Source organism: Musa acuminata, chromosome BXJ3-1 (assembly GCF_036884655.1).
Source record: "Musa acuminata AAA Group cultivar baxijiao chromosome BXJ3-1, Cavendish_Baxijiao_AAA, whole genome shotgun sequence".
NCBI lineage: Eukaryota > Viridiplantae > Streptophyta > Magnoliopsida > Zingiberales > Musaceae > Musa > Musa acuminata.
The window spans coordinates 35,942,567-36,014,655 of NC_088349.1; the positions used below are offsets into that span (position 1 = coordinate 35,942,567).

Genomic DNA, 72,089 nt, shown 5'->3' on the forward strand with positions numbered 1-72,089 from the left:
GGCTAAGAATCCCATCAAATAAGATGTTAGGTTTTTTACTCGTGCAAGCTCTCATCATAACCTAAGTTTGTCTTTCTCTTAGTGGCCCCAAAAGGTAGTTCTAAAGAGGAATCCTCTGTGACTAAATATTATCTTATTAATATTAATTCAAATTAGTTAATTAATCATAATTAGAAGAGATCAATTTCAGATTTTTTATATAAATATTATTGATAAGGGAGATTGCCAAATGAAACATCCGACGAATCGATTGTATAAGTGATGAACAAGTACTAGATGGTTTGATACATATCCTCACGATTGAATAATAATCGAATATAACAAAACTATCTTATTAGTCTTTTAGATTATCTTAAAAAATACAAGTCTACATTCACATCTCTCAAATCCTTTTAAGTTTACTAATTTAAGCATTAGAGTAGCTTTTCTCAAGTACACTATCAATATAATTTTTACGAACCTCTTGTCTATCCAACATCTCTCGTAACAAGTTTAGACATAGGATCTAGATTGAATCCGAACCTTTGATATATAAAATAATTAAAACCTAAACATCGTATCTCTTCGATGTAAGATTTGTGATAAGTTTGAATGCTAGATTCAAGTTGAATCCGAACCCCCTAATTCATGCAACAATTAAAATTTAAATCTTATTTCTCTCGAGTATTAAACTTTGTGACAAGTTCAAAAGCCGATTAATAATATATGAAACAAACATTATATATATATATTAATATTAATATTTATGGATTCTAGTTGAATATCAATCATATATGGAACAAATAATAATTAAGAAAGTATGTATTTATGAAGAATCTTTACATTTTCACAAACATATATATTATAATATTAGTGCAAGAAAAATGTATAAGATGGAAGAGATATCTGGAAAGCAAGTGCCTTGTTTGGCATTAATTAAACCCTGTACGTGAGGCAAAAGCGTGTTAACGGTCAATGGTGGGGAACAATGATGCGTATTAATAAAGCAAAGCCGCACTCTTTGTCTTTAAGCGTCTGCAAACCATTTCTAGGAGAAGACGATGTTTGGTCAGAGTCCAACAACTACACTGAGGAGAGTAATCAAAGTTTCCACTTAGGTTACAAATTAGTGTACATTAGAAAAGGAAACAAAATATATATGGGAACCCTTCGGCTGCTTCTCTGTTTTGAGTTGAGATCTTACGCTTCGACCATGAACATGAGATTGATTGTATGAAAGAGGAAATCGGAAAGAGAAAAACAATAAAGATATATATCGAGATCGAATAAGCATCTAATTAGAGGAATAATTTCTCTCACATCGATTGTTACGTCTTTGCTAAATTTGTCTCACGTCACTGTTGGGAGAAATAAAGGAACAAACTTTGTATACAAAGAAATAGAGGAATAAATTTTATATACCAATAAATATAAATAAATCAGGAATTAAATAAAATTATAATAAAATAAAATATCAAAATTTACGTGAAAAGGAGGATAAAAACTACGATGCAAACCAGAGAAATCCACTATAAGAATAATGAATATATAAATTTTAAAATCTTTTGTTCAAAACCAAAACAACAATCACAAAAGAATAACCAAAATACAAGGATTATGTTGATCGAGAATAATCTCTGTGTTATCCTTGTCTTTTTTTATTTTCTTTTCTCTTATTTTTCTATCATTTTTTCTCTCTTTTGAATCATATTACTATTATTCTGCTCCTTTTTCATAACTACCACATCACCTTTATTAGATATAGGTTTCAGTTAATAAGGAAAGTATGATATGGACTATTAAAACTTACTATGAGCTTAACCAATCAGTTATCTAACCAACCGTCACCGATTGACCTTACAAGAGATAACATCATGCATTAATTGTAAACTTAACATATATATATATATATATATATATATATATATATATATATATATATATATATATATATATATATATATATATATATATATATATATATATATATATATATATATATATATATATATATATATATATATATTGACGTTTCTGAAACGTCAAGTTGTGGACATCATCTTTTTGGGCGGAATAATTCTCATAGTAATGTAACATATCATTTTTATATCCATAATAATATCTCTTCTACTAATCATATAAAACCACTACGTAAACAAGGTATATATATTAAACCCAAGAGAATCAACCCTATCTGACACACAATATACTTACCAGATTTAAATGTCATTTCACATGTTGAACCATAGGTTTGCCATACAAGAGAATAATTCTCATGTGATTAAAACAAATCATCTTTGTACTCATAAATAATACATTTTCCTACTCGACATATGAAATAACTATGTAATTAAGGTATATACTATACCTGACGGAATTAATCGCACTGTATGTATGACAAATATTCTTAGTCGGTTTAAACGACATCTCATGTGTTACGTGAGGGAAACAATTCACTCAAGGGAACAATTCTCACAAAATAATAACACATTACCTATGTAAGCATAGTGCTCATGAAAATTCAATCCACTTTAATAAATATTCTTTTTAATTTCCTTAGTAAGGCTATTATCGAGTACAATTTATATTATCCCATTAGACTTTGTAAACATCCAATTTTTTGCCGATCCAAATGTTGAGCTGATAGCCTATGAATTCAGCTCGTAGTGAATTTTAATTACCCATGATCCATTTTAGCTTTAAATTATTTAACCTAAAACCCTAACCCTTTTAACTTAGTGGTCGTGAGAAAGAGAGAAACAGTAGTAATAGAAAAGGACAGAAAAATAAAAAAATAAAAGAGAATAAGAAAAAGACAATGCATAGAGAGTTCTCAATTATCCATACAGTGTTTTCATCTCACTGTAATTATTTGAGGAGATTTTAGATATTATACACAGTGACATAATCCTTCTATCTTAGTTTTTCTCTTGTGATTATTATTTGGGTTTTGGGTAAGAGACTTTGATATTTATACATTCATTATTTTTATAGTAGATTTTCTCTAGCTTACCCCATAATTTTGTTGTCAGGAAAAGAGTCGGCACTAAGAGGGAGGGGGAGGGGGGGGGGGTTGAATTAGTGCAGTGATAAAAATATCGGTTTTAAAAATTCTTTCGTACATTAAAAACTGATTTCAGAAACTTGAAAGCGTATGCGAGTGTAAGGGTAGTAAAAGCACAGTAAAGAGGAGAGGTAGTTTGCTATAAGAGTAAAATATTTAAAGGAAATATAAACCAGATTTTTATAGTGGTTCGATCATCATGACCTACATCCACTTCGCTGATTTCTCTTTCGTCGAGGGCATCGGCATCCACTATCGGTCTTCCTTCAATAGGCAAAGACCAACCACCTTTTACCGGGTTTAGGAGATAACCCTTATACCCCCACTTACTCCTCTCTCAAACTATTCTAATACTTACAACCTTTGAGAGGAGTTCACACAAGATCGTAGCAACGTTTCTTTCTATTTTTACTCTAAGTCTTGTGTATGTTAACCAGGAATGAGAGAGATTTTTATAGATTTCAAGTTGATTCAAACTTGGAGCCTAAAAACATCTCATCCCGGGTTTCCTAGGTCTGTGTTGGGCGGTACCACCATTAGTGTTAGTCTGACACTAACACTGCACTAGGCGGTACCACCGCCTAGTCTAGTGGTACCATCGCCTGGCACCCTGCCAGGGGCGGTACCACTGCCCAAACTAGTGGTACCACTGCCTGACATAGTCTCGAAGACTGTGCCATGACAGTGCTATCTCTTGGATCACTATTTAGGCCTTTCATTGGGCCCAACACAGTCCGTACATGGGCCCAACTGACCCATAATTGGGTTGGCCCAAATCCAATCTCACTTATGTGTTAACTACGAAATCTAAGACATACTTAAGTTAAACAAGTCCCTAGGTCTTGGTTTCTTCCGGCGAGCTTCCAGCGATCTTCCGGCGAACTTCCGACGATCTCTCGGCAATGTTCCAATGGACTTTCGGCAAGCTCCTAGACTTTACGATGATCTTCTTGGTGAGTTTCGATTAGCTTCTTCTAGCAAGCTTTTGGACTTCTCGGCTAGTTCCTACAGAACTTCCAATGAATATCTGGACTTCCAACGAACTCTTGAACTCCCAAAGAAATTGAGTTATTGACTTTGGGACTTCATTTTGCATTATGCCTTGCTATCGTAGTTAATCTTGTATATATAAAACACACTTCGATCTAGACAATTAATACTAAGCATGAATCATGTTGTCCGACATGTCATTGGTTCATCGATGCTTCATCTGATTCTTTGGCGCATCATCCTCTCTTGCAGCCTATTGCCTAATCGGTCAGTTGACTCCGCAACTCCGATATCCTTGGCTCAATATCCGCTCTTTTGACCCGATGCCCGAATCCATGGCCCGAAGCCTTCTGTCGATATGTCGACCGATCTTCCGGCCCGACGTCCAATCATCTGACATGTTTTCTTTCAGCCCAACATGATTCTTCCTGCTTTAATTGTCTCATCCTGATCGAAGCATCCTGCATCACTAAAAACGCAGATCAAATCATAAACACTTATCAATTGGTTTCATCATCAAAATACGAGATTCAACATTTATCCTTCACTTTAGAGATTTTTCATGTAAATCTTGGTGTTCTATTTGATTGTAATTTTTATTTAATTTGTATTTTTTCATATACAAAGTTTTTTTAGACAGTAGTTTTGTTTTGTTTATCCGATCACCAAAGACTTATTATTTTATTTTTGGAATCCATGATCAGATACACGAATCTAGGATAAGAGAATTATTGAAAACTTTAAATTCAGATTATATAATATCCAGCAATTGAAGCTACGTACGTTCCACCAACAGTTATGAACCTTTTTAAAACACTAAATCATCATTTAGAATTCCAATACGTGGCACGGAAGGAAATAATTGATTACATTGAATCCAATAACGTAAGCAATACTAACATGTATCATATCATATGGCAACTCATAAAATGTCCTTACCAAAATTCAAAATTAAAATAAACTATTTTTTTTAAACTATAAAAGAATAATTTAAAAAATTCTACCGAATTGAACTCATATCTACTGATGTAGATTAGCATGGGTCCCAAAAGACTTAGACCGCATAGATTAGGTTAGGGTGTATAGGTCTGTATTGTTGTGATTAACATTCAATCATTTCTTATTCGAGAACTACGTCTATGTGCTTTGCTTAGGTATGCAAATGAGAATTAGGTGGTAGATGAGTAGACACCACATGCCAACACATTGCACCATGAGCATCCAATGTCGGTGTCCACATCAGATGCTAGTGAACCGCCATGGGAGCTCAAACCCACAAGCGTGTGGTGATCGGGCTGAGTTACACCCATATGATCGGACCCATAAGTATGTGGGGGTCGAATTGAGCACCGCTTGTCCGAGATACTCATTTAGCATCTTCATATGTTGAGAGCGACAGATGCGTCGGACACGCTGTCGCTCCTCCGCTCAGGTCACCGATCGTTTCCTTTTCCATCGATAGTTTCCAGAGATAGATATTCTAACTCTTGCTTAATCCAATCGTTTAAACTCAAACACTAGAAGCGTCATAGTCAATAATAATGAAAAATCTAGGACAATATTGTATAGAAAAAAAATATTATTTAGGAAGATCATATATCTCTGAAAATCTATAGAGCTATGGGAAAGGTTGAAGGAAGTCAACTGTTCTCCTCTTTAGTGATAATCCATGGACGCTCCTCAAATCGCTATATAATCATTCTCCACGCACACCACATGATCAAGAAGGGGCTGACCCTTCTTATTCTCCATATGCCCTAAGTAGGGGTTGTCGGCTGAGGATGAGAGGGAGAGAGAGGAGAATAGGAGGTGCTAGTCAAAAGGGATCTAGTCTATGACCCATTGGTTCTCTCATATAGAGGCCCCTTATCAACTTAACCATAATTGATCATGCCCTATTATATGCTGGATCTCCATCCAACTATCCAAGCCTTTTAAATTAATAGATCTCAACCCAACAATCTCTTATTGGCTCTTATTAGATTTTATCCACAAGATCCAATAATTCAGGGGCTTATTGGATATCAAAATAAGATAGAGACTCCAACGAATATCTCATATTTAAACCTCTACTAGTCACAATACCTACAATATGTATGTGACCCTTTATGCCCAATATCGTGCTAGCCGTGATGTCACGGACAAACTTCGAAACAGAATGTTTGATGTAATGCTTTTATATGTTAGTGTCTTTTGGTATGTTCATGCTTTGTACAATATATAGAGGGACAGCTGAAAGCTTAATAGTCCCATTTTAGTTAGGTTGGTGGCTGCTTTAGGCTTGTAAATAAAGGTGTGTCATGTGGACACTTGTGAGAGATTTTCGATCTGTAATGGACCATTTTGACCCATTGTTGTGCAACTGTTCAGAGCTTGTAAAGTCTGTTTGTAATTTGCATTGTCTATAAAGTGTTTTTGGAGATGTTTGCTTGTGGATCCCGAGTGAGGCGTTTTCTCTATCTTGTTCTCTCTTTGGTGGGTCCTAAGGGACCATGGGAGGCTTCGGGGAGGCTGACCTTTGCGGATGGACACGTAAGGGTGCCACACGACTTAGGTAAAATCAGTTAAGGCAGTGATAGATGGTATCAGAATGGGACAAGCACTCATAGAAACACTTAGCATGCAAATGTGGGGGACCTAGCGGGGCTGCGTTGAGGGCAGTCAGCACACGCGCAATCGTTTGGGGGAAAACAGAAATGAAGATGTAGGGAAAAGAGTCGCTCGGAGGAGCGGGCATCTGAGATTGGCATTCAGAGGAATGGCCAACCCTTCGCGCAAGAGGCACCATGAGAACAGACAAGCTTGGAAGAATGCGGAGCGCACAAAGGTTGAGATGACTGAGTTTGAGCTACGGCTCAACGTTGACAACTATACTTGATGGTGCTCAAGGCAAGCGAGGCGCTTGATAAAGGATGAAACCATCCAATGTGGAATGAGTTGCTCAGCGACCGAAAGAGTTGTGCAAAGCTCGTAGAGGTGAGGGGAATTGCTAACTCAAAGAATTCGGTACTCATGCATGGGCTTGTATGCGGACGATGGAATGTTCACGGCCATCCCAAGGCGACCGAAACTCGGCGCCATAGAGCATTGAAACTTTCTCTTCGGCATGTGAAGGATACGTCCGTAGGAAGCTGAAGTGTGCAATGATTTCAGCATGTTGCTAGGCCTTGAGTGGTGCAGTAGGGGCTATATTGACATGGAGTCATAATTTAGTAAGTGTGTTTGTAGGAGGCAGAACAATGCACAGTTTGTTCAGCAGATCAGAGTAGTCCAAGGGGATGGTGGTATCCGAAACAAAGAGAGATGTTGCTCCAACGGGACAGTTATCCAAGAGGGATAAGTCCCGGCTCTCTAGAGGGAGAATCATGTGGGACAGACCTCACAAGTTGAGGAGGAGTACCTTAACAAACAACAACTCCATGAAGCTCAATAGACTGAGCAAGCGGCAAGGAGTCATCGCATGATCTCACTCGAGAGAATGCATTAGTCCCTTGTCAAACCCTAATGGGTCCTCCCCTAGTGGGTATTGGATCTACATCCAATAAGACAAGGGCTCCGTCGGATATCTCATATTAGAACCTCTACTCATCGCAATACCTACCATATGTATGTGACCCTCTAGGCCCAATATCGAGCTGGCCGTGAGTCATACCTATCAGAACTCCTTCTAACTCAGTGAATTATTATCTTTGTAATAATTCACTCGACTCATCGACTACGGACGTACTAGGCCACTACGCCGTAGTCCCCAAACGATACAGGAGAATCCAATCCATTGGACCTGTCTGTCCTCAGTTACCGTGTACCTATAGTCCCTCATCCATCTAATATCCTAGAGACCGTATATCGAGCATGGTGTTGTCAGACCCATACGGTTTCTACTCGAGTCTCGCTCTAATCGGATTCTCCCGGAGAACTCTTTCTCTCTTAACCCGAATGACCCTGGCTAGGTATTTGTCTGAGCAAGAATACATGGATATTCCTCTCATGACGCCGAGAGTAGATGATCCTCTATCGACACTCAATAGCCCTCGTAAGGTCGACTACCACTCTCAATAACCAGTTGTACTAGATCTGGGACAGCAAAACCTATAAGTCTGGTATCAAAGAGTGAAGCACTCATACAGGACATCCTTGGTATCTCAAGTCTAAGGACCAGATACACTACTAAGACTACAGAATCGCTGTCTGACAATAAGGCATCATCAACCATCCAGCATTCCGTAAGCGGATCAATCGGTGAACTCATTCTCCAATGAGCACCTGTACTATATCCCTAGTGTCCCTACACGAGCAGCTATGAGACCAACTGCATCCATCATATGGATGGGTATACAACACACCAGTCTGTCCGGTTATCACGATGTCCCTATCGAGTAACCTATGACCGGGATTATTTAGGATCTGCGTTTAAAGGTGAATCGATCTCATTATCGTGATCTCATCACGATCCGATTCCCATTGTACAAATCCAAGGACATCACAATATATATATATATATGCATATATGCAATAGTTATAAAGTGATATATGCCAAAATATAATAAGCAAAAAGATTCTGTATCAAGTCACACATGTCATCACTCACGTGATTGGCTTGTTGGGCACCTATGACTAGCAATTCATTCTGATGGAGCGGACTCATCTTGTATGGTGCCAAAGACGAAGGGAGCTTCTGGGCACATGCACCTTATCTCGGAGGAGCATTTGATGGAAGAACTAAGGCGACTCAATTTGCGGAGGCGAAGTTGGGTTCAGAAGGCCTTAGCACGGGGCGAGAGGATGCAGAGGCGGGTACTCTTGAAAAATATGCCATAGTGTTGCCATTCAAGTTGTCATGAAGGAAGCGGTGCGCAGCGAAGATTGTGCTGGTAGGGGTAGAGGCCTAGGATCTAAATAATGGTGCACTAATTGCAGCGAAGTCGGGGGACTTCGGGACCTACTAGGCGACGGACTGTCTTAGAGCGATGCTTCATCTAGGTGTGACCCAAGAGTGGGTGGATGAAGGTCGATTGCCAAAGGAGCGAACAAAATCGAAGGTGGAAGAGACCCTGCGATGTATTGGCAGAGGCCACACATGAAGGGTTCACAATTCGAGTTCATCCCACAAGGATCAGAATGCAATAGAGATGTCACCAAGAGGTGGCATAGTGCAGCGGATCATGCTGGAACAGTTCATGGTAATGCGATACACACGACATAGTCCTGTGAGGGACTAGATTATACAGAGATATGATCGGGAGTTATTGGAAGCTCAACTTCAGTGAACAACATGACGGCAAGAAGGGCTATGGATTCAAGGAGTGAAGGCCATGGTACCGCAGAGGCGGGTCTTCCATACGTGCATCGAATTTTGCATCGGATGAAAGCCTTGGTCATCAGCATATGGGGGCTGTGTTCCACCAATGAAAAAAGTTCAAATGCAAGTACCATTGAGTCCCAGGGGAGGGACTTGATCATGCAGAGGTATGATCGAAGCAGTTGGAGAGTTGGACTGTTCCAGAGCCCATATTCGCTTAAGGGAGCCCAACAAGTCAGAGGACAAGGTCGAGTAAGTGAACGTTGCTACCAAGGAAGCTAAGGAGAACAGAATCGGTGCAAACCCTACAATGTGATGGCAGAGGCCATGCATGAGAGTTGCAGTCTGTCTTTCCATCGACCAAAGGGATCTGCTTGGAGAACACCGACGTGTTGAAGCAGGGGTCGAAAGGGGCGAGGAAGCGACGATGAGTATAGAGGGACTTAGCTACCCAAAATCAAGCATCAGTTAGAATAGAGGTGGATACGAAGGAGTGCCACAGAGGCATATCTACTGATTGTGAAGAAAAGGGATGCAGATGCGAGGTGACGGATAGTAGTTCCATGGGCATGGCAGCGCCATGGTATCGCAGAGGCGGGACTTCCATGAAAGTCATTGATCCCTTGCTCTCATGGAGGGAGAGCGCTTGGTCGTGAAAGGGGCCAAGGAGGTGGAGCATGCAGAGGCAAACTCCAAGTACCGAGACAAGGCTGAAGGGAAGAGGCCAAGGAACTTCGTAAGACCGGTGTCAACGAGCTTCTCATCAAGATAGCCAAAAGTGAAGGACTTCGGGTCAGGCAAGAGTGTATGGCCAAGGAATGAAGCAGGCAGTACGCGGTGTTGTACCTTTGCTACTCAGTGGAGTAGGCAGGAGGGTTGATGGAGAAGACGGTACAATCCCAAAGGCGACCAAACTTATGAGAGAATTACTCCAAGTTGGGGTGAAAACTTCTTGCATTCCAGAAGTTCGATGGCATTGATAAGGTAGATCACAGTAGCTAACTCAACGCAAGGAGTGCAAACACTTCAAGTGCTTCAGAAGTGAGCAAAGAGCAGGCGAAGGCTAGTAACCAACTCGATGCATGGAGTACAACCTCGATGAGGTGGGCAAAGTCAAGTAACCTTTGCCTTCTCAACCCTTAAGAGAATGGGTGAAACCGAGTACCCCAATTCTCTTATCTATCCAACAAAAGAGCTCTGCACAAGTTCAAAGACCCTTCGAAGATAATGGAAGACAATAGTTGTCAAATCCTCACCAACGATGATCAGTGCTACTGAGAGTAGATTGTCCATTTCATTTCCCAATGAATTGCCAATCGAAAGCGGAAATGACGCGAACCTACTTGGAAGTGACAACTAAGTGAAAGAAGAGTCAATGGGCAAATTTTATGGAGGAAGGACCCAAAACTTCAGAAGTTTGCAAGACGATGCTCGTTAAAGCTCCAACAAGCATCCACCCAATTCAAGCAGCATGAGCATTTGAGAGACTGGGGCATAGTAAGGATGGTCTTTTCCTTCATCTAGAGGATCCGTAGGAACCAACAGGGATCAATACAACTCAGCTAACCCCACACTAGAGTCAGAGTCATTGGCGAGTTGAAGCAGCATGGCAGATCAAAGGTTCGACTACTCAAAAACAGTAGTTGGGAGCCAAGAGGTGCATTGCAGTTGGAGTAAAAAATTGAAGACTCAACAAAGGCGAGGAGTTGCAGTGTTGACAAAGGCTTTGATGAGAACGTCGAATGAATAAGTGAGGGAGAATATCACGGACAAACTTCGAAATAGGATGTTTGATGTAATGCTTATGTATGTCCGTGTCTTTTGGTATGTTCATGCTTTGTACAGTATATAGAGGGACAGCCGAAGGCTTAATAGTCCCATTTTAGTTGGGTTGGTGGCTACTTTAGGCTTGTAAATAAAGGTTGTATCATGTAGACACTTGTGAGAGATTTTCGATCTATAATGGACCATTTTGACCCTTTGTTGTGTAACTGTTCAGAGCTTGTAAAGTTTGTTTGTAATTTGCTTTGTCTATGAAGTGTTTTCGGAGATGTTTGCTTATGGATCCCGAGTGAGGCGTTTTCTCTATCTCGTTCTCTCTTTTGTGGGTCCTAAGGGACCATAAGAGGCTTCGGGGAGGCTGACCTTTGCGGACGAACACGCAAGGGTGCCGCACGACTTAGGCAAAACCAGCTAAGGCCGTGATAGTGAGCCATATATATTAAAATTTTTTTAACTCAATGAACTATTATATTCATAATAATTCACTCGACTCATCGACTACGGACGTACTAGGCCACCATGTCACAGTCCCCAAACGATATAGGAGAATCTAATTCATTGGATCTGTCTCTCCTCAATTACTATATATCTATAGTTCCTCATCCATCTAAAATCTCAAAGACCGTATACCGAGCATGATGATGTCAGGCCCATACGGAATATGCTTGAGTCTCACTCTAATCGAATTCTCTCGGAGAACTCTTTCTCTCTCAATCCGAATAATACTCGTTAGGGATTTGCTTGAGCAAGAACATATAGGATATTTCTCTTATGATACTGAGAGTGGATGATCCTCTATTGACACTCAATAGCCCCCGTAAGGTTGTTTGTAACTCTCGATAACCAGCTATGCTAAATCTAGAACTTCTAGACCTATAAGTCTGGTATCAAAGAGTAGAGTACTTATACATGACATCCTTAGTGTCTCAAGTCTAAGGACTAGATACACAACCAAGATGACAAAATCGCTGTTTGACAATGAGGTATCATCAACCATCTAATATTCCGTGAGCAGATCGATCAATGAACTCATTCTCTAATGAGCACCTGCACTATATCCCTAGTGTCCCTACACGAGTAATTATTTTTAGCTTCATTTGAATTCAAACCCAAGGATTTGAATTTTTGACTCCATTTTTAAAGTCATTTGGGGTCGCTAACCTCACATATGCTTGCTTAGTAGAGCAACAAAAGCTTATGATTTTAAGTATATAAACTCTCTTAAAGCATTGAGTCTCTTCCTCCTTAAGTTTAGAAGTCATTCTAAGGGAGGTGTGAGGTCTTGTTGTAAAAGAGAGGTATAAAGATTCACTCCTAAGCCTATGAAAAGGAGAAAAGAGTTGTAACAAGGGCAATTAATCTTCACTTATTGAAAAAACGATTGATAGTGAAAGCCAATGACTTCGAGGGAAGAGAAATCGAGACTGGACATAGGTTGGGATGATTGAACCACTATAAATCTAGTTTGCATTTCTCTTTATGCTTTTCCTTACTATTACTAACTGATTTAATTACTCACATTCTAAGTTAAAAAGCATTTCCGATATGTATTTTTTGATCAAATTTTTAAATCGAAACTTTATTTCGAAAGTACTAATTCACCCCCATAGTGTCTTTACGATCCTAACAATTTGTATCAGAGCCTGGTTCTCTCAATTGGTTTAATACTCAAGAGAGATTAAATGACTTTTTCTAGCAATCAGGAGGGTCACTCTTTCACTCGTCCTCTTATGTTTAATGGAACAGACTATATGTATTAGAAAACATGAATACATACTTTCTTGCTTTCTATATATTTTGATCTATAGACCGTTGTTGAGTTTAGTTTTCAAAAATCCTCTAAACCAATGAATGAATGAAATAATTTAAAAATAAAATATTTTCTTAAAATGCTAAAACTATGAATATTTTATTTTATACTTTAGACAAAAATAAGTTTAATTATATTTCTATATGTGAAACTACACATGATATTTGACATACACTTGAAGTTACTGAAGGCACAAATAAAGTAAAAGAATATAAAATTAATCTTTTGGTATATAGTTATAAATTATTTAGAATGAAACCATTATTCTCATGTACACTCATTTTATGAATATTGTCAATGGTTTGAAAGTTCTTAGTAAATGTTATACTAATCTTGAATTGGTTAATAAAATTTTAAGATATTTTTAAAAAAGTTAGGATCAAAAGAGAACTACAATTCAAGAAGCAAAGGACTTAAACAACTTTCCTCTTGAAGAACTCATAGGATCATTAATGACTTATGAAATGACTTGCAAGGCACATGACGAACACAAAGAATACCTTTTAAAGAATAGAAAGGATGTTACACTTAGAACCAAAGAAGACCACTCGAGTAATGGCTCAAGTGATAATAATGACATAGCACTCTTTACAAGAAAATTTAAAAAGTTCATGAAAAGAAACAAAACAAATTCCGTAAGACATGAATCTAAACATAAAAATAAATTTAAAAAGGATATAATTATTTATTATAAATAAAAAAGGCCAGGGTACTTCAAAAATGAGTGTCCACAAATGAAGAAGAAGTTGCTAGTACAAAAGAAGAAGAAAACATTCAAGATAACTTGGGATGAATAAGTGCATGAGAAGACGAAGAGTAATCCAATGAAGATAAACAAGCAAACTATGCATTGATGGCTTTTAGTGATGAGGTATGTGATTTAACTTAAACTTCTTTTATCTTATGAAATTTCTTGATTTATTTCATGATTTATACGATGAACTTAAAATAATTAGTAATAAATATAAATCACTAAAAAAAGATAATTTATCTTTCTCTAGTGAATTTGATAAATTAAAAAATAAGTATGATAATTGTTTATTAACATCTTGAGTCAGACTCATTCAAAAAGGAAAATATGTTATTACAATAAATATTAAAATTGTTTTAATATTTTTTAATATTAATTGTAATAACATATTTTTTGTTTTTTATAATAACATATTTATTGTAATAACATATTTTTAATATTTAGTGTATTTTTAATATTTATTAATATTTTATGTTTCAAGTCTAAAGACTAAGTACATCATTGGGATGACTGAATCATTGTATAACAATAATTGTATCATCAACCATCCAGCATTTCGTGAGCGGATTAATCATTGAACTTATTCTCCAATGAGCACTTGCATTGTAGTCCTAGTATCCCCACACGAGCAGCTATGAGACCAGCCACCTTCATCATATAGACGAGTATATAACACACTAGTTTGTCTAGTTATCTCGATATCTCTCTCGAATAACCTATGACTAAGATTATTTAGGATTTGTGTTTAAAGGTGAATCGGTCTCATTATCGTAATCTCATCACGATTTGATTTCCAATGCATAGATCCATGGACATCATAATATATTTATGCAACAAGCAATATAAAGTAAGAAAATACTATAATAATAATAAACAAAAAGAGTGCATGTTATATCACATATACCATCACTCACGTGATCGGCTTGTAGGGCACCTATAACTAGCAATCCATAATAAAATGAAGTTGTTGAGAGAAAAAAAATAAGAGTTTACACGAGATGATAAGAAGCATATTTAATGAACATAGTCTATCCAAATATTTTTAGGCCGAAGCCATTAACACAACATGAACAAGGTTCTCATAAGACCACTATTGTCTAAAACTCCTTATGAATTATGGAACAATAAAAGATTCAACATTTCATATTTAAAGTTATAGGTTGTAAATGTTTTATTTTGAATAAAAAGATACCTTAGAAAATTTTGATGCAAAATCCGAAGAATGCATTTTTCTTGGATATTCCTCTGTTTCTAAAGCTTATTGAGTTTTCAATAAAAGAACTTTAGTTATTGAAGAGTCTATCCATATTAAAAATTTAATGAGTCTCCCGAATTTAAGAAAAATATTTTTTATGATAATTTTAAATTTGATATATTGAATTTGAATGAGAATTCTCCTCTCTAAAACAACTTGGATACATCTACTTTCAAATAATCCTTACCAAAGGAATAGAAGTATATAAATGAACATTCTAAGGAGTTAATCATTAGAGATACATATATTCAAAATCGTTCTTCATTTAAAATTTTTTGTACAAATATTACTTTTTTGTCTCAAATTGAACCTGAATGCATTGATAATATTCTCAAAGATGACTCATGGGTTTTCGTAATATATGAAGAATTAAATCAATTTAAAAGAAATTAGGTTTGGATACTTGTTCCTAGACCTAGTGATCATCTTGTGTTTGACACTAAATGAATCTTTAGGAATAAAGAAGATGAACAAGATATCGTGACTTAAAACAAGGCTAGATTAGTGGCCAAATGTTTCAACTAAGAAGAAGGTATAGACTATGAAGAAACCTTCGCTCATGTGACTAGACTTGAAGCCATAAGGATATTTCTTGCCTATGCAGATTTTAAAAAATTTTAATTATTTCAAACAAATGAAAAAAATATTTTTCTTAATAGTTTTATTTTCGAAGAAGTTTATGTTGAGCAACCACTTGAATTTGAAAACGTTTTTTTTTCAAACCATGTTTATAAGTTATTTAAAGCTCTTTATGGGTTGAAGCAAGACCCAAGGGCTTGATATGAGATGCTTAGTTCTTTTCTTATTCAAAATAATTTTTTGAAAAACAAGATCGATACTATATTATTTATTAAATATTTTAAAAATAATTTTTTTATTATTCAAATTTATGTTGATGATATTAATTTTTGTTCTATAAATGAATCTTTATATGAATCATTTGATAAAAGTATAAGCCAAGAATTTGAAATGAGTTTAATGATTGAATTGATATTTTTCTTAAGATTACACGTTAAACAATTAAGTGATGAAACTTTTATTAGTCAAACTAAGTATACTTTGGATCTACTAAAACGGTTTCACTTGGATAGTGCTAAGGCCATTAACACACCTATGAACATTTATACAAATTAGACATTGATAGTGAAAGAGAATACTTTGATCAAAAGACTTATAGAGATATGATAGATAACTTACTATATCTTACTGCAAGTAGACTTGGTTTAATATTTAGTGTTGGGCTTTCAATCCAATTCCAAATAATCTCACTTTGAAACAGTAAAAAGAATTTTTAGATACTTAAAAAGAATATCATCTTTAGGATTATGATATCTAAAATATAAAAATTTTGATTTGGTTGCATATGCTAATGTTGACTTTGTAGGATACAAAATAGATAGAAAAAGTACCTCTAGAGAATGTCAGTTTCTAGGTCATGTACTTGTTTCTTGATTTTCTAAGAAATAAAATTCTGTTGTATTATATACAGTCAAGGCTAAATATACAGTAGTAGCAGGTGCATGTTATGCACAAGTAATTTAGATGAAAAATACTTTAAAAGATTATGGACTATGCCTATAAAATATCCATATAAAATGTGATAATACTAGTGTAATTTGTTTAATAAAGAACCCTATTTAACACTCTAAGACTAAATATATTAATATTAGATATTATTTTATTATAGATCATATTAATGATCATGATATATCTTTAGATTTAATTGACATAAAACATCAATTAGCAGATATTTTTATTAAACTATTGATTGAGGAGCAATTCGATTTTATTTAAAGAGAATTAGGCATGTTGAATCATTCAAATGCATGAATTCTTCTCATATGAATCATTATCTTGATTTCTCACTGTTTATTTATTTACAACGTGAGATTTATTTCATATGACTCATTTGTATTCATGACTTATATATCCCATCATGACTTGTATATCTTTCAAGATTGAAATATTGATGTAAATGAATAGAAATAGCATAATGAATCCATAATATCGTAGTAGCTTGCATATTTCCTTTTTTTTTTTTTTTGTTGATGACAAAGGGGAAAAAGTTGACAATACTCTTTGATGATATGAAAAAAAAATTTATGATGTAAACTTATGATGATGGTGTTTTTATTTTGTGTAATGACTATTTTGACATGTTAACTAAAATGGTGCAAGTTACTATGATTTATGATTGTTTCGATTTGAATTCAAAATCTAACATTAAAAGATTATCATTCTTTTTTTAACATTCTTGATATATCTTAAAACTTGTATAACTTGATTGCACAAGTAATTTTTTTTGAACAGTTTTTAACATTCTTGACATGTCTTAAGGGGAAGAGACTCCAAATGAGTCTGTAAAACCCTTTTTCTTGAACTGACAAGAAATAGTGTCTGATTGAACTACTAAATTCATAACACAGGTTTTAATTGCTTGGCGTTTCCAAAATAATCAGATTTTTTTTATTGTTTTCATTAAATAATCTATTTGACCCTCTTCCTCTTGGATTGTTTGGATCCCATCATAAGTAGTGGCTCGAATAATGAGGAGTGGAACACTAGAAAGCAAACTAAATGCCTTTGGACCAATGCACTGCCAGCTTCTATCACTAATTTCATAGCCACAATCCTCATATTGGGAACATTTCTAACGTGGACATTGCGGACAACCTTTCTCTTAGCCAATATGTTGATGGATAGTCTCATTCTCTTTATCAAGTCCAAAAGCCTAAATATCTGAAATTCAAAACTAAAAATTTTATTTATCCCACGTAGCACTAAGATGTACTCCAAACATTTAGAATATATCATAGAGGAGTTAATCTTTATGTGATCAACCTACCTGAGGAAGGACTGCTTTGTTGTTGCTGTTGCTTGCTCTTGGGTGCTCAATGGATGGTGCATTTCTCATCACATACTGGTAACTATATTGAAATCATCAGTAAAATTAAAGTTAGACTTGCTCCCTGGAACGTCGTGCACCTTCCCAATATTATTAGGAGATAAATACATATATTAAGAGTACTCTTTCAGCTGCTCTAATCCATGTTATCGATAGGTATGGCTGAAGCTTCATTTGGACAGGAGAATGAAGTGTTTGCAGCATCTGCTCTTGTAAGTTAGGACTAGGAAGGTCTGTCTTCAAGGGGTTTTCACATCATTGACATCAACACAGGAGCGGAAATGGTTCAGCTGAGTTAGGAGAAACAAAACTACTACTCATGAAACATCTAACCTTCTATTAGACATCTAAATCTTCAAATTGTGTATCTTAAATGTTATTATAGAAGATGACTTCCTTTGTTTTAAATAACTCTCTATCTTTTTGCTGTTTATCTGAATGCCTTACTGCTTTTAATTGGACATTGTGATTGTTGGATCAATTAAAATCAAATTATCTTTAACTAATATATCTAACAAAATAATATGTGAGAAAAAAATTAACATTTTTGGCTTCTGTGTAGGCATTGATTTGATTGGGAATACGACTATAAAGGAGAACAACATTTCTGATACCAGCAAAGGAGAAAGAAAAAAAAAAATATCAAAACTTTATTTTATCTTTTTTTTTTTTTTGCATGTAGAGAAATGATATAAATAGGGTTAGAGAGACTTTTTTTTTTTTTCTAAGGAATCAATATTCCCAAAGACTCAATCATTAAAATGAGTATAATAAAAGATAAACTATAAAATAGAAATTTATGTTTCTTCTTTTCTTGATGTGATGACCAACACTGTTTACAATCACAAAGGAGCTTATTAACGTTTACTCCTTGCAAAAACAATGATTTAATTAGTTGAAATTAAAATTAAGTATTGAGAAAAGCCTTTTTTACTTGCAGGAGTAAAACTACTTGCATAGACCCTTCCTTTCCTTCGCATTAGCAGTTGTCTTGGGTCTATTTTACTTATATCTATGTATATGTCAATAATGGTGTTCTGGATGGATGGCGATTGATGCTGGATTAAGAGCTCATTCGACGTTCTAGAATATCTATTTAATCGGATTAATGACTGCTGCTTCTACATATAGTTTAGCAGTGCATTTATTATTGGATCCATGGGAGGTAATTTGGTTCAAAGGGCGAATTTAATTCCTCGTTTCTCGAGTGTTTCAATTTGCCTGCATGAACAGGGTGATGCGACATTTTGATCAATAACTTGCCTACGACATGATATGTCATGCTGCCTCAACCACAAGTATTGCATCGTGATGTGTATAGGCAAAGTTGTCGTCACGCACATACTGAAAGAGCTTATCATTATTTTCTTAAATCTCGTACCCTATTAAGTGTCAGGATTATGGAATTGTGCTTCTTTTGGATGAACGTCCATAGAAAATACAAAATCTGTTAGTTATCATTCATCATCATGTTAATATCACGTAAGGCTAACACTATTTTACTCACGTGGATAGGAGTCTAAAAGATAACTCGAGTCAGTTATCGAAAGTTCAGGGGATAGTTTAGATCGATTAAAAACTATCTTTCCTGCGAAATACGAAATATTCATAGGAATATTCTTAGAAATTCAAGAGGCATCTCGAGTTAGTTACGAACTGCCTCCTTTACAGAATATTCGTAGGAATATTTCTAGAAATCCAAAGGCAATTCGGATTTCCTACGAATCGGAGTCACATTATACTAACAAAGATGTCAACGATATTTTTTCCTAACAGATATGAAAGTTGATAGTGCTCCCTGATTTGATTTCGTGGAGCTTAGTGTTTTATCTTCTTCTTTAGGCTAGGCCAGAAGTCACTCCATAGGTAGAACTCAACGAGCTGCTAATCTAAAGTTCGACATGTATAACTCAATCAATCAGCCATGAGAGTTTGATCACCCAAGTGATGTGGTGGCACCTCCTATGCAAAGCCTAGTCAACCAGCCACTGATGTGGCACCCACCTAAGCCATTAACAATCAGTCTATCCTCCAAAAGAGAGAATATTTCACATTGATAATCTATGATCTCCAGATATGCGCTCATTCTCAACTCTTCTTCAAATTAAACTAATTCCTTTGAGCTCCATGCTGAGTTTAGTACGAGAGAGGAGCTTTACCAAGAATGCACATAGCATAAATTTATAGGATCTTTTAATATGAAAGAAATCCACTACCAAGAGATGAGATGCGAAGGAGCATAGTTGTTCAAGCATTTCTAGGTAGTATTTGATTTTAGACATGATGGTATTCAAAAATGGGTTAAGTCTACTGACTTCCCCACGCTGAGCCGATGACTATTTATGACACCAACAAATTGTTGCCACGAGGGTCTAAATAAAAATATTTCTAAAATTTTATGTGGTCTTTTTTTTTTTTTTTTTTTTTGCTTTTGGAAAAAAACATAATATAAGCGAATGAAACTTAGAACTATTATCTATATAAGGCTACTCACTCATGATTATGAGGGAGTTCAGAATGTCCTTAAGATTATGCCTCCATCAACAAGAAAAATTCCAGATAATGATTTGATCAACATCATGTCCTTAACATTATGCCTCCATCAACAAGTAAAATTCCAGATAATGATTTGATCAACATCATGTCCTTAAGATTATGCCTCCATCAACAAGAAAAATTCCAGATAATCGTCTGATCAACATGAACCAGGAGGGAGTACAGAATGTCCTTAAAATGATTTAAGATTATTCATTCATCATAAACTCCAAAGTGCTGTTGGCACTACTATTCTTCAACCCCCAGTTTCCTTAACCCATCTCAAAAGCGTGCAAACACACAACCACAACCATGTCCTGATAAAAACAAGACCCAAAATATCACCCTACGTGTCCTCAAAGAGTAATGATCCCATCTTGAGGAAAATATGATGATGGTGATGATGATATTTGTGCAATGTTGTTGCTACTTCTTTGTCTATTAACAAAAAATAAAAGAGTTGAAGAAACTATCCTCAATAAGCCTCCCATTGATATTAGCAGCTACATAAAATTACTAGTATGAAGATGGCCACAATATTTCTCTACTAAATAAGTACTTGAAGAAAGATCTTCTTTCACTTCCTTTGTCTATTACTTCAAAGGTGGATATTCTTAGATAGGAAAAGACATTTTAATCAACAAGCGATTACTTAAATTCATTATTTGCTCAGTACCTTATGAGTTATGCATCACTAGTCGAAGAGAAAAATAAAAAAAGAAAAGAAAACGGTGATCGTCTCACTCGTAGGAGTAAGACATCTTCCTATCATATCCATCTCCTTATCAAGAAAATTAAATGGGAAGACAAACTCATGACAAGTGTGCTTGACTATATAAAATAAAACATTTTTCTCCTTTATCTTTCTAAAAGTTGGGCACTCTGAATGGCTAGATTATTTGTGGTGGATGCATCAACTTTGACAAAATGCGTCAATGAAAGCAAAGCATGATGGAGCAACAAATGAAGCACAAAGCGACCATCTCAGAGTTTAAGATAATACCTAATGTTAAAAAGCTTAAATCAGCCGAAGCGACATGGTTCCTACTTCCTACTAAATCCAATAATGCAAAAAATACCAAGTGCCCGAATCAGTTGATTTATTACAACGTGAGCAACTTGGACATAGCAATGAAGAGGGAGTCTCAGTAGGTGACACACTTCAGTCTTTCACATCCAATGGCCCATCAAAGACATGCAATTTGTTCATTTAGCAGTTGGATCGAGTGATATGTCTTCATAAAAAAACAGACCCGATTATCACAGATAATGCAATCAACCGACATCAATCATTGTCTATTAATTAAAATAAAATGCTAATTTTCAGTTCAGATAACGTGTCAAAAAATATCAATTTATTTTAATAAACAGTGCAGGAACTTAAAAAGACAATAATAGTCATTATTACCATCACATTATTTATATGATGATTGCTGCATCATTGATATGGTCATCATGATTGGTCATTAAATTTTAAACCATGACCATGCAAGAAGATGCCATATAACCTCTGGATTCCAGCAAATGCAAGCGCAAAACCATACAAAAAGATAAATAAACAAGATATCTACACAAGAACCAACAAAATCTAATGATGGCTTGAAGGAATTTCTCAATAAAAATCATATTTCAGAATATGTAACTTGACTGACCAGTTCACTTCGAGGATTGCACTCCACTTTGGAAGAAGCACAGCCGCATCCAACTTCGTTCATTCATGTGTGGAAGAGCCACATGCATCAGAAAAGCACAAAAGCCAATCTTTATAAGATATTATGAGACAATAAGTGGCAAAAACAGTTGTCACTTTGTTTGGACAACCACAGAGAAAGGCAGAGAGATGCAGCCATGCACTGTTTAGTCCAAATCACCTTGATGGCACAGAAACCACTTGTCCTCTCTCATGAAAACCCAAAAGAACACAATTGTATTGGACAGCAAAACCTCAACAACACAATTTACAATATGGATACTAGCCTAGAGATATTAAGTTCCAAACCCAGCATAGCCTCATTCGAATGAATCCACCATCACATCATAAACAGAGGAATTATGGTTGGGTATTCTCCACTTGGTGTCCTCATCAGAAAAACACAAGGAAAAAGGAAGGCCATTAAGGTACTTGAAATATTTCTCCACTTCATATGGGGCAAGCCTTCCTCTTTTGTCAGCTACAATTTCTACACACCCACACTTCTCTCTATCTATTCTCCACACACGCCCATACTGCATCTTTCCAATAGAGAGGCAAAAGAAAACATTGATTCAGGCAACCTTTACCCATGGAATGGGATCACCACATCATATTGTGGATATTTCAGAGATTGATACTTCGATGCACGAGCTGGAAACTGCCTTGTTCATGGCAAACTAGACCAATCCTCCCAGACAGCTGCATATAGCCGGTACCAATGTTGCACAACCAAAGGCTGAATCATCAACTGAGTTTCAAGGGCAACCCATTGTTCCAGACACCAAATATCATGGTCAAGGTGCAGAGCTTGCTTTGCAGTGTGACATGGAGAAGCATCCTCATAGTAAGATGAGCGGGATTGTTTCCAGCCCTCATAAAGGGTTTCGCTTCCTTGATAAGAGTTTGGCAGGGGAAGGAGGATGGAACACCATTTGAGAAGCAGTTTGACAAATCTGCAACGAATGGCAGGCTTCAGAAGGAGAACTTTGGACCTTGTATAGGCAAGCTACTCTTGCTTTACCCTGCCTGAATGTTGCTTTTCTTTGTTATTTCTTAAGAACAGATATCCATCATGACTAATTCTCTTTTGGGCATATAGACTATAAATTTCCTGCAAAAACACAAACAATTTTTTTTGTTAAGGCAAGGGATGAAGACGGGTTTTGATTCCAAGATCTTACCATAATCTGTCAAGAAAACAAAGAGTTAGACTTATGTTATGGCCATTGCAAAGAAATCTATGTAATAACAGAAGGAAGATTCCCAATAATTCTATCTTTTGTTAAAGTAATTACTAATTATACATGTGATCAGATTGAATTGTCAACCATTATCAATATTGGTTTTCTTACCATATTTCTAATAATAGTTTAGCCTCCAAAAGTAATATTCACACAGAAAACAGATTTATCAGAGTGAATTCAGGAATCAGTATACACAGTTCCAAAGTTGGGCAAATTATACCAGAACAAAAAACTGGCAATATTAGGACCACCAAGCTGAAACTATCTACAGAAATATATATATATAATACTCTCAAAGACAAATTTGATTATGACATTTCTGTTTTTAGTTTGTATCACATCTGATTCATACAAGCAGTCATAGCAACAAAACTAAACCTGATTTAATAAACACGAAGGCATGGCTGAGTCAAAGGACTTCACTGGGAAGCTATTTGTGGCTTTGGCAAGACCAAGGAACTAGGATCCTGAAAATGGAATAATGAAAGAAGAGCTCCACGAGTGTTGGAAAGCAATGACAGAACAAAACTTTGTTTCTCGTCTACGGATATTCTTTGACATGTACATACCTGCTACACTTAATCTTTTTTGTCTCTACATTAATCATGACATCCATATGATACAATTTGATTTGCTCATTTTGCTAAGGTGTGACAAAAATGGTGACGGAAAGCTTACAGAAGATGAAGTGAAAAGAGGTAAGCAGTAGAAACGTTTAACTAATTGCAAAGATTTTTAGTCTGGAATGCTGCTTTTGCTTGAAATGTGAGGATTAGATAATATAGATGGTGTCCTTAAAAGGTGATCAAATTGAGTGCCTCAGAAAACAAGCTTTCAAAATTCAAAGCACATGCTGTTACCTATGCAGCTCTTGTCATGAAGGAGCTTGACCCCGATAATCTTGGTTACATCGAGGTAATATGATGTCCTTCCAGTTCACATTTAAGTATGAGAAAAGGATAACATTGGAAAGCAGAGAAACACACTTATAATCTTCTACTTCAGATTGCACAACTTGAGACTTTGGTTCGAGGCCTGGTTAACTCACAAGGATCTGAGAGAACACTCAGAAGGTCACATGGGCTTGGAAAATCAATGACAACAAGGCTGTATAGACACCGGACCAACAGACCTGTCAGAAAGACTGCAGATTTTATTCATGAAAATTGGAAGAGAAAATGGGTTCTTTCACTATGGATGATGCTGAATACAGCTCTAGATGCGTGGAAATTTGAACAGTACAGAAGGAGGTCAGCTTTTCAAGTAATGGGCTATTGTGTATGCATAGCCAAGGCTGCAGCTGAAACCCTGAAGTTGAACATGGCTCTGATTCTCATCACTGTTCGCAGAAATATGCTTACAAGACTTAGATTAACTGCTCTTAATTCAATATTCCCATTTGATGACAACATCAACTTCCACAAGGTAATTATAGGATTTCTGCCACACGATAAACTGAACTCTTTCATAATAGACCATATTCTTGACTTACCATAAATTGAAATACAGATCATTGCATCGGCAATAGCTATTGGGACAGTAGTGCATACTCTTGCTCATGTAACATGTGATTTCCCAAGAATAATAACATGTCCAAAATCTAAGTTCATGACTTCAATGGGGCTAAACTTCAACTACAAGCAGCCCACATATCCATCTCTACGAGCCAGTGCTCCTGGAGTCACTGGCACCCTCATGATTTTGATTATGACATTTTCTTTCACACTAGCAACGCATTCCTTCAGAAGAAGTGTTGTGAAGTTGCCATCACCCCTCCACCACTTAGCTGGCTTTAATGCATTTTGGTACGCCCACCAACTCCTGGCACTGGTATATTCTCTCCTAGTAGTTCATTCCTATTTCATTTTTCTCACCAAGAAGTGGTACAAGAAGACGGTATGTTATGCTTTCTCTTCAGGAAATGGTGATCTCAAAACATGTACAACACACAGATATTATTGTCGTGACAATGACTCCTTATTTCACAGACATGGATGTATCTCACAATTCCTGTCCTTTTTTATGCCTGTGAAGGATTAATCAGAAAACTTCATGAGAAAAGCTATTGTGTGGCCATCATTAAGGTAAGACTACTCTTATCAATATTTAAAGAGCAGTGGAAGAATATCTCTGAGTCAAATCAAGGATATTTTCCTCTTGTTTTCCAATGTGCTACGCAGGCAGCCATATATCCAGGCAACGTCCTCTCAATACATGTGAAAAAGCCACCAGGATTCAAGTGTAAAAGTGGAATGTACCTATTCATCAAGTATCCAGATGTCACACCTTTTGAATGGTATGTCACAAGCTTCACAGGAAATATTACCGACATTCCTTTATTCATCTTTTAAATTTGATTGTGTGACAGGCATCCCTTCTCAATCACATCCACAGCAGATGGCTATTTGAGTGTTCATATTCGATCCTAGGGAGACTGGACCACTGCACTCGGGAACTTATTTGGAAAGGTTCTTTTAGGGTTCTGATAAACTTTCACTTTCTTTGCAAGAAACTATAATCACATTTCAAAATGATATATGAGCATTCTTCAAAACAGGCCTGCGAGGCTCAAGTTAAATCCAAGAAGGCTAATCTAGTTAGACTTGAGACCACAGTAATTGCAGATGTTGAGCATCAAGATACTAGGTAATAAAGAATCTTATATGTCCAAGTGGCACACCTCAATTATCTCTATCTGATGTCTCAAATGTGTCAAGCTTCAGAGAAAAATAATTCCCTTTTTGCTTATTTCCAAAGCTTTTCATTGATGGGCCATATGGTGCACCTGCTCAAGATTACAAGAAATACGATATTCTTTTGCTTATTGGACTGGGAATTGGTGCAACTCCATTTATCAGCATATTGAGGGATCTTTTGAATAATACACAGTCCCAACATAATAACTTCATATTGAAAAATCTGTTTCAGAAAAATCTTTAGTTAGAACAACTATTCATAGCCTGAAAGATTAATGCAGGAAATGCAGAATGAAGATGAACCAGATAGTGCAAACAAAGGAAATGGCCCAGGAAGGGCTTACTTCTATTGGGTGACCAGGGAACAAGGCTCCTTTGAATGGTTCATAAGTGTCATGGATGAAGTTGCAGAAAGTGACCACAATGTATCTCCTAAAAAACAGTTGCTTCCTTCATACTCATTGAATATTCCGAAAAAGAAAAATCTGACAAATACATTATTCTACTTTTCAGAATGTCATAGAAATGCACGACTACTTGACAAGTGTGTATGAAGAAGGTGATGTTCAGTCCACTCTTATGCTGATGGTTCAGTCACTTCAACATGCCAAAAGTGGTCTTGATATTGTCTCTGGAAGTCGGGTAATTACCCTTTATCATAAACTTTTCATAATCTCAAAGAAAAGAAAAATGTTTGCTCCTTTCTGGCTAATACATGACAGATAAGGACACTTTGCAAGGCCAAACTGGAGGAAAGTTTTTTCTGACTTGGCAAGTGCACACAAGGCCTCTCAAATAGGTTAGCTATATTCAATTGAACTGTGCAATTTGTATTACTCTAACTTCTAAATATGTGGAACTGCAGGTGTTTTCTACTGTGGATCTGCGAAGCTCACACAACAACTATGGAACCTTTCCCAGGAATTCAGCAATGATACCACTACTCGCTTTGATTTCCACAAAGAGAACTTCTAGCAGGGTCATTGGAAATATAGACTTGTGTAAAATTAAAACAAAAAGGAAAAACAGCAAGAGGTCATCTGATACTTTGAAAGAAGAATCCATAAACTGAATTTCCGTTGTTGAAGCTGCACTAAGTATTTATACATGAAGTAGAATCAAATAAATATTGAGAATCAAACATGATTTCCTGCTCTCCGTTGCTTTCTAACAATAATCAAAATTTATTTGGATCAATTGCTTAAACTCCATATGGTAGTTTTAAGTAAAAATAATTCACCTTCTTCAATACAGTTTCTAATGTTCTAATTCCAAATCTTTTGCCTCTTAGCAAAATTCTTCAGCAGTGATATCAGTGAGTAGTCTTTCACCTTTCTATCTAAATTCAATGGGCCAGAAGCAGCTCCATCAAATTAAACCAAGGTTTCATATTCTGATAAATTTGACCAAGCTGCAACCTTTCCTGTCTCAGACAAACAGTTCTCGGAGTAACATATTTGAATATCCACTTCCTATTTTTTTAATCTTTTAAGTACTTTTTGCCTTCAAACTGCATTCACATTTCCTTGTGCTGCTTAAAACTATTTTTCTATCCATGTCACTTGTTTCGGATATTTGAAGCAGCTCTAGTCTTCTTTCTTCCTGCCCTTCTTTGTGTATCCTTTCCTTGTTCTGGGTAAATTTATTCCTGATGTAGAAGCAGATTGCTTTAACTTGCACATTTGCAAAGCCAAGGTTGTTAATGGAATAGAGATATCAAGTGGTAATAACACTTCCTCTAGTTCATGCCACTCGAGATCTTCAGAATCACCATCTTCATAAATCACTTTATACCAATTTACTTCAGTGTCAAACTTGACCACTGTTCCAGAGTAATACTGGTCTCCAAACAACTTCCGAACTTTCCTTCCCTCTAACCACTCACCAAAGCATGGGTCATTTATTAATCCAACGCCAGTTATGTCCTTATGAACAGGTACAGAAGAAACAGGAAGCATAGGTGGCACACCATCAATTACAATAGCCGGCTCCCCAATCACCTCAAATACAACTGCAGGTTCCAATTCTTGCCCAAGGAACACTGTATCTATCATGATTTGTTCACGCAAAGTAAGCTGTCATACAAAAAAGTAGAGGAATGTGAAATGAGTACATAATATGAAATTTTCAGATAATTAAAGCTGAAGTGCACGATGATGTAATTGTAAAAATACAAAACCACACTTATAACAAATTTTATTTAATGGATTTCTTTTAGGCCAAGACAATGACAACAACAACAACAATTAATATTTTGACACCCTATGAAGCACCGACACATGCATTTGGTAGGTGTATCCCGTGACAAACACGTGTCGAACACGGATATGTCACCGACACGACCAGGCACATCTCCAGCCATGTCTTATTTATTTATTCATTTTATATTTTGGACACAACACGACTCCTATGTGCTTCGTCGTGTAGTGCTCGCGTGCAACCCTAAGCTCACGTGGCCCTCACATGACGATCCATCAACGTGAAATCTCATGATTCTTGGAGGATTTCTCGCCAAGATTGTAATGAATCTGGAGGATTGTTAGTGTTAAATTTTGCGTAGCCCTTTGTCACTGATAGTTACAAACCGAGGTGCACAACAAAGGGTTCCAAGTTTTTAGCGATATCCTCATTGGTCCTCTGGCCAAACTATGGAAGAGGTTGCTGATTTCCCCATTAGCAAAGCAAAATTTCCTCATTGGATACAACACGCCATCCACCATGTCCAAACTACGGAAGAGGCCCTCTGACCAAACTATGGAAGAGGCTGCTAATTTCCTCACCGACGAAGCAAGATTTCCTCACTTGAGACAACATGTCGTTCACCACAACCCATTGTAGGCCCCCAACGACCTCACCAACGAAGGAATATTTCCTCATCAACTTGATTTTACTAGAAGAAACTCTGCCCTAAGCCCATCTATGTCAACCACGACCAGGCACGCCCATGGCGACCTCATCGGCATCAAGAAGCATTGTTGCTACTAGTGCACCCTTGGCAACCTTACTGACCCCACCTGCGGTTGCACAGTGAGAACCCTATGTGGTCCTCTCTTTCTGCTTCACCTGTCTTTACATCTTCATCGCAAGGTACCATATGCAGTCCTCTCTTTTTGCTTCCCTGCTTCAGTTTGATTTCTAATGGATTCTGTTTTAATTTCTGGCTGCTTTGATTTGTTAAGACACACGCTCTCATTCCTAAGGATGTTATCAATTATTCATGTTTGCTTATTGTACTTGCAAATTGGGTGATTGCTCAATTCATTATAGGTTCTCCATTTTATTGCATTTCCTTGATCTATTGTTTGTACTTTAGAAGTGAAGTAGGATAATTGTCGAGGTCAGCAGGTTCATCTCTGTCTTCAACAATTTGGTTGTATTTTGAAATTACTTAAAATACTTTCAATGTGATCATAAGAATAAAATGGAGAAGCTAGGCTCGGATGGAATTCTTGAACTACAGATTTGGAAACTCTAATTTGGTTTATAATGAGGATCGAGGATTGTTACCAACAAATATGAGAGTCATTATGCTTCTTCTTTAGTACTAGCTTCTTAGTGATTATGAGCACCTAAACTAAGTTCTTCTGCCTGAATATAAATACTACAAAACTCATGTTAATCGAATATATATATATATATATATATATATATATATATATATATATATATTGTCCTCGTCGTGTTTGTGTCGTGTCATGTCTGTGTGTGTCCGTGCTTCTTGATGACATCCCAACTATTGGGGGTCGATAACATAATCTTTTTCCACCACTAAGCTGTTGAATCTCGGATTTTGATAATGAAATTGATAGTGTTTATCTGATCTACATTTTGAGTAACACAGGAAGCTTCGATCAGGAAAAGACAATTAAAGCAGGAAGAATCATGTTGGGCCGGAGTGGAACATATCAGAAGATTGGACGTCGAGTCGGAAGATCAGTCGAAGTATCGACAAAAGGCCTCAGGCCATAGGTTCAGGCATCGAGCCAAGAAGAACAGAAATTGCGTTAAGGAAATTGGAGTTGTGGAGATCAACTGGCCGATTGGGCAATTGGTCGCAAGTGAGGACGATACGCCGAAAAATCGGACGAGGCATCGATGAACCAATGACATGCCGGACAACATTTGATTAGTTTGGTAATAATTGTTTAGATCGAAGTAGGTTTTAAGTGTGCAATATTAACTACGATAGCGATCAAGCAATAAAGAAAAATGAAGTCCCGGAGTCAAGAACGAGATATCGCTGGGAGTTCGAGAGTTCGTTGAAAGTCCGGATGTTCGTCGGAAGTTCTGTTGGAATTGACCGAGAAGTCCAGGAGCTTGCCGAAGAAGCTCGTCGGAACTCGCCAAGAAAATCGTCATGAAGTCCAAGAGCTTGTAGGGAGTCCGCTGGAACATTGCCGAGAGATAATCAGAATTTCGTCAGAAGATTGACAAAAGCTCGCCAGAAGAAACCTAGACTTACCGGACTTATTTAGCTTAGTGTATGCCTTAAAATTCGTAGTTAGCACATAATTGGGTTGGAATTTGGCCAACTCAATTAGGGGCCAATTAGGCCTAAGTTTGGACTGTGTTGGGCCAAGTGGAAGGCCCAAACAGTGACCCAACAAGTGGAACCGTCGTGGCACAATTCCGAGACTGTCAGGCGGTAGTACCGCCCAGTGTTAGTGCTGTAGGCGGTGGTACCGCTAGGACCCGGGACACACAGGATGAGATATTTTTTAGCTCTAATTTTGAAGCCATTTGGGGTCTATAAATACCCCAGCTATTCCTACATGGGATAGCAAGAATTGAGCATGAAATTGAGTTGAAAAAGAGGAAAAAATACTTGAGAAAAAAATTGGGAAACTCTCTTAGGATTTAGGATCATTTCTTCCTAGTATTTAAAAGTTTGTCTAAAGGGAGAAGTGAGGTCTAAGAGCAACGGCAGCGGCAGTGGCAGCGGAGACAGCAGTGGCGGCAATGGGTGATAGCAAAGAGCAACGGTAGCAACAACGAGCGACAGCGGAGAGCAGCAGCAATAGTAGCGGAGAGCAGCAGCAATAGTAGTGGAGAGCAGCGGCAATGGTAGGGGAGAGCAACGACAATGACAGCGGAGGGCAGCAGCAACAACGAAGAGAGACAGTAGCAGTGGTAGCGGAGAGCAGCGACAACGGCAATGGTAGCGAAGAGAGGCAACGACAACAGTAGCAGAGAGGAAATGTCGACGACGAAATCGTGAGTAGGGTTGGGGGAAGTCGCGAGGGGGAGGATGCAAACCAACTAACGCAAATGCGACCAAACCAGACCTAAAATGTTGGTTCAGTCGCCTGGTTTAAATCGGGCGCTCGCCCGAAGCGCTAGGCGCCTGGGCTCAGGTGAGCGCCTAAGTGACGCCTCTTTGAAGCACATCGCCTAGACGTTAAACGAGGCGCTCAAGCCTCACCATGCCTCACCCGAGCGCTTAGGTGAGCGCCCGAGCACCTTTTGAAATCATTGGTTCACAATGGATGTTGGTGGGTTCGGGGCAGAGGTACCCTTAGTGCCATTGGTGCAATTATAGGTTTTCTCCCGCTAGAACCTCTTGTTGCACACCTTATAGATGAATCGAATGGTGGCTTCGTTGGTGAGGTCGTTGAGGGCGCACGATGGGTGGTGGTGGACGCAGGTGGGCTCGGAGCAAAGGTACACCCGACGTCGCTAATGCAACTATAGGTTATGCTCTCTTTGCGCAAATGAATCAATTCATAACTATCGATGACAAAGGGGCATGCGAACAATTTTGGTCAGGAATCCTCGAAGAATCGTAAGATTTCATACTGACAATCCATCTCCACAAAGAAAATGTCCCTCACATGAGGGCCACATGAACTCAACGCCGCATGGAAGCGCCATGCGAGAAAGCGTGCAGGAGCAGTACCATGTCCAAAAGATAAAAATAAAAATAAATAAAAAAGACATGGCTGGAGACACATGTCCAACCGAGTCGACGACATATCTGTGTCCGACACATGTCTGACACGAAAATGCCCACCTAAAGCACGTGTAGGTGCTTTATAAGTATCCATTACAATAAATTTCTAGAAACTATATTATATGCTTCCTCCAAATCAATAAAATCTTTATATGGTAGCCTTTATTGATGTTTTTTATCTTCATAACAAATAATGTTGAACAATAAAAGAAGTATAAAAAATGGCTAGCAACAAGGACTAACATAAAATATATTTGAAAGTCATACGTGTCTATTAAGAGAAATAAGACCAATCCCTTGCACAATTTTTATACACAAGATACTTTCAAAGAAAATCAAGTTAAAGTGAAGAGAACTTATGCTAAATATATATACATAATTATGTTAACAACTATCCTCAGAGAGCAATTGCAAGACCTAGGGAGCAATAGTAATACACATGCACATTGAAATTCAAGATCATGAAATAGTCTAACCACTAATTCTACATAATTTAGAATAGAATTGGATACATAGACGGGTAGAATTACAATCCTTGAGTCATGCTTTGGCTTGCAAACTTTTGTTTCATGTGCCATGGCCCCATCATAGGTAGACAAAGAAACCTTTTGACTTGATGAGAAAAAATAGAAAATATTTAGACAATGTGCTTATTAATTAGAATTTGCAGTTCAGGTAACTGGCTTGGTTAGGAACATTTAAAGCGATCAAACCTGCAAAAGATAGATGATCCAGGAGAATTAATCGTATAACATATTAAGTTTGTTAGATGAATTAAACCCAACTAATCATTAGTAAGTCTCAATCAGAGTTACATTCATCTGATTAAATCAGATCTGACTCAAGTCTACTTAATGAACTAAGGTGTCAAACTTGTTATCAGCCTAAAGGGAACTTTTAGGCTTTTAGTGATATGAATGAGCAAGTTGATTATAATTCTGCCAAAGACCCTTAACTATTCATGGAGGACCAATAACAAGAGCTAAAGCTAAAAGGATGAAAGAAACCTTAACTTGTTTATTGGAAGGCATTTGGAAGGAGCAAGCTTGTCAAAACTTGGTCAGGGTTCTATGGATACAAGAAGAGCCTAAAATAATCAACCTAATTCAAATAAATCCACATCATGAAGAGAATGTCCAGCCTTGAGAGAACGATGAATTTTTAGCTTATTTTGAATAATAAAGGTCATTCAGCCATATTGAACCATATTAGGAATTGTGAGCTTATTCATGAATAATCATTCAAATCAATTCAAGGTAGATTAATGAGTAATCTACATTCATGCATTAGGAATATAAATGTCATTTAATGTATTTAATAGATTTATTCCCTTTGTACTTGGCCTTTGTACTATATAAACAAGGTTGACTCCCTTTGTAAGGAATACAATTCAGAAGTGTATTCAACTTTCAACACCGATGAGTGTTTTATTTTTAAGTTCTTCAATGAGCTTTGGAACTTATCAAGCTTTTCTGCTTGTGGCATTCTAAACCCAAAAATCTTTGTTTTTCCTTTCAACTTATCAAGCTTCCTAGTTTTTGGCATTTTAAGGGAATCAAAGTGTTGTTCTAATTACTTCATCAAATTTACATTGATAAAGTGATTAAAATAATTTCCCTAACTTCAATCTTGAACAATCCTTCTTGTTTCAATTCGCTAGAGGGAGTCAATTTACATTCCACATGTATCATAGCTCTTTAGCTATCGGGGGTGTATGGTTGCTAAGTTGATGATTTCCATCATTTTGTATCAGAGCTCAGCTCAAGTTTGAGGTTTGCGTATCTATTTATTTGCTATCTTTTATATTTTCCTTTTCTCTTCTTCTTCTTTTTGAACAATATCTACAATTATTTTTCTCCCTTCATCTTCATTGTTGTACTTCTTGTGTTATTACTATTCTTCTTTATAATTCCGTACTTTATAGTATAAAAAGAAAAAAAAAGATCAAAAAGTAAAAAATAAAAAGAGTGAAAATCAAAGGTAAAAAATTAAGGGAAATTCAAAGGTAAAAAAAAGATCAGAATTAAAAAAAAATTACAGATTCAAGGAATTCTTGCAAATAATAGAATTCTATCTTTGTTCATTTGAATTTCTGTTTCGGTTTGAAAATCTTTCTTTATTCCAAAAAATTTTCTTTGTTCAATTGATATTTGAATTCTAGTCTTTGCTTATGATTAAAGTGCATTATACACACCTTAAAATTGGCCTACCTTTTGTTTTCTTTTAAACCTGCCCAATTTCACTATTTTTGAATTACCATGATCTGAATTATTTGTTTAGGTATCTTAGTTAATCTAAGAACTCAAATAACAAAACAAGAGAGGTAAAAGGCAAGAGTGGTGATATCAGTATCGAGAAAAGTCAAAAATTGTGTGAAACACGAGTGGAGTGAATCAAATCTAGAGTGAAACACGTGAGGGAGTGTTGGTGAGGTTGTTCTAACTTTTTTTTCTAGGTTGTATATATGTCTAAAGATAAAGAAGCGAGCTCTTCATCAAATGATCTTTTAGTTCAAGCAATGCAGTAACAATTTGGGCGTATGTTCAAAGTGATGGGAGATTGTTAGAACCCTTGCAGATTCTAAACTTGGGTTGATCTCTTTAGGGGATCGGCCTCCTTGGAACTCTATAGGAGTTCCTCCCTCCAAGTTGCTGCTCAAAGGCTGCAGAAAAGATTCATCTATTGCCTATCAAAAGAGAAGGAATACATGGCTATTTATAGGGCTTCTAAACCCTAACTCCTAATAGGACTCCTACTCAAGACTCCTATTCCCTTACAACTCCTAATTCTTCTCTAAGAAAAAACCTCCTACATGAATGTCCCTTTCAATTAGGACTCTCTTAGCTAGAGTCCTAACAGAATGTCCCTCTCAATTAGGACTCTCCCTCTCAATTAGGACTCTCCTAGCTAGAGTCCTAACAGAATGTCCCTCTCAATTAGGACTCTCCTAGCTAGAGTCCTAACAGACCCGCCCTCTTCAAATCAGCCTTGTCCTCAAGGCTAAGATTCCATGAACCCCGGGAACCGGGTCTTCAGCTCCTCATATGGTTCCCATGTGGCGTCTTCAAGTGGTAGATTATTCTAATGCACTAGTACTTCAGTAGAGGGATGTCGGCGACGCATCACGATCCTGCGATCGAGGATGGCTTGTGGTTGGGCTTGAATAACTCCATCCTCAGTTGTGTTGGGCAGTTGGATCTGGGGTGACTCGTGTTCTCCCAACTTGGGCTTTAGGCATGATACGTGGAAGACAGGGTGAATTTTGGCATCCTCAGGTAATTTAAGTCTGTACGCCACGGCTCCAATACGCTCTGTGATCTGATAGGGCCCATAAAAACGTGGGGATAGCTTCATGGAGGCTCGAGTGTTGATAGAGAGTTGCTTGTATGGTTGTAGGCGAAGATAAACCCAATCTCCTACTGAAATTTCTCTTTCACTTCGTCGTGTGTCGGCTTGCTGCTTCATTCTGGCTTGAGCAGTAGAGAGATTATCTTTTAACAATTGTAAGAGTTTATCCCTATCAATCAATTCTTGGTCAACTTGATCTACCTTGGTCGAGCCAATTACATACTTTGGAATCACAGGGGCTGGTCGACCATACAATGCTTCATAAGGGGCACATTTTATAGATGAATGATATGTAGTATTATACCACCATTCGGCCTAGGGAAGCCATTTCGCCCACTCTTTTGGTCGGTCGCTAGCGAAACACCGGAGGTACGTTTCTAAGCACCTATTTACCACCTCTGTTTGGCCGTCAGTTTGTGGATGATACGCTGTGCTCATCTTGAGTTTGGTGCCTTGTAACTGAAATAACTCGGTCCAAAATTTAATAGTGAAGATCCTGTCACGATCACTTACGATGGACCTTGGCATCCCATGTAGTTTAACAATATTTTCTATGAAAATCTGGGCAATACTAGCAGCAGTGTAGGGATTTCTCACAATACAAAAATGAGCATATTTCGTAAGTCGATCAACCACCACGAGAATCGTGCTTTTACCTTTGGAAGATGGCAGCCCTTCAATGAAGTCCATGGAGATGTCAGTCCACACTGAGTCCGGTATGGGCAGTGGTTGTAGCTTCCCTGGATTTGCCACAGTTTCACCCTTGTGCTATTGACATACATCACATTGTGCCACATATTCAGCAATAATTTTTTTCATCCCTCTCCAATAAAAATTTTGCTTCACTCTTTTGTAGGTTCTTAGGAATCCAGAGTGCCCTGCTGAAGGTATGGAGTGCATTTCATGCAAAATGATTGTGATGCAAGGGGAGTCAGGTATAAGCACAATGCGACCTTTGTAGCGTAGATCCCTCGAATCTCAGGTGTAGTGGGCTATTGCACTTGGATCCTCCTCCAATTTTTTTATGATATTGCTGATCTCTGGATCTTTTTTCCATTCTTCCCTAATATCCTCGAGGAGACCGGTGGTAGGAAGGGAGATGGCTGAAACCTTAGCTTGTTCAGGTAGCCGTGAGAGTGCATCTGCAACAACGTTTTCTTTCCCCTTTTTGTAAATAATTTCATAATCAAATCCAAGAAGTTTGGTTACCCATTTTTGCTGCTCAGGGGATGATATCTTTTGCTCCAAAAAGTACTTGAGGCTTTTATGGTCAGTTTTAATTTGAAATCGCCGGCCGATCAAGTAGGGTCTCCACCTCGTTACTGTGTGTACAATGGCAAGCATCTCCTTATCATATACTGACATGTTTTGATGGGAGGGAGATAATGCCTTGCTAGTGTATGTGAGTGGTCGACCATTTTGCATGAGAACGGCTCCAATTCCGACTCCAGATGCGTCGGCCTCAATGATGAAGGGTCTATTGAAATCTGGTAGCGTAAGCACCGGCGTCGTTGTCATGGCTGCTTTAAGTTTGTCGAAGGCAGCAGAGGCTTTGTCCGACCATTGGAAAGCATCTTTTTTCAGTAAAGAAGTGAGTGGTGCACTGATCTTCCCATAGTCCTTAACAAATTTTCGGTAGTAGCCCGTTAGTCCAAGGAACCCCCGCAGTAATTTCACGTTTGTAGGTTTCGGCCAGCCTTGCATTGCCTCAATTTTTGTTAGGTCTACCGCCACTCCTTCTGATATTATATGCCCAAGGTACTCTACTTTTTGCTGGAGAAAGCTGCACTTTGGTTGCTTTACAAAAAGAGTATTCTCCCGAAGGATCGTCAAAACAATCCGTAAATGCTGAAAGTGAGTCTCAAGAGAAGGGCTGTAAACGAGAATATCATCGAAAAATACCAGCACAAATTTACGAAGAAAGCTTCGAAAAATATCGTTTATGAGACTTTGAAAGGTTGAAGGAGCATTAGTGAGTCCAAAAGGCATTACCAAGAATTCATAATAGCCATTATGTGTGCGAAATGCAGTTTTTGGAATGTCATCGTCAAATACCCGAATTTGGTGGTAACCGGATCGGAGGTCCAACTTCGTGAAGACTCGAGCTCCTTTTAATTCATCAAGAAGTTCATCCACCACTGGTATTGGGTACTTGTCCTTGACGGTGATGTCATTTAAAGCTCGGTAGTCGATGCACATCCGCCAAGTTCCGTCCTTCTTGCGTACAAGTAGCACCGGTGAGGAATAGGGGCTGCAACTTGGCCGAATCACCCCTGTTTCAAGCATCTCCTTACGATCTTTTCAATTTCATCTTTCTGGAGGTGAGGATATCGGTACGGTCGAGTGTTCGCTAGTGGCTTGCCCGGAAGGATTGGAATTCGATGGTCATGTTGCCGAGAAGGAGGAAGACCGCGCAGTTCAGCAAATATGTCGGCAAATTCAGTAAGCAATTGGGCAAGATTTTGATCTTCAATTTCTATTTTCTTCTCTTCTTGTTGTGGCTGGAGATGCATCAAAAAGTCACTATTTACCTTGTACAAAACTTTCTCCATTCGTTGGGGCGAAACTGTGGTAACGTTGCTTCCGTGCTTCCCGCGTAGGATGATCTGTTTGCCCTTACAGTAGAATTTCATAATTAATTTAGAAAAGTTCCAAGAGACATCACCTAGTGTAGTCAGCCATTCTATACCAAGCACTGCCTCATAGTCATCGATTGGTAGGAGGAAGAAATCGGTGATAATTTCTTGGTCTTGCAGTAATAGTTTCACCTGCGGGCATCTTTGGTCGCACTTTAGGATTCTGCCGTCGGCAACCTTTATATCGAACTTGCTGCAACCTTCAATATGCAGTGTCATCCGAGCAGCAACCTTACTATTTAGGAAGTTATTAGTGCTACCCGTGTCGATGAGAACAGTGATCGGCTGTTGTTTGAGAAGGCCTCCAACTTTCATCGTTTGCGGATTTGAGTAGCCAGCTAGTGCGTGTACCGTAATGTCGGTCGGCTGTGGCTCTTCTTCCATATCTTCTTCTTCATGTTCATGGCTCTCTTCTAGATGTTCAATGACCTCTTCTTCTACTGGTTCAATCATAAGAAGTCTACCTTTTTTACAGCGATGCTCGCGGCTCCACGGCTCGTCGCAATGCCAACATAACCCCTTCGCAGATCGCTCCCGAAGTTCTTCTCTTGTTAACTTTTTCGGTGCAGGGACTCGGTTGATAGTAGGGGGGGCTGAGGGCTTTAGTATTGTAGGTCGTGGAGTGATCCTGGTCCTCCGGGCTTCATGGTTCAATCGCTCCTCTTGTAGTCGTGCGAAAGAGATGGCTGCCATAAGCGTGTAAGGTTGTCGCGCCTTAACTTCTCCCCGGATCTCCGGCTTTAAGCCCTCAATAAGGGTCCCCAATAACTGTTTTTCAGACCAATCACGAGTTTGATTAGATAACCTTTCAAACCTGGTCTGGTACTCCTGAATGGTGGAGGTTTGTCGGATCTTTGCTAGTTGTCCGTCAATGTTCTCGTAATAAGTTGGTCCGAAGCGGATCAGTAGTCCTTCTTTGAATTGTCGCCATGAAAGGACTCCATAAGTGTGTTCAAACCAGTCAAACCATTGTATAGCATCCCCTTCAAGATGTATAGCTACAATTTCTACCATGGATGCATCCGCAGTTTTATAGTACCGAAAATATCGCTCCGCACGTGAGATCCAACCAATTGGGTCTCCTTCTTCCCATCTAGGGAAGTCCACTCTCATACGCGAATAGTTGGGGTCGGTCATAGAGCCTCCCCTCTCTTGGAATTCATCTCTTTGGGCATGATGTGATTGGTTAGAGCTCTCTCCTTGATGTGATTTCTTCGGGCTTGGTGGTTGGCCCAAACTGAATTCGGTAAGGAGAGTCCGAATCTTATCCTCCATTCGTGCCTCAAGGGCTTCAAATTTTGCATTGATTGCCTCCTCAGATGCCATAGTATATGACTCCAAATCTGTGATATTAATATCTCTATTTTGTTGACGGGTTAAAGGCATGTATAGGTTTGATAGAAATCCGTGAAAGTTTGCTGCAGAATTATGTTGTCTTGTAAGAGCAGAATTATCGTCGAAGAAACAGCGGTTTCTCGACGAAATCTCCATAAAAAATTTGAGAGATTTGAGGAGGGAATTGACAGCAATATCTCAGTTTATATGACAGCAAGGATGTCCAATTTAATCAAGAAAATTTCGACAGTAACAGCAAGAAAATTGGTGTAAGTTGCGATAGCAGAATTCTCGTCAAAAAATTTCAACAACTTACGATGAAAATTTGCAGCAATATAGGAACGAAATTTTTTTTTTTTTTTGGATTTTCGAATAGGGATAACTAAATTGCAGCAGCAGTAAGGTAGGAAACCAGAACCTGTTACAATTCACGGGGAGATCAAAGGATGATCTGTAGTGGTGGAGATAACGATGGAATTTGGTGATGATCTTTTAAGCAATTGTGGGAATTGCTTTGAGCGGTTGTGGAGGGTTAATGGATGGCAGTGGAAGGGCAGCGAGACACCAAGAACGCTGCTCTGATACCAGGTGTTAGAACCCTTGCAGATTCTAAACTTGGGGTTGATCTCTTTAGGGGATCGGCCTCCTTGGAACTCTATAGGGGTTCCTCCCTCCAAGTTGCTGCTCAAAGGCTGCAGAAAATATTCATCTATTGTCTATCAAAAGAGAAGGAATACATGGCTATTTATAGGGCTTCTAAACCCTAACTCCTAATAGGACTCCTACTCAAGACTCCTATTCCCTTACAACTCTTAATTCTTCTCTAAGAAAAAACCTCCTACATGAATGTCCCTTTCAATTAGGACTCTCTTAGCTAGAGTCCTAACAGAATGTCCCTCTCAATTAAGACTCTCTCTCTCAATTAGGACTCTCCTAGCTAGAGTCCTAACAGAATGTCCCTCTCAATTAGGACTCTCCCTCTCAATTAGGACTCCCCTAGCTAGAGTCCTAACAGAATGTCCCTCTCAATTAGGACTCTCCTAGGTAGAGTCATAACAGAGATGTAAGAGATCATCTAGAAAGGCATGATGATGCAATTAATAGATTGCAAGGTGAACCACGACATGGGAGACAACTAACCCTTGTCAATGATGAATATGATGGTGGCGATGACGTGTATGATGACCAAGTTACTCTAATTGGTCAAGATGTTAACCTTAGGAGACAAACTAGGAGAGGACGTTTTGATGGTGTGGACAGAAACATAGGCAGCATTAAAATGAAAATTTTTTCTTTTCAAGGGAAGAATAATCCAGATGCCTATTTGGAGTAAGAATGAAAAGTGGAGATGATCTTTGAATGTCATAACCAAGGTTTGCCGTACCGAAGCGTACCGCCCGTACCGGGCGGTACGTACCGGTCCGACAGGTTACCGGTACGCAGACCGCCCGGTACCGCTATAGTGCTACAGTACTATACTGTAGCACTGCTACAGTATGCAAAAATAAAAAAAATATTCGGTACACCAGGACGTACCGCTCGGTATGCCCTAATGTACTGCCCGGTACACCTGTACCGTACCATATCGAGCCCGGGTCGAAACGCTAGTACGGTATGGTACAACGAATCTTGGTCACAACTACTCCGAAGAGAAAAAGGTAAAATTAGCCGTTGTTGAATTTTTTTATTATGTTATTGTTTGGTGGGATCAATTGTGTAAAGACAGGCGTAGAAATGATGAAAGGCCCGTGGAGACTTGGTTGGAGATGAAACAAATCATGAGGAGGAGATTTGTCCCTAGCTATTACTATAGGGATTTGCATTAATGGCTGCAAACCTTAACACAAGGTTCCATGAGTGTTGATGAGTATCACAAGGAGATGGAGATAGCCATGATAAGGGATAATGTGGAGGAAGATCGTGAGGCCACCATGGCTCGATTCCCGAGTGGATTAAACAAGAACATTGCTGATCTTGTAGAGTTGCAACATTATGTGGAGATTGAGGACATTATCACGAACAAAGTTCTAAACAGGAAGTTTGATGTAATGCTTATGCATGTCCGTGTCTTTTGGTTTTTCATGCTTTGCACAGTATGTAGAGGGACGGTCGAAGACTTAACAACCTCATTTTAGTTGGGTTTGATGACCATTTTAGGCTTGTAAATAAAGGTTGTGTTATGTTGATACTTGTAAGAGATACTCGATCTGTGGTGGACCATTTTGACCCTTTGTTATGCAACCGTTCAGAGCTTGTAAAGTCTGTTTGTAATTTGCATTGTCTATGAAGTGTTTCCTGAAATGTTTTCTTGTGGATCCCGAGTGAGGCGCTTTCTCTAACCCGTTTTCTCTTTTGTAGGTTCTAAGGGACCATGGGAGGTTTCGGGGAGACTGACCTTTGCGGACGGACACGTAAGGATGCCGCACGACTTAGGCGAAACCAACTAAGTCCGTGACAGATGGTATCAGTGCGGGACAAGCACTCATATAAACACTTAACATGCAAACGTGGGGGACCTAGCAGGGCTGCGTTGAGGGCAGCTAGCACGCGTGACCGTTTAGGGGAAAACGAGCATGGAGATATAGGGAAAAGGCTCGGAGGAGTGGGCATCTGAGATTGGCATTCAGAGGAATGGCCAACCCTTCGTGCAAGAGGCATCACGAGAACAAGCAAGCTTGGAAGAATACGTAGCGCACAAAGGTTAGGATAGCTGAGTTCGAGCTACGGCTCGACGTTGACAACTATACTTGATGGTGCTCAAGGCAAGCAAGGCGCTTGGTAAAGGATGAGACCATGCAAGGTGGAATGAGTTGCTTGCAAAGCTCACAAAGGTGAGGGGAATTGCTAACTCGAAGAATTCGGTATTCATGCAAGGGCTTGTATGCGGACGATAGAATGCTCGCGGCCACCCCAAGGCGACCGAAACTCGGCACCATGGAGCATTGAAACTTTCTCTTCGGCATGTGAAGGATACGTCCGTAGGAGGCTGAAGTGTGCAACGAGTTCAGTATGTTGCTAGGCCTTGAGTGGTGCAGCAGGGGCCTGTATTGACGTGGAGTCGCAATCTAGCAGGAGATAGAATAATGCACAGTTTGTTCAGCAAGTTGGAGTAGTCCAAGGGAATGGTGGTCTCCAAAACTTTCAGAGGGAATGAAATGAAGAGAGATGTTACTCCAACGGGATAGATATCTAGGAGAGATAAGTCCCAGCTCTCTAAAGAGAGAATCATGTGCAATGGACCACACATGTTGAGGAGGAGTACCTAAAAAACAACAGCTCCACGAAGCTCAATGAATCGAGCGAGCGGTGAGGAGTCGTCGTATGATTTCGCTTGAGAGAATGTACTGATGGATGCATTACGAGATCAAGTGGGGGAGCGACCTAAGGCAACACAAATAAAAGCACACTTGGAGTCGATATGGAGATCGGACTTAATAGAGGGCTAACCCGTGGAATGGTGGGCGCGAGGGCCACCATCAACTCAATGCATCACGAGAAGCGGAGCAACTTAGGTATAACTTGGTTAAGTACCCAAGCCGTATGAAGGGAGCCAACATAGAAGATGAAACATGGAGCGAAGGCATAGAGCTTTCCTCAGACAGAGGTCAAGGACATGAACTCTTGTAGTGACAAGAGCGGGATCATGTCGTATCATTGGTCCTTCATTTTGATGGAGCGGACTCATCTTACATGGGGCCAAAGACGAAGGGAGCTTCTGGGCACATGTACCTTATCTCGGAGAAGCATTTGATGGAGGAACTAAGGAGACTCAACTTGCGAAGGCAAAGTTGAGTTCAAAAGGCCTTAGCACAGGGCAAGAGGACGCAGAGGCGGGCACTCTTGAAGAATATGCCATAGTGCTGCCATTTAAGTTGCCATGAAGGAAGCGGTGTGCAGTGGAGATTGTGTTGATAGGGGCAAAGGCCCAGGATCCAGAAATGGTACACCAATTTCAGCGAAGTCGGTGAACTTCGGGAGCTACTAGGCAACGGATTGTTCTAGAGTTGTGTTTCGTCTGAGTGTGACCCGAGAGTAGGTGGACGAATGTCGATTGCCAAAAAGAGCGAACAAAATCGAAGGTGGAAGAGACCCTGCGATCTATTGGTAGAGGCCATACATAGAGGAATCACAATTCGAGTTCATCCCACATGGATCAGAATACAATAGAGATGTCACTAGCAGGCGATATGGTGCAGCGAATCATGGTGGAACAGTCCGTGGTAATGCGATACACACGAATATAGTCCCATGAGGGACTATATCATACGGAGGTATGATCGGGAGCTACTGGTTCCACTTCGGTGAACAACACGATGGCAAGAAGGGCTATGGATTCAAGGAGTGAAGGCCATGGTACCATAGAGGCGGGTCTTCCGTGCGTGCATCGAATTTTGCATCGAATGAAAGCTTTGGTCATCAGCATATAGAGGCTGTGTACCACCGAGGGAAAAGTTCGAATGCAAGTACCAGTGAGTCCCATGGGAGGGACTTGATCATGTAGAGGTATGATCGAAGCAGTTGGAGAGTTGGACTGCTCCAGAACCCATACTCGCTTAAGGGAGCTCGGCAAGTCAGAGGACAAGGTCGAGTAAGTGAATGTTGCTACCAAGGAAGCTAAGGAGAATAGAATCGGTACAAATCTTACAACATGATGGCAGAGGCCATGCATGAGACTTGTAGTCTGTCTTTCCATCGACCAAAGGGTGCTGCTTTGAGAACACAGAGGTGTTGAAGTAGGGGGTCGAAAGGGGCGAGGAAGCGACGATGAGTCCAGAGGGACTTAGCTACCCAAAACCAAGCATCGGTTAGAATGGAGGTGGACTCGGAGGAGTGCCACAAAGACATATCCACTGATCGTGAAGAAAAGGGATGCAGATGCGAGGCGACGAATAGAAGGGCAATGGGTATGGCAGCGCTATGGTACCGCAAAGGCGTGACTTCCATGAAGTCATCGATCCCTTGCTCTCATGAAAGGAGAGCGCTTGGTCGTGAAAAGGGCCGAGGAGGTGGAGCATGCAGAGACAAACTCCAAGTACCGAGACAAGGCTGAAGGGTAGAGGCCAAGGAACTTTGTAAGACCGGTGTCAACGAGCTTCTCATCAAGATAGCCGAGAGTGAAGGACTTCGGGTCGTGCAAGAGTGCACAACCGAGGAACGAAGCAGACAGTACGCGGTGTTGTACCTCTGCTACTCAGTGGAGTAGGCGGCAGGGTTGATGGAGAAGACAGTACAATCCCAGAGGCGACCAAAACTATTAGAGACTTACTTCAAGTTAGGGTGAAAACTTCCTGCATTCCAGAAGTTCGATGGCATTGAGAAGGTGAATCACAGTAGCTAACTCAACGCAAGGAGTGCAAACACTTCGAGTGCTTTAGAAGTATGAGCAAAGAGTAGGTGAAGGTTAGTAACCAACTCGATGCATGGAGTACAACCCTCGAGGAGGCGAGCGAAGTCAAGTAACCTTTGCCTTCTCTACTCTTAAGAGAATGGGTGAAACTGAGTACTTCAATTCTCTTATCTATCCAGCATAGGAGCTCTGAACAGGTTCAAATACCCTTCGAAGATAATGGAAGACAATAGTTGTCAAATCCTCACCAATGGTGATTAGTGCTATTGAGAATAGATTATCTGCTTCATTTCCCAACCGAATGTCAATCGAAAGCAGAAGTTATACGAATCTACTTGGAAGTGACAACTAAGTGAAAGAAGAGTCGATGGGCAAATTTTGTGGAGGAAGGACCTAAAACTTCGAAAGTTTACGAGGTGATGCTCGTTCAAGCTCCAACAAGCATCCACCCAGTTCAAGCAGAATGAGGCATTTGAGAGACTGGCGCATAGTAAGGATGGTCTTTTCCTTCATCTGGAGGATCCGCAGGAACCAACAGGGATCAACACAGCTCAGCCAACCCCACACTAGAGTTAGAGTCATTGGCGAGTTGAAGCAACATAGCAGATTAAAAGTTCGACTACTCAATAACAGCAGCAGAGAGTAGCTGGGAGCCAAGAGACGCATTGCAGTTAGAGCAGAAGATTGAAGACTCAGCAAAGACGAGGAGTTGCAGTGTTGGCAAAGGCTTCGACGAGGACGTCGAAGGAATAAGTGAGGGAGAATATCACGGACAAAATTCTAAACAGGATGTTTGATGTAATGCTTATGTATGTCCGTGTCTTTTGATTTGTTCATACTTTGCACAGCATGTAGAGGGACGGTCGAAGGCTTGGCAACCCCATTTTAGTTGGGTTTGGTGGCCGTTTTAGGCTTGTAAATAAAGGTTGTATCATGTGGACACTTGTGAAAGATACTCGGTATGTAGTGGACCATTTTGACCATTTGTTGTGCAACCGTTCAGAGTTTATAAAGCTTGTTTGTAATTTACATTATATATGAAGTGTTTCCTAAAATGTTTGCTTGTGGATCCCGAGTGAGACGTTTTCTCTAACCCGTTTTTTCTTTTGTAGGTCTCAAGGGACTATGGGAGGTTTCGGGGAGGTTGACCTTTGCGGATAGACACGCAAGGGTGCCACATGACTTACGCAAAACCAACTAAGTTCGTGACAACATGATGAATGTGGCCATGAAGATTGAGAGGCAACTCAAAAGAAAAGGCACAAGGTATGATTCAAAACCTTATTCGGGTTCTTCTTTTTATTGGAAACCGAATTGGAGTAAAAAGGATGATAAACCCATTGTTAAGCCTAAAATTGATGAAACTAAAAATAGAAATGAATTAGGTAGCAAGAGTAAAGGTGAGAATCTACCTAATCAAACTAGAGGTATTAAGTGTTTTAAGTGCCTTGGGCATGGACATGTGATAATGAGGGATGGAATTGTGGAATCTGAAAGTGAGAGAGAGGATGATGATGACATTCTAAAGGATGCTAGTGATGTAGAGTATGCTAAAGTGAAAATCTAGTTGTTCAACGCACACTTAGTTTGCAAAATAAAAATGATGAACATGGTGAACAACGTAAAAATCTGTTTCATACTCATTGTTTGATTGCTAACAAGTTGTATAATGTGATTGTTGATAGTGGAAGTTGTACAAATGTAGCAAGCACCTTGCTCATGGAGAAATTGAAATTACCTACTATCAAGCATACAAAACCTTACAAGTTACAATGGTTGAATAATAGTGGTGTAGTAAAGGTAAATCGGCAAGTGTTAGTATCTTTTTCAATTGGTAGATATAAGGATGTAGTTTAGTATGATGTGATACCTATGTATGCTGGTCATATGTTGTTGGGAAGACCTTGGCAATATGATCGAAGGGTAATACATATGGGTTCAAGAATCGTTATTCTTTGATCATAGATGGACAGAAATATCAGCTTGGACCTTTGCCTCCAAAGACAATTTTTAAAGACCAAATACGCATAAAACAACAATATGAGGAGCTTGAGTCTTCATTAACCAAAACTTTGGGGAGGGAACAAGAAAGAGAGAAAAAAGAAAATAGTGAGTTGAGTGGTAAAAATGAGAGTATTGGGAAACACAAGGGGAGAGAAAACAAGGAAAGCTTAAGTGAAAGAAAAACGAGTGTTTATGCCAAAATGAGTGATGTGAAGAAAGCCTTAACCATGAGGCAGCCCTTACTTGTACTTATGTACAGGGATATTTTGATTTCTTCTAAACAAATTGACAAGAGTTTGCCTAGTGTCATTGTTGATCTTTTATAGGAAAATGAGAATCTCTTTCCCGAAGAACTTCCTAATGGTTTGCCACCAATTAGAGAAATTAAGCATCAAATTGATTTCATTCCAAGTGCAAGCATACCAAATAAGCCAGCATATAGTTGCAACCCCGAAGAGACTAAGGAAATCCAAAAGCAAGTGAGCTTATGAAAAAGGGGTATGTGTGAGAAAGCATGAGTCCATGTTCAGTTCCTGTTCTATTGGTGCCTAAAAAGGATGGATCTTAGAGAATGTGTGTTGATTGCCGAGCCATCAACAAAATCACGGTAAAGTAAAGACATCCTATTCCTAGGCTAGATGATATATTGGATGAATTGCATGGTTCTTGTATATTTTCAAAAATTGATTTAAAATCTGAATATCATCAAATAAGAATGCATGAGGGTGATGAATGAAAATCCGCTTTCAAAACTAAACATGGTTTATATGAATGGTTGGTTATGCCTTTTGGCCTAACTAACGCACCTAGTACTTTCATGAGATTGATGAATCATATTTTACGTGCTTACATTGGAAAGTTTGTAGTGGTTTATTTTGATGATATACTTGTGTATAGCAAAAGTTTAGATGAGCATGTAACACATTTAAAAACTGTTTTTGACGTGCTTAGAAAAGAAAAATTATATGCTAATATAAAGAAATGCACTTTTTGCACTAATGAGATTACTTCTCTTGGATATGTTGTTAATGATAAAGGAATACATGTTAATCAAGAAAAAGTGAAAGTAATCAGGGAGTGGCCAAAACCTACTAGTGTTAGTGATGTTAGAAGTTTTCATGGTCTTGTTAGCTTTTATAGAAGATTCATTAAGGATTTTTCTACAATTGCTAAATCATTAACTGAATGCATCAAAAAGAATATGGGATTTAAATGGGGTGAAAAACAAGATGATGCTTTTAACTTGCTTAAAGACAAACTCAGTTCAACACCTTTGCTTGCTTTACCGAACTTTGTTAAAACTTTTGAGATTGAGTGTGATGCGAGTGGAATAGGAATTGGAGGAGTCTTAATGCAAGAAGGCAGACCCATTGCGTTATTTAGTGAGAAGCTAAGTGGAGCAAGTCTTAACTACCCGACATATGACAAGGAGTTTTACGCTTTGGTAAAAGTGTTAGAGACATGGCAGCACTATTTTTGGTACAAGGAATTCATTATACACACCGATCATGAGTCCTTGAAATATCTCAAAGGACAAGGAAAGCTAAACCGTAGGCATGCAAAATGGGTGGAGTTTATTGAATCCTTTCCATACATCATCAAGTATAAACAAGGTAAGGAAAATGTGGTTGTCGATGCTCTTTCTAAAAGGTATACTCTAATTTCTCAACTTGATACAAAATTATTAGGTTTTGAGTACATTAAAAATTTATATAATTCTGATCATGATTTTGCTAATGTTTATGAGGCATGTGAGAAAGGGGGTTTTGACAAGTTCTTCAGGTATGATGGTTTTCTTTTCAAAGAAAATAAGTTGTGTGTTCTACAATGTTCAATGAGAGAATTACTTGTGAGAGAGGCACATAGTAGAGGTTTAATGGGGCATTTTGGGATTAAAAAAATTTTAGATGTGTTAAGCGATCATTTCTTTTGGCAGCACATAAAAAGAGATGTTGAGAGATTGTGTGAGAAATGCATTACTTGTAAATAAGCTAAATCTAAAGTAATGCCTCATGGATTGTATGCTCCTCTTCCTATAACTAGTGAGCCTTGGGTTGATATATCCATGGACTTTGTCTTGGGTTTACCTAGGTCAAAAGGAGGGAGAGATTCTATTTTTGTTGTTGATGACAGGTTTAGTAAAATGGCACATTTCATTCCTTGCCACAAAACAGATGATGCAACGCATGTTGCAGGGCTGTTCTTCAAAGAAATTATAAGATTACATGGCATTCCAAAGATAATTGTGAGTGATAGAGATGTGAAATTCCTCAGCCACTTTTGGAAAACACTTTGGAGCAAGTTGGGTACAAGCAATGATTTAAAAAGCGCTAGGCGCCAAAAGGCGTCCAGGTCCAAAAACGCTCGAGGCGCTAGGCACTCGCCCGAGCTAAGCGAGGCGCTAAAATATAAAAATATATAATATAATTAATAAATATAATTATTTAAAATTTTAAATAAAAATATACTATTAAATTAAGAAAATCTAAGATACAAAATCACAATGTCACATTAACAAAAAGTTTCAAATAAATAAAAATTAACAGTATCAAAATCAAAATAATATATTATTAATCTATTAACAGTATTGAAAATTAATCATTTCAAATAAACTTAATAATATTAACAGTATACAGTATACGTATACTGTTAAAAGGAAGTGTAAAGGGGTGCTGAGCCTGCTGACTGAGAAAAGAGGAAGCGGCAGCGGCGAGCGGCGACAGCGGCGAGCAGCGGGAGCGACGAGAGGCGCGAGCGGCAACAGCGTTTGCGAGCAACGACAGCGGCGAGCAGCGACGGCGGGAGAGAGAGCAGGAGCGGCGAGCAGCAAGAGGCGCGAGCGGCGATAACGACAACGGCAGCATTTGCGAGCAGCGACAGCGGCAGCGTTTGCGAGCAGCGACAACGGCGAGCAGCAGGATTGGGATCGGGATCGGGAGCGGGAGCGAGGGTTAGGGTTCGGTTGTCACTTATATCAGTTTTAGTTAGTTCAATTGAATCAACTAACCATCATAGACCGAACCAGACCTAAAATTCTAGTTCGGTTGCCTTGGTTAACTCGGGCGCTTGCCCGAAGCGCCCAGCGCCTGGGCTCGGGCGAGCGCCCAGGCAGCGCCTGTTTGAAGCGCGCCGTCTGGGAGATTAGCGAGGTGCTCGGGCCTTGCCTCGCCTCGCTCGAGCGCCGTTCAAAATCGCTGGGTACAAGGCTGTTATATTCAACCACTTGTCACCCACAAACAGATGAACAAACGAAGGTGGTAAATCGAACTTTATTAACACTTTTAAGGGCCATAATTCAAAAGAATTTAAAAAATTGGGAGGAATGTTTTTCACTTATGGAGTTTGCTTATAACAGAAGTGTGCATGCTACAACAAACCATTCTCCATTTGAAGTTGTGTACGGGTTCAATCCATTAACTCCTATAGATTTGCTATCTTTACCTTTGGAAAAGGCTAATTTGGATGGTAAGCAAAAAGCTGATTTTGTAAAAGCATTGCATGAAAGAGTCCGGACACAAATTGAAAAGAAAACTCTACAATATGAGAAACAACACAACAAAGGCCGAAAGCAAGTAGTCTTTCAAAAAATCAATGACAATGCATACAAGCTGGAACTATCAAGTGAGTATGGCAATGTTAATGCAACCTACAATGTTTATGATTTATCTTTGTTTGATGCAGGTGATGAAGGTACTGATTCGAGGACCAATCCTTTCAAGAAAAGGGGGAATGATATGAATGAGCAAGTTGATTATAATTCTACCAAAGACCCTTTAATTATTCATGGAGGACCAATAACAAGAGCTAAAGCTAAAAGGATGAAAGAAGCCTTAACTTGTTTATTGGAAGACATTTGAAAGGAGCAAGCTGGTCAAAACTTGGTCAAGGTTCTGTGGATACAAGAAGAGCCTAAAACAGTCAACCTGATTTAAATAAATCCACATTGTGAAGAGAAAGTCTAGCCTTAAGAGAAGGATGAATTTTTAGTTCATTTTGAAGAATAAAGGTTATTCAGTCATATTGGACCATATTAGGAATTATGGGCTTATTCATGAATAATCATTTAAATCAATTCAAGGTAGATTCACAAGTAATCTACATTCATACATTAGGAATATGAATATCATTTAATATATTTAATGGATTCATTCCCTTTATACTTGGCCTTTGTACTATATAAACAAAGCCGACTCCCTTTGTAAGGAATACAATTCAAAAGTGTATTCAATTTTCAAGTGTTTTGTTTTTAAGTTCTTACATGAACTTTGGAACTTATCAAGCTTTTCTGCTTGTGGCGTTCAAAACTCAAATATCTTTGTTTTTCCTTTCAACTTATCAAGCTTCTTAGTTTGTGACGTTTTAAAGGAATCAAAGTGTTGTTCTAATTACTTCATCAAATTTATATTGATAAAGTGATTAGAATAGTTTCCCTAACTTCAATCTTGAACGATCCTTCTTGTTTCAATTCGTTGGAGGGGATCAATTTGTATTTCATATGTATCATAGCTCTTTAACTATCGGGGTGTATGGTTGCTAAGTTGAAGATTTTCATCATTTAGCATACGCAACCCTCTCAACTTTAGCTGCCTACACAAGAATTATAGGTGGAGCCCTCGCCATCATATTCCATCCAAAGATATGATATAGTTCTTATCAAGTTAAAATTATTGCAGTAATGTTTTACCAATGTAAGTGAATAATTATATTATTATATATGATGCCAGGGAATTTTTAACATGATTGCAATGTCCATTATTTTTTAACGAACACTTAAATAAATCTAGTCTCCAAGGACACATATGCACAAAAAAAGAACCTTTAATTTATGGGTAAATGGGTTAAATACTGTTTTCCCCTTTTCTTTTCTTTCTTCTCGCCTTTATTTCTCTCCAGAACTGAAACCTTCCCACAACTGGCCGACACACCCAATGATCGCTTTGACGACATAGTCAGACAATGGCACCACTGACTTGTAGGTAGCAGGGGCTACAAATTTCCACTTAATATCCATGATCAGCATTGATAGATACCGACCACGGTAACCATCTTTTTCCCCCAAAATCCATACATTCATTTCATGACCCTACCAGTTCCGGTGGTACCGCTGCACCCATGATCATTTCTCAAGATCGGCCAATCTGAATCAAGATCAGACAATTCGTATTGGGATCGACCAGTCTTGACCCGGATTTGGTCCATTCTTTCAGCATACCAGCCGATTTGACTGTGTTCTGGCTGCCAAGGGTCGGATAACCGGAGAAGAAAGGAAGAAGACGGAGAGGCGGACAAGAAGAAGAATAAGAAGTAGAAGACAAGAAGAAGAGGAATTAAGAACAGGAAGGGAAGGGGAAAAAGAGAGACTGACTCACCCGATATCGTTTCATCCAAAGCCTTCGACATCAGAAACCACCGTGGGAAGCCATGGATGCCTCAAGCCTCCTTCTGCGGCTACCGCCAATTAATCGGTATTTCTCCGAAACGTGACTCTTCACGGGACTCGTAAATAACGGGATTTCTTGCATTGAAACACGTAGCAAAGGTCCTTTCGAACTCGCTAGTCCTAAAGGGCCCCACACGTTTTTTTTAGGCATTCTATCAATAAAGATCATTCTACCCGTTTTTTTTTCTTTTTTTTATGAAAGGAACTTCGCATTCATTTCCTATTGTGTCACGATATTTGATGTATCTTTTGATCTCATTCTATATATTTGTGTCTTTGAATCTCATTCTTGAATTATGTATAGAGATTTACAATAGATAGTTTTATTTTAATTAACATTTATAGTATTTAAAATTTATATATACAAATTGTGTCGGTGATTACGTAAAGGTAAAACTATTTTAAAATAAGTCATTCAAATAATCATTTAAAATATTTTTTAAATATATAAAATAGTGTAAATTATCAATTATCCTAATACTCTAAGATTGGATGACATAAGATTGGATGGGGATTTTTTGATAGTGTCTTGCAAACCAAAGCTATGTTACATATGCCTTGCAAAATAATCACGTGAGTGATTATTGCTAGTTAATGCTAGTTACTATCTTATTCCATAGCAATATTATTGCTAGTTATATATGCCTTACAAATTAATCACGTGAGTGATTATATGACACACTATATAGTTTTTATTATTATTGTTATTATTATTATTTTTTACTTTATATTAGATTAAAAAAAATATATTATGATGTCTTTAGATCTATACAATGGGAATTAGATCATGATGAGATCATGATAATGAGATCAATTCGTTTGTAAATACAGACCCTAAATATTCTCAATCATAGGTTACTTAGAGATATTGAGATAACCGAATAAACCGATATACTGTATACTCGTCCATATGATAGAAGCAATTGATCTCATAACTACTTATGTGGGGAGACTAGGGATATAGTGCAAGTACTCATTGAAGAATGAGTTCACTGAATGATTCACTCACGAAATACTGGATGGTTAATGATACCTCATCGTCAGATAGTGGTTTCGTAGCCCAGTTGTGTATATGGTCCTTAAACTTGAGACACCAATGATACCCTGTATTAGTACTACACTCTTTGATATCAGACTTATAGGTTTGGAAGTTCCAGATCTAACACAGTTGGTCATCGATAGTGTAGCTAATCTTACAAGGGCAATTGAGTGCCGATAAAGGATCATCCACTCTTAGTGTCATGAGAGGAATGTCGCATGTGTTCTTGCTCAAACAAATCCCTAACTAGGGTCATTCGGATTGAGAGATAATGAGTTCTTGAAGAGAATCCGATTAGAGTGAGGCTTGAGTAGATTTTATATGAGCCTGATAATACCATGATCGGTATATGGTCTTTGGGATATTGGATGAACGAGGGATTATAGATATATAATAATTAAAGCAAACATATCTAATGAATTAGATCCTCTTGTACCGTCTGAGGATTATGTTGTAGTGGCCTAGTATGTCCATAGTCGATAAGTTGAGTAAATTATTATAAGATGATAATTCACTAAGTCAGAAGGAGTCCTAATAGGTGCAACTCATGGCTAACTCGGTATTGGGCCTAGAGAGTCAAACATATATAGTGGATGTCGCAACTAATAGAGAATTCGATATATGATATCTAATAAACCTTTGTTTTATTGGATCTGTTGGGTAAGACCCAATAAGAGTTTAGAGTGGATAATTGGATAGAGATCCAATTTTCATTAAACTATGAATAATTTGATGGAGATCCAATATACAATATGTTAAGGTAATTGGATAGAGATCCAATACTTAATAGGGTAATATCTATTAGGGTTAGCAAAGAGAGCTCTCAATAAAAATGGATATGGGACTAAAAAGTTTATAAGGTTGAACCCCTTTAGCCACCACTTCCTTGACCTCCCTCCTTCCTCCAATGATCTACCCCTTCTTTGGCATGAGAGGACAGTAAGAGAGCCGCCCCTTTGCTGTTGCCCCTGTTGCATGGTGTTATGCAAAAATGAGGAAAGAATGCCTTAAGCGAGGAGGTGCATTATCACTTCATATATCATGTGGATCACCATTAGAGAGAAGCTTGCAAGAGCACCTTCATCCACAGACTTGGATATGTAGTTTTGGAGATATATGATCTCTCTTATGTGAGAGCATCTCATGAATCTTATACAGTTTTTGGTTTCATGAGTTTTTTTGCTCTCAATTGTTGTACGAAAATTATATATCATTCTTTTGGAAAACTAATTTTATTTTCTATTTTCCACTATATATATGATGCTCTCCCAAGATTTTCCAATAGTAGTATCAGAGCTAGGTTCATCATGCAATGATTGGTTATAAACTACGTGTATTATTGCATGTTGTGTAGAATCAGTTTCTGCATAAACTAGTTGTATTTCTCATTGATTTTAGATTAGAACAACATAGTTTTTATGAGGACCAAGTTGGCACTAAGAGGGGAGGTAAATTAATGTGTACGTAAAAATTACGTCGAGTCGAAAATCTTTGTACGATAAAACCATATCAAGGAGGGTTTAACTTGAAAACGTCCACAAGAGTGTGTAGCTAAAGTAATAAGGAAGTAAAGCAATTTGCAATAAAGGTAAACAACAGAACAGAAATACAAACCGATTTATAGTTGTTCAATCGTTGTGACCTACATCCACTCTCAATTCCTCTTCACTCGAGGCCACCGACTTCTACTATAGATCTTCTTTCCAATGGGCAAAGATCAAATACCCTTATATTCTTTCTCCTTTTTACAGGTTTAGGAGAGAATCTTTACACCCCTTTTTTACAAGTGTTTCCTCACACACCTCCCCACTAAGCTCTTGGAGGAGGGACTATATACTTAAAAGAGTTTTATAATCTTAGACTCATAGAGTTTTTGCTCTCTTTTCATGTGTATTTAAAGTAGAAATTTGTGGGGTATTTATAGACCCCAAATGATTTCAAAACTTGGAGCCAAAATTCAAATCCCCAGGTTTCCAGGGTTTTGGCAGTACCACCACCAATACTGGACGGTACTGTTAGAAACGAGTCAGCACTAGGGAGGGGGGGTGAATTAGTGTAGTAGTAAAAACGTCGGTTATGAAAATTCTTCATATGTTGAAAACTGATTTCGAAAATATGCTTAGATTGAAAGCATACGGAAGAGCGTAGCAAGTAATGAGAAGGCAGTTTGCAGTTTAAAGTAAATTGCTCAAAATAAAGGCAAACCAGATTTTTATAGTGGTTCAGTCGTCGTGATCTATATCCACTCCACCAATTCCTCTTCCGTCGAGGCCACCGACATCCACTATCGGTCTTCCTTCAATAGGCGAAGACCAACCACATTTTACAACTCGATTATCCTTTTACCGGGTTTAGGAGATAACCCTTATAACCTTACTTACTCTTCTCTCAAACTATTCTAACACTTAGAACTTTTGAAAGGAGTTCACATAAGATTGCAACAATATTTCTTTCTATTTTTACTCTTAAGTCTTGTGTGGTTTAATGAGGGATGAGAGGGGTATTTATAGGCTTCAAGTTGATTCAAACTTGGAGCCTAAAAACATCTCATCTCGGGTTTCCTAGGTTCGGGCGGTACCACCGCCTGTGCTGGGTGGTACCACCTCTAGTGTCAATCTGACACTTACACTACACTAGGCAGTATCACCACCCAATCTGGTGGTACCACCGCCTGTAGCCTCTCAGAGGCTGTGTCTGGGCGGTACCACCACCCAGACCGACGGTACCACTGCCTGACACAGTTTCGAAGACTATGCCACAACGGTGTCACCTCTTGGGTCACTATTTGGGCCTTTTCATTGGGCTCAACACAGTTCTTACATGGGCCCAACTAGCCCCTAATTAGGTTGGCCCAATTTCAATCCCAATTATGTGCTAAATATGAATTCTAAGACATTTCCTAAGCTAAACAAATCTGTAAGTCTAGTTTCTTCTAGCAATCTTCCAGCGAACTTCCGACGATCTTTCGGCAACATTCCAGTGGACTCCTGGCAAGCTCCTGGACTTCACGACGATCTTCCTGGCGAGTTCCAATAAGCTTCTTTGGTAAGCTACTAGACTTCTTGGTTGGTTCCAACAGAACTTTTGATAAACGTTTGGACTTCCGATGAACTCTCGAACTCCCAACGAAATCACATTCTTGACTCTAGGACTTCATTTTGCTTTATGTCTTGCTATCATAGTTAATCTTGCATATGTAAAAATACACTTGATCTAGACAATTATTACTAAGCTTGAATCATGTTATCCGGCATGTCATTGGTCCATTAATGCTTCATCCGATTCTTCGATGCTTCGTCCTCTCTTGCGGCCTATTGCCCAATCGACTAGTTGACTCTGCAACTCCGATATCCTTAGTACAATATCCCCTCTTCTTGGCCCGATGCCCGAATCCATGGTCCGAATCTTTCTATCGACACGTTGACCGATCCTCCGGCTCAACGTCTAAACTTCTGACATGTTCCACCGGCCCAACATGATTCTTTCTGCTTTAATTGTCTCATCCTGATCGAAGCATCCTGCATTACTCAAAATGCAGATTAAATCATAAACACTTATTTATTGGTTTTATCATTAAAATTCGAGATTCAACAATCTCTCCCTTTTTTATTATGACAACCAATTGATGACAGAGTTAACCTTAACTCCCGAAGTTTAAACAAACTCCCCCTATCAATATGCCATATTGATAGAGACTCTTGGATTTAAAAATTCAAGCAACATATTATCATAAACTTATGCATAACATCATACTTTTCCCCCTTTATCATCAACAAAAAGGAGAAGTGCAACTATCTAAGTGTTTGAGATACAAGTTCAAATCGTTGCATCATAAATCTCTAGTTTTATCATCATGCAAGCTAGCAAAAATTTTACAAAATTTTAGAACATGCAAGCTAGCTATTTTTGCTTCCTTTTGCAATGTGCAAGTTACAAGTTTTATTTTTTGAAATAGGCAAGATAGTACTTTTGCTTGATATTGCAAGATACATTTCTTGCTTTTGAGATGAGCAAACTAATAAGTTTTGCCTCTCTTTGCGATATATATGTTTGCAATTTTTGCTTCTCTTTAGATGTGCAAGCAAACTAGCAAGTTTTTTTTCTCCTTACAATTTGTGAGCTAGTAAATTTTACACACATGAAAGTTGGTAAGATTTTTACATCTTTTGAGATGAGTAATCTTCTTGCTTCTTCTTGAAGTATACAAGATAGCTAGCAAGTTAGCAAAATTTGCTCCCCCTATATCATTGTCAAATAGAAGGGATGTGCATGCTAGAAATTCTTTCTCCCCTTTTTGTCATTGTAAACAAAGGGGAATAACTAAAATAATTATGCAATTCATCAATTTCCAAATTATGACAAAGGTTAAATAATAAAGATGAAAAATCAAGTTATGAATATCAAAACAATTTTTCATCATAAATATTTCATCATTGCATGCATCATTATCATAAGTTGAAGTATAGCATGCATAATACCAAATTATCATGTATATTTTCAAAATATAAAATGTATGATTCCAAATCATTACATCAATATTTCAATCATAAAAAATGAAAGATCAAGTCTAAAATTCAAGAGATCAAGATCATAATCTGAAAAATATATTAGAAGAATTTATATATTTGGAAGATCTAACATGTTTAAGTTTATCATTCAAGTTAGCAAATTTGGTTTTCTTTAATATGCTAGCTATTTTCTATCCCCGTTTTTGTCATTGTAAACAAGAAACAAGAAGTAAAGTGGAAGAATATAGTTTTCACATCAATGCTCTACTTATTATATGAGGTTTACAACCACAAATATAAAGAAATTTACATATTATGTCATGAAAGATAATAATATCAAATCATGAATGCCACAAGACATGATTTATTTAATTAATTTTTTTTATAAATAGTAAAAAGAAACATAGGAGATCAAATGATATAATATATTGATTCATCAAGTTATAAATCTCAAAAATCAAGATAAGTCTCATTCAAATTCAACTCATCAAAATCATTTTGATAGTCTAAGAAATTCATAAAAGTGATATAAATAGATTCGTTAATCTCCTTTTTGGAAAAATCGATAAAGTAGGAAAAAATAAATTTTTCAAAGAGAAACCTTTCCTCTTTTTAGTTGTTTCAATTCATGTAATTTATTTTATTTATGTCAAATAAAAATATGCATCGATGTTTAAAAATCGAAAAAACCACTTTCATTACCGTAAAAATCGATAATCCATAAATCTCAAGAATCATCATGCATAATTTCGACATCAAAACATGATTACAAAATATTTAATATTTTCATTATATAATTACATCATTATGTATCAGCGAAATTGATTTCATCAAACATAAAGCATTTTCCATCAAGATCATTTTGTTTATTGTAGTCATGCATTTTTCTTTTTAGGTGAATCTAACTTTTCATGTTTAGTTTTCCATAAAAAAACCATGCATCATCATTAAGCATGATATTAAACTTCATAATATTTTCATTAAAACATCAAGCATGGTTTCAATCAAAATCGAAAATCATCAAGATATATATTATTTCTTCTTGAAAAACAAACATAGGATCATTAGATTTAAATCTAACATTTTATTCCATTAACATAAAACATATAATTTTCATTATCATTTTCAAATTTACTAGCATGATCATATTTTTTTTTGCATTTTCATTTTTAAACATATAATTTTTAAGAAAAATAATTATTCTAAACTAAATTAAAAATAACTCATGAAAAGTATCATGTAATTTTGAAATAAATTAAAGGTATTTTGATTACCTCATCGTCGAATGCTATTAAGGTGTAGTTTGCCACCTCACCTTTGTTTTTCTCCTCGTCTTCGGATGAGCTTGATTCATCTAAAGTCTTCTTCTTCTTCTTTTTAAGTTCATTTTTAATTTTTGATTCTTGTTTTAAAAATTTCATTAGTTCAAGTTCACTATCACTTGAGCTTATGCTCGAGTGGTCTTCAATTGTTCTAAGTTCGAAATCCTTCCTGTTCTTTGGAATGTGGTTTTCAAGTTCTTCACATGCATTGCATGTCATTTCATAAGTCATCAAAAACCCTATAAGTTCTTCAATTGGTAAATGATTTAAGTTTTTTTATTCTTAAATAGCCATTACTTTGGAATTTCAAGTTTTAGAAAGTGAGCGTAAAACTTTATTCACAAGTTCAAGATTCGAAAAATATTTGCCAAGAGCTTTTAAACTATTGACGATATCCGTAAAGCGGGTGTATATGTCAACAATAGTTTCACTCGGCTTCATTTGAAACAGCTCAAAATCATACATTAAAAAATTAATCTCCGAATCTTTTACTCTATTCGTGCCTTCGTGTGTGATTTTAAGAGTGTGTCATATATCGAAAATCGTTTCATAAGTAGAAACCCGATTAAACTTAGTTTTATCGAAAGTGCAAAATAAGACATTCATAGCCTTTGCATTTAGAGAAAAGTCTTCTTCTCCAAATCATTCCAATAGTTTATTAGAAGAGAAGACCTTCAAAAACTATTTTCAATAATACTCCATAAATTTAAATCCAAGGAAAGTAAGAAAACTTTTATTCGAGTTTTTCAATATGTGTAGTTCGTCCCATTGAACAAGGGAGGACGAATGAGAGAGTGACCCTCTGGAAAGCCGAAATGAGTCATTTCTCTTGGGTGTTAAACCAAATGAGAAATACGAGGTTCTGATACCAACTATTAGGAATGAGTCGGCACTAAGAGGGGGGAGTGAATTAGTGCAGTGTTAAAAACGTCGGTTATAAAAATTCTTCATACGTTAAAAATCGATTCCGAAAATATGCTTAGATTGAAAGCATATGGAAGAGCGTAGCAAGTAATGAGAAGGAAATTTATAGTTTAAAGTAAATTACTCAAAGTAAAGGCAAACCAGATTTTTATAGTGGTTTGATCGTCGTGACCTACATCCGCTCCACCGATTCCTCTTCCGTCGAGACCACCAACATCCACTATTGGTCTTCCTTCAATAGGCGAAGACCAACCATCTTTTACAATTTGATTCTCCTTTTACCGAGTTTAAGAGATAACCCTTATACCCCCACTTACTCCTCTCTCAAACTATTCTAACACTTAGAACTTTTGAGAGGAGTTGACACAAGATTGTAATAGTATTTTTTTCTATTTTTACTCTCAAGTCTTATGTAGTTTAATGGGGATAAGAGGGGTATTTATAGGCCTCAAGTTGATTTAAACTTGGAGCTTAAAAACATCTCATCTCGGGTTTTCTAAGTTAAGGCAGTATCACTGCCTATGCTGGGCGGTACCATCGCTAGTATCAGTCTGACACTAACACTACACTAGGCGGTATCATCGCCCAGTCTAGTGGTACCACCGCCTAGGAGGCTGTGTTGGGTGGTACCATCGCCCAGACTGGTGGTACCACTGCCTGCAACCTCTCGGAGGCTGTGTCTAGGTGGTACCACCGCCTGACATAGTCTCGAAGACTGTGCCTTGATGGTGCCACCTCTTGGGTCACTATTTGGGCCTTTTCATTGAACCCAACACAGTTCATGCATGAGCCCAACTAGCTCCTAATTAGGTTGGCCCAATTCCAATCTCAATTATGTGCTAACTATGAATTCTAAAACATTTCCTAAGCTAAACAAGTCCGTAAGTCTAGTTTCTTCCAACGATCTTCCGGCGAACTTCCGACGATCTCTCGATAATGTTCCAGTGGACTCCCGGCAAGCTCCTAGACTTCACGACAATCATCTTGGCAAGTTCCGACAAGCTTCTTTGGCAAGCTCCTGGATTTCTCGGTTGGTTCCAGCAGAACTTCTGATGAACGTCTAGACTTCCGACGAACTCTTAAACTCCCAACGAAATCGTGTTCTTGACTCCGGGACTTCATTTTACTTTATTCCTTGCTATCGTAGTTAATCTTGCACATGTAAAAACATACTTCGATCTAGACAATTATTACTAAGCTTAAATCATGTTGTCTGGCATGTCATTGGTCCATCGATGCTTCGTCCGATTCTTCAACACATTGTCCTCTCTTGCGACCTATTGCCCAATCGGCCAGTTGACTCTGTAACTCCGATATCCTTGGTGCAATATCCGCTCTTCTTGGCCCGATGCCCGAATCCATAGCCCGAAGCCTTCTGTCGATACGTTGACTAATCCTCTGGCTCGACGTCCAATATTCTGATATGTTCCACCGGCCCAAGATGACTCTTCCTGCTTTAATTGTCTCATCCTGATCGAAGCATCCTGCGTTACTCAAAATACAAATCAAATCATAAACACTTATCAATTAGTTTCATGATCAAAATCCGAGATTCAATAGGTACCACCGCTTGTTAGTCTAACATTGGGTGATACCACCACCTGACATAGTTTGGAAGACTATGTCCAAGCAGTACCACCGCTTAGTGTAGCGGTACCACCGCCTAGTTTGGATAGTACCACCACCAGACCCTGCTATAAGACATTGAATGGGCCAAATAATAGGCCCAATTCAACCTTGATTCAAGCCCGATTGACCCATAATTTAATTGGCATTGTTTCACCCCAATACTAACTCGATTAGACCTAAACTAACTTAATCTAGATAAATTATTACAAAGCACAAATCATATATTATCCGGCATGTCATTGGTTCTTCCGGCGCTTCATTCTCTCCTTCGGTGTATTGCTCAATCGGTGTGTTGACTCCCGCAACTTCCGATCTCCTTGGTGCAATGTCTGATCCTTTGGCCCGATGCCTAAACTCACGAGATGAAGTCCTTCTACCAGCACATCGACCGATCCTCCGACCCGACATCTAATCTCTTAACATGTTCAACCCGGCCCAACATTTGATTCCTTTTATTTCAATCAATTTGTCTCTCTTTGATCGAAGCTAATCCTACATCACTCAAAATACAGATTATATCATAACATTATCAATTAGTTTCATCATCAAAATCTAAGATTCAATAATTTCTTTTTTTTTGTATGATGACAACCAATTGATGATAGAGTGAACCTTTAAATCCCTCTATCAATATGCCATATTGATAGAACTTTCAAATTTTAAAAATCATGCAATGTTTCAAAATATAAAAATATATCATACCACATATGATTCAAATCATCATCATTACTTCTCCCCCTTTGTCATCAACAAAAAGGAGAAGTGCATCTAATAAATTTTTGAGATATGCAAGTTTTACAATATACAAGCTAGTAACAATTTGGAGTTATGCAAGTTTGCAAATTTAGCTTTTTTTTTTAGATATGCAAGTTTGTAAGTTTTGCTTCTTGTGATAGGCAAGATAGCACTTTTGCTTCTCTTGAATTGCAAGCTAGCAATTCTTGGTGATATTCAAGATAGCAAGTTCTTTCTTCGCTTTTGAGAAGTACAAGCTAACAATTTTGCTTCCTAGCAAGTTTTTCTCCTTAAAATTTGTAAGCTAGCAATACTTTCTCTCCCTTTATCAATGTCCAAAGGAAGGGAATAATATAATGTTATAAATATTTTTCCTTTACATCAATTTTCAAACATGACATAAGGTATACAACCAATATAAAAGAATTGTACATAAGAAAATCATGATATGAAAGTTATTAATATGAAAGATCAAGAAAGATCAATTCATAAATACCAAAAGACATTATTCACTTTTGCAAATCTTCTTTTTAGTAAATAATGAAAAGAATTCTTCGGATATCAAAGATCTTGATTTTTTTTTTAATTTCAAGTTACAATTATGAGAAATCAATATCATGATTTCAATAAAGCTTCTATTTGATACATAGAAAATAGAATAATAGGAGAACTAAATATGAAAAATCTTGATTCATAATAAATCTTAATTGATAAATAGAGTAAGTGAAAGATTCAAGATTCGTTTGGATGAATCACTTCTTTAGCGAAAATGAACATAGGAGAATAAAAGATCTTATTCATGTATATAAAAAATCTCAAGTTGTCAAGATCATTATTCATATATTAAAAATTTTCAAGTTATAATTCACAAGAAAATTTATGATTCATAAAAAAAATCTCCTCTTTAGTAAATGACAAGAAGAAAGGAGAACTTGATTCATGCATAAAAAATATATACTCATCAAATGAAGGAATCATGATTCATGTGACAAAAAGATTATTAATTCATGTATTTGAGTAAATATTTTTTAAACTATCATTACTTCAACTCATCATGCATAATTTTAAAATGTAAAACCATATGATACAAATATTTATTTTCAAAACATTCATCATTATTTTCAACTTATTCAATCTGTCAAATCATCAAAATCACTTTCAAGGGATTCTAGATGACATAAATAGATTTATCAATTTTTTATTAAAAAATCGATAAAATAGAGATAGAGAAATTTTCAAAATGCATTCCCTTTTTAGTTGTTTTAATTTATGTGATTTATTTCATACAAGCATGCCTTTATCTTTTATGCCAAATCAAAACATGCATCATGTTTAAAACCAAAAAATAAGATTTATCACAAAAATCATTAAGATAAAAAATGTAACATATAATTCCAAAATATAAAATTTCAAATCATCATTACTTCAAATTCTGATGCACAGTATAAAATTTCAAAACATTTTTGTTATATCGTTACATCATTATGCATCATTAAATCATCAAACATGATTTCATAAAACATTTTTAATCAAAATTATTTTATTTATTGTAGTAATATATTTTTCTTTTTAAGTGAATCAAATTCTTTATGCTTAGTGCTACGTGTTAACATGCATTTGTCATGCTCAAATTTTTAATTTTTTTTCAAAATCACTAGAAAGAAAGGCATGATATTTTTTGTATTTTTTTTATTTTTTACTAACTAATTTAAAAACAATCATGAAAAGTATCGAGTAATTTTATAGTAAGGTAAAGAGGTTTCAGGTGAGTCATTTACCTCATCGTCGAGAGCCACCAAGGTATAGTTCACCACTTTGTCTTTGTTGGTTTGGTCCTCATCTTCGGAGGTACTCAATTTGTCTCAAATCATCTTGAGTACCTTCTTCTTCTTTAGCAACCTCTTCTTTTTAAGTTTATTTTTATTTTTTATTATTATTTTATGAACTTTTTAAACTTTGTTGTTAGGAGTTCAAGGTCATCATCACTTAAGCTTTCGCTCGAGTGGTCTTCTTTTGTTCTAAGTGTTAAATCCTTCCTGTTCTTTAGAAGGTTGTTCCCATGTTCATCAAGTTTATCATATCCTTTACATATCATTTTATAGGTCATTAATAACCCGATAAGTTCTTCAAGAGTAAGATTGTTCAGGCCCTTTGCTTCTTGTATTGCAGTTACTTTAGGATCCCAATTTTTAGGAAGAGAACGTAAAACTTTATTCATAAGTTCATGATTCGAAAAACTTTTACTAAGTGTATTTAAACCATTGATGACATCCATAAAACGGGTATACATGTCTCTAATAAGTTCACTTAGTTTCATATAAAACAACTCAAAATCATGCATCAAAAGATTTATCTTAGAATCTTTAACTCTACTAGTGCCTTCGTGTGTGATTTCAAGAGTGTGCCAAATATCGTGCGTAGTTTCGCAAATAGAAACCTAATTAAATTTATTTTTATATAAGGTGAAAAGTAAAAAATAAAGCATTTATAGCTTTCACATTTAAATAAAAAGTTTTCTTCTCCAAATCATTTCATTCGTTCATTGGATTAGAAGACTTTTGAAAATCATTTTCAATGATATTCCATAAATCAATATTCAATGAAAGCAAAAAAACTCTCATCCGAGTTTTCCAAGAAGTGTAGTCCGTCCCATTGAACATAAGAGGATGAATGATAGAGTGACCCTCTTGAAAGCCGAAAAGAGTCATTTCTCTTAGGTGTTAAACCAAAAAAGAAAAAATATGACTCTGATACCAATTATTAGGACCAAGTTGATACTAAGAGGGGGGGGGAGGGGGGTGAATTAGTACGTACATAAAAATTATGTCGAGTAAAAAATCTTCGTATGATAAAATCGTATCGAGTGTTTAACTTTGAAAACGTTCATAAGAGTATGTAGCTAAAGTAATGAGAAAGTAAAGCAGTTTACAATAAAGGTAAATAGCAAAACAAAAATACAAACTAATTTATAGTGGTTCGGTTGTCATGACCTACGTCCACTCTAGATTTCTCTTCACTCGAGGCCACCGACTTCCACTATAGATCTTCTTTCTAATGGGCAAAGATCAACTACCCTTACACCCTTTCTCTTTTTCACATGTTCGGGAGAGAACATTTACACCCCTCTTTTACAAGTGTTCCCTCACACACCCCCCTTAGAACTATCACTAAGCTCTTAGAGGAGCGACTCTATACTTAAAAGAGTTTTACAACCTTGGAATCACAGAGTTTTTACTCTCTTTTCATGTATATTCCAATTAGGAATTTGTGTGGTATTTATAGACTTCAAATGGCTTCAAAACTTGGAGCCAAAATTTAAATCCCCAGGTTTTAAGGGTACTGGTAGTACCATCGTCAGTATTGGATGGTACCACCGCTTGTCAGTCTGATATTAGGTGATACTATCACCTATCAGTCTGACACTAGGTGGTATCATCGCTCAGTCTAACGGTACCATCGTCAGACATAGTTTGGAAGACTGTGCCCGGGCGATACCATCGCCCAGTCTAGCGATACCATCGCTAGACATAATCTTGAAAACTATGTCTGGGTGATACCACAGCCTAGTCTGGGCAGTACCGCCATCAGACCTATTACAGGATACTAAATGGGTCAAATAATAGGCATAATTAGCCTTGATTCAGGCTCAATTGGCCCCTAATTAAGTTGACATTGTTTCACCCAAATACCAACTTAATTAGACCTAAACTAACTTTATTTAGATAAATTATTATAAAGCATGAATCATATATTGTTCGGCATGTCATTGGTTCTTCCGATGCTTCGTCCGATCCTTCGATGTATCATCATCTACTTTGGCGTATTGTCCAATTGGCATGTTGACTCCAACAACTTTCGATCTCCTTGGTGCAAAGTCTGATCCTTCGCCTGATGTCTGAACTCATGGCACAAAGTCCTTCTGTCAACACATCGACTTATCCTCAGGCTCAACGTCCAATCTCCTAACATGTTCAACTCTGGCCCAACATCTGATTCCCCTTGCTTCAATCAATTTACCTCTCCTTGATCGAAGCTAGTCTTACATCACTCAAAATGCAGATTAGATCATAACATTATCAATTGGTTTCATCATCAAAAATCTGAGATTCAATAGTTTTTGGTATATGAATTGTTAAGATGTCCAATGTCTTGTTGACATCAGATTTGACGAGGAATTATGAAAGGGAAGCAAGATTTGCTACCCACAATTCAACCACAATAGATTACAGTGCGTAAATCTGCCCGTGAAAGGCTACAGCGTTAAATCTAGCCTAGAGGACTGCTTGCAGCCATTTAACCTGAGATCCTCCATGGCTAAGGGCTGCTTGCAGTGTCTTGGTCGAGGGTCATCTCGGCCGAAAGGATACCTACAGCCATATGACCAAAAACCCCCTATTTTGGCCAAGCATAGCCATGGCTACTTGTAACCATGGTTGAGAGGAGAGTCCCCTTGGTTGTGGACTCCCCAATCAATAAGGAGTCCTAGTGACCAGGGACTCTTTGACAGCCAAGTTTTCCTAGCTGGCCAAAGAGTCCTAAGTGGCCAAGGACTCTTAGCGACTAAGGTTTCCTAGCCGGTAGGGACTATAGCTACTAGAGTCTTTTTCTTAATAGAATTAAGGGTTGATTCAGATTTAATTAATTATTACTAGTTATAGATGCCCTATAAGTCATTCATGTGAGTGATGGCACGTGTAATATGTTGCACAGTCTTTTTTTACTTATTATTATTATTATTGACATTATCTCACTTTATATTGCCTACTTAATATATTATGATGTTTTTGGATTTGTGCGATATGAATTGGATCATGATAAGATCATGATAATGAGACTAATTCACCTATAAATATATACCATAAATATTCCTAGTTATATGTTACTCAAGAGGGACATCGAGATAGCCAGACCGATCGGTATGCTATATACCTGTCTATATAATGGAAGCGGCCAGTCTCATAGTCGCTCATATAGGGACACTAAGGATATAGTATATATTAGTCAATCTGAGATGTCACATGTACAGTAGAAGAATAGAAAATAAAAGTTTTTGAATTTCCCGTAGAAAAGAAGATTTCATTGTCGTGCGAAGATTTATGCGCAAAAACCCATAAAATCAAAAACTATGGATATAAGAAATATATGTTATTTAAAGAGATTATATATCCTTGAAAACCTATAGATCTATGGGAGAGGATAAAGGAGGTCAATTGTCCTCTTCTCTAGTAGTCATCCATAATGTAGGGGCTGGGAAGATATTCCTCAAATCGCTGCTCAAATCTCTTCACTACGCACACCACGTAATCAATAAGGGCCAACCCTTCTTGTTGTCCATATGCCCCAAATAGGGGCTACTAGTTAAGGAGAAGAGAGGGAGAGGAGAATAGGAGGTGGTAGCCAAAAGGGGTCTAGCCTATGGCCCTTTGGTTCCCTCCTATTTATAGAGGCCCCTTGTTAACTTAACCCTAATAGATCCTACTCTATTAGATACTAGATTTCCATTCAACTACCAAAGCCTCTTAGATTAGTGGGTCTCTATCTAATAATCTCTAATTGGCTCTTATTGGATCTCATCCATAGGATCCAATAATTCGAGGGCATATTGGATATCTAATAAGATAGGGGTTCTAGTTCTAGCAGATATCTCATATATGAACCTCTACTCGTCGCAACACTTACTATATGTGTGTGACTCTCTGAGCTCAATATTGAGCTGGTCGTGAGTCATATATGTCAGAATTCTTTTTGGCTCAGTGAATTATTATCTTCATAATAATTCAGTCGACTAATCATAAACGTACTAGGCCACTACGTCGCAATCCCTAGATAATATAGGAGAATATAATCCATTGGACTTGTTTATCCTTAGTTACTATATATCTATAGTCTCTTATCTATCTAATATCCTAGATATCGTATTTTGGGCATGGTGTTGTTAGGTCTATATGGTTTCTACTCGAGTCTCGCTCTAATTGGATTCTTCTATATAACTCTTTCTCTCTCAATCCGGATAACTCTAGCCATGGATTTTCCTGAGTAAGAACATATGGGATATTCCTCTCATGACACCAAGAGAGGATAATCCTCTATCAACACTCAATAGCCCTTATAAAATTGGCTGCTACTCCCGATGACTGATTGTGCTAAATTTGAAACTTCTAGATCTATAGTCCGATATCAAAGAGTGGAGTACTCATGCCGGACATCCTTGGTGTCTCAAGTCTAAGGACTAGAGACACCACTGGGATGACCGAATTGCTATATGATAATGATGCATCATCAACCATCCAACATTCCATGAGCAGATTGATCAGTGAACTCATTCTCCAATGAGCACCTACATTATATTTTTAGTATCCCCACATAAACAATTATGAGACTAACTACCTATATCATATGTATAGGTATACAACACACCAATTTATCTGGTTATCTCGATGTCCCTCTCGAGTAATCTTTGACCGAGATTATTTAAGGTTCATGTTTAAATGTGAATCGGTCTCATTATCATGATCTCATTACGATCTGATTCTCATTGCACAGATCTATAAACATCACAATATATACAACATGCAAGATAAAGTGATAAAATTCTAATAAATAATAATAAATAAAAAGAATGCATATTATGTCACACGTACCATCACTCATGTGATTGGCATGCAGAGCAATGATTAACAATCTCCCACTTGATATAATGTCAATCACCTACGTGTCTAATCCCATTAGACCCTTAAAGATAATCTAAGATAATGGCTTTGTTAGTGGATCTATGATGTTATCTTCGGATGGAACTCTTTCCACTACTATATCTCCTCGGGCCACTATCTCTCTGATTAGGTGGAACCTCCTCAAAGCATGCTTAGACTTCTAATGAAACCTTTGTTCCTTTGCTTGAGCAATCATCCCATTATTGTCACAATATAAGAGATCTGTGATGAACTTCTTCATTCAAATTTCCTCTTTTGCTGCCTCTACTGCAACAATGTACTCTACCTCTGTGGTCGAGTCAGTAGTAGTATCTTACTTGGAACTCTTCTAGCATACTACACCTTCATTTATGGTGATCATATACCATAAATTAGACTTGTTATCATCAACATCGGACTAGAAACTCGAGTCTACATAGCCCTCAACCCTAAGGTAACTTCCTCCATATATCAGTAAAAGATCATTAGTCCTTCTCAAGTACTTAAGGATATACTTTACTACTTTCCAGTGCTTCAAGCCTAGATCTACTTGATACCTGCTCGTGACACTTAGAGCATATGCTATATCAGGCCTAGTATATAACATAGCATACATGATACACCCTATCATTGAGGCATATGATACCCTATCAAAGCATGTCTTATTGGTATGAATCTCTCTTAAAATTTTCGATGCAAAACCATTTGACAATAGTGTCTATGTACTTGGACTGGAACTAACCAAGCATCCTTTTGGATTTATCTCTATAGATCTAAATCCTCAAGATATAGGATGCTTCCCCTAAGTCCTTCAAGGAAAAATGTCTAGATAGCCAAACCTTTACTATGGGGAGCATTCTTTCATCATTCACAATGATCAGGATGTCATCCACATATAACACCAAAATGGTGATAGCACTCCCCCTTACCTTCTTGTACACATAAGACTCATATTATTCTTAACGAAGTCATAAGATATGATCATCTCATCAAATCTTATATTCCAATTTCGAGATGCTTGCTTATAGTCCATAAATAGACTTAAGTAATTTGCACACCTTATTTAAAATTTCTTTAGACATGAATCTCTCATGATATAACATATACACCTCCTCCTCGAGGTTATCATTGAGGAATATGGTTGCTATTAAGGAATGTGATTTTTACATCCATCTATCAAATCTCATAATCATAGTGTGATGCAATAGTCATTAGAATTCGGATGGATTTTAGCATGGCTACGGATGAGAAGGTTTTGTCATAGAAAAATATCTTACATTTGACAATACCCCTTAGCCACTAGCCTTGCTTTATAAGTTTTTATCTTTCTATCTACTCTGATCTTCCTCTTGAAGATCCACTTGCAACCAATGGATACGATACCCTCGGGTGCATCAACTAGATTTCAAACCTTATTGGAGTATATGAAATCTATCTCAGAATTTATAGCCTCATGCCACTTCCTAGAGTCTATACTCATAATAGTCTCTTTATAGGTCTAAGGATCAATATTCTAAATATCCTCTCCTCTAACATGTCTCACATATCTCTTAAGAGGATGGGGTACTCTACTAAACTTATGTAAAGTCGGAACTTGTGTGCTAGGTACTTGAATAAACTCAGGCTGTGGAATGGTACTCAAGCTAGGTTCTTGAACCTCGCTCAACTCTATTATGCTCCCACTATCTCCACCAAGAATGTGTTCCTCCTCGAGGAACACTGCTCTCTTGGCTTCAAAGACCTTTTGTTCCTTTAGTGATAGAAATAATACTCATAAGTTTTCTTGGGATATCCTACAAAGTTGCACCACTCCATCCTAGATTCCAACTTATCAGGGTTGTGTCTCAACGTGAGTAGGACAGTCCCAAATCTTAATAACCTTAAGATCGGGCTTCTTCCATTTTTATATCTCATATAGTCTAGACACTACCAACTTAGTTGGAACTCTATTCAGAAGATAAGTTGTGGACTCTATGGCGTATCCCTAGAATGAGATAGGTAGGTCAATGAAACTCATTATGGACTGCACCATGTCTAATAGTGTACAATTTCTCCTTTCGAATATACCATTGAGATGAGATGTATAAGGAGGTGTCTATTGGGATAGAATCTCATGATCTATAAGGAGTTGGGTGAACTCTATACTCAAGTACTCACCTCCTTGATCTGATCAAAGAGTCTTAATACTCTTTCCAATCAGGTTTTCTACTTTATTCTTATACTTCCTAAATTTTTCGAAGGCTTCGGACTTATACTTCATTAAGTGCACGTGTCCGTACCTAGAGAAATCATTAGTGAATGTAATGAAGTATGAGTAACCACATATAGCCTAGGTTGACATGGGACCATACACATTGCTATGTATGAGTTCCAATAATTCAGTAGCTCTCTCTCTAGTTTCACTAAATGGAGAGTTGGTTAGTTTTCCACGAAAGCAAGATTCGTAAATTGCATATAACTCATAGTCGAATAGATCTAAGTATTCATCCTTCAGTAACTTTTGAATTTTTCCCTCATGGATATGACCTAGCCTACCTACAATGCCACAAGTATGCATTATTCACTTCATCTCGTTTTCTCTTGGATACACTTACATTCATGATATGTGGAGCAGTGTCTAGCATAAATAAACCATTATGTAATGTTTCTCTAGTGATGATCCTATCATCCAATATTATTGAAAAACCACTATTCTTAAAAACTAATTTATATCCATTAATTGTCAAATATAAAATAAAAATAATATTTTTGATATTAGAAGGAATAAAATAATATGCATCCAATATAATAGTAGTTTCACTAAGAAGATGTAGGGTGACCTCGCCAATAGCCACTATAGCAACTTTTGCTCTATTACTCATCTTGAGGTCCATCTCATCTCTTGCCAATCTCCTAGGTCATGCCAGAACCAGTAACAAATTACAGATATGATAAGTACTATCAATATCTAATAATCATGTATTATCATAAAAATCTAACAAATAGAGAATGATCATAAATGTCCCTAAAGCTTCTCCAAGCTTCTATTTTGCCTTCTCTGCAAGGTATACTTTGCAGTTTCTATTCCAATGCCCATCTTTGTTGTAGTGGAAGCACTGACCTTTGTCCTTTACTAGGTCTTTCTTGGCAACCTTTGCTTTACCTGATTTGCTCTTGCCCTTTACCTTCTTAAAGGATTTC

At 37.6% G+C, this 72,089-nt stretch overlaps 1 protein-coding gene and 2 pseudogenes across 1 annotated transcript; 2 read left to right on the plus strand and 1 right to left on the minus strand.

The window, feature by feature from the left end:
* Positions 1 to 21,965: 21,965 nt before the first annotated feature.
* LOC135628240 (dirigent protein 17-like) lies at positions 21,966 to 52,139 on the minus strand (annotated as a pseudogene).
* Positions 23,789 to 25,736, plus strand: LOC135629244 (putative respiratory burst oxidase homolog protein H). Its single transcript, XM_065136438.1, has 7 exons — positions 23,789 to 24,005; positions 24,131 to 24,222; positions 24,313 to 24,732; positions 24,817 to 25,137; positions 25,296 to 25,391; positions 25,488 to 25,603; positions 25,676 to 25,736. Exons 1-7 carry the CDS (start codon positions 23,789 to 23,791, stop codon positions 25,734 to 25,736), a joined length of 1,323 nt encoding a protein of 440 aa, XP_064992510.1.
* LOC103981879 (uncharacterized) lies at positions 31,065 to 50,361 on the plus strand (annotated as a pseudogene).
* Positions 52,140 to 72,089: the final 19,950 nt, after the last annotated feature.

Excerpts from the sequence above, each read along its gene's own strand:
- LOC135629244 (XM_065136438.1), top strand. The coding sequence starts at position 23,789 with ATGAAAGAAGAGCTCCACGAGTGTTGGAAAGCAATGACAGAACAAAAC. Across the intron at positions 24,006-24,130 it reads AGAAGATGAAGTGAAAAGAG|AAAACAAGCTTTCAAAATTC; the intron begins GTAAGCAGTAGA and ends TGAGTGCCTCAG. Across the intron at positions 24,223-24,312 it reads ATAATCTTGGTTACATCGAG|ATTGCACAACTTGAGACTTT; the intron begins GTAATATGATGT and ends CTTCTACTTCAG.